At 48.2% G+C, this 70,471-nt stretch overlaps 1 protein-coding gene across 1 annotated transcript; it reads right to left on the bottom strand.

Moving 5' to 3' along the window:
• Positions 1-31,737: 31,737 nt before the first annotated feature.
• On the bottom strand, positions 31,738-66,451 carry LOC109884769 (sodium/hydrogen exchanger 5-like). The gene is made up of 13 exons (XM_031822107.1): positions 66,340-66,451; positions 61,191-61,368; positions 58,341-58,561; positions 56,469-56,671; positions 52,823-52,912; positions 46,960-47,030; positions 45,018-45,144; positions 39,657-39,748; positions 38,971-39,097; positions 37,847-38,002; positions 34,516-34,588; positions 33,612-33,743; positions 31,738-33,485 (listed from the first exon to the last, which is right to left on the bottom strand). Exons 1-13 carry the CDS (start codon positions 66,434-66,436, stop codon positions 32,893-32,895), a joined length of 2,160 nt encoding a protein of 719 aa, XP_031677967.1. The 5' UTR covers positions 66,437-66,451; the 3' UTR covers positions 31,738-32,892.
• Between the last annotated feature and the right edge of the window lie 4,020 nt (positions 66,452-70,471).

The following is a 70,471-nucleotide window of genomic DNA, read 5'->3' as shown; positions in this document are numbered from 1 at the left end:
AGACTACAACACACTAACTAAAGTCAGACTACAACAAGCTAATTAGCTAAAGACAGACAACAACATGCTAATTAGCTAGTCAGAATACAATAAGCTAATTAGCTAAATACAGACTACAACACACTAATTAGCTAAAGACAGACTACAACACACTAATTAACTAAAGTCAGGCTACAACAAGCTAATTAGCTAGTCGGTATACAACAAGCTAATTAGCTCATCAGACTACAACAAGCTATTTAGCTCGTCAGACTACAACAAGCTATTTAGCTCGTCAGACTACAACAAGCTATTTAGCTCGTCAGACTACAACAAGCTAATTAGCTCGTCAGACTACAACAAGCTAATTAGCTAGTCAGACTAAAACAAGCTAATTAGCTAGTCAGACTAAAACAAGCTAATTAGCTAGTCAGACTACAATAAGCTAATTAGCTAGTCAGACTACAATAAGCTAATTAGCTAGTCAGACTACAATAAGCTAATTAGCTAGTCAGACTAAATGATTCAAAACAAACAGATGCAAGCAGAACCCCCCCCTCAGCCAAAACCTTATAGTCAGATAGCGTAGCGTTGTGTCTGTCTGCTGTAACAGAGGGGTGGGAGGGTCAACAAACAGACTCCTCATTCTTCCATTTCAGACTAACACAAGAAGAAGAGTGGTTGAGTTCAAACAACCAGCGCCCAACAAAAACCTGAGCAAAGACAGTGTCTGTCCAATGGGGGGGGCAGGTTCACAGGATGACTTTCAGAGACGGTGTCTGTCCAATGGGGGGGCAGGTTCACAGAGACAGGTGAAGACATGGAGGTGGGCAGTAACAGACTTACCCCAATACGACCACGTTGGAGCTGAGCTAGTGTTGTAGTCCTCCTGCTGCTCTCCCTTCTCCCACCTCAGGCAGGGCTGGCTGGCAGGCTGGCTGGCTGGCAGGCTGGCTGGCAGGCTGGCTGGCTGTTGATTCCACTCCAGACTGGGCTAATCCTTCTTCAGCTGCTGCCTGTATAACTCTATGATAGAGCAACAAGATAGAGGTGTATGTCAGAAAACGTGCTTCTCTGTTGAGTTACCGAGATGTTTCTGACTCCACAGAGCGAGAGAGAGTGTGCGTAGTGTGATGTGTCTGAGAAAAACAATCTGGCACACTCTGTAACAACACACACACACACACACACACGCTTACATACCACTCCTCCCTCTCTCCCTCCCTCCACAATGTCTGTCTGGGGATTGATCAGAAATGTGCTCCTCCCTCCCCCTCTCTCTCTTTACAGTATATCCCTCTTCCTCTTTCAATTCAATTTCAATTTAAGGGCTTTATTGGGAAACATATGTTTACATTGTCAACACAAGTGAAATATGAAGAAAAAAAACTAACGTGAAATAAACAATAAATGTACAGTAGACATTACACACATTACATTACATTCCCTCCCTCCAGTCCACCCCCCAGCCCTCTACTCCCTCCAGTCCACCCCCCAGCCCTCTACTCCCTCCAGTCCACCCCCCAGCCCTCTACTCCCTCCAGTCCACCCCCCAGCCCCCTACTCCCTCCAGTCCACCCCCCAGCCCTCTACTCCCTCCAGTCCACCCCCCAGTCCTCTACTCCCTCCAGTCCACCCCCCAGCCCTCTACTCCCTCCAGTCCACCCCCCAGCCCTCTACTCCCTCCAGTCCACCCCCCAGCCCTCTACTCCCTCCAGTCCACCCCCCCAGCCCTCTACTCCCTCCAGTCCACCCCCCAGCCCCCTACTCCCTCCAGTCCACCCCCCAGCCCCCTACTCCCTCCAGTCCACCCCCCAGCCCTCTACTCCCTCCAGTCCACCCCTCTACTCCCTCCAGTCCACCCCCCAGCCCTCTACTCCCTCCAGTCCACCCCCCAGCCCCCTACTCCCTCCAGTCCACCCCCCAGCCCTCTACTCCCTTCAGTCCACCCCCCAGCCCTCTACTCCCTCCAGTCCACCCCCCAGCCCTCTACTCCCTCCAGTCCACCCCCCAGCCACTCCACCCCCCAGCCGCTCCACCCTCCAGTCCACCCCCCCAGCCCTCTACTCCCTCCAGTCCACCCCCCAGCCCTCTACTCCCTCCAGTCCACCCCCCAGCCCTCTACTCCCTCCAGTCCACCCCCCAGCCCCCTACTCCCTCCAGTCCACCCCCCAGCCCCCTACTCCCTCCAGTCCACCCCCCAGCCCTCTACTCCCTCCAGTCCACCCCCCAGCCACTCCACCCCCCAGCCGCTCCACCCTCCAGTCCACCCCCCAGCCCTCTACTCCCTCCAGTCCACCCCCCAGCCCTCTACTCCCTCCAGTCCACCCCCCAGCCCTCTACTCCCTCCAGTCCACCCCCCAGCCCTCTACTCCCTCCAGTCCACCCCCCAGCCCCCTACTCCCTCCAGTCCACCCCCCAGCCCCCTACTCCCTCCAGTCCACCCCCCAGCCCTCTACTCCCTCCAGTCCACCCCTCTACTCCCTCCAGTCCACCCCCCAGCCCTCTACTCCCTCCAGTCCACCCCCCAGCCCTCTACTCCCTCCAGTCCACCCCCCAGCCCCCTACTCCCTCCAGTCCACCCCCCAGCCCTCTACTCCCTCCAGTCCACCCCCCAGCCCTCTACTCCCTTCAGTCCACCCCCCAGCCCTCTACTCCCTTCAGTCCACCCCCCAGCCCTCTACTCCCTCCAGTCCACCCCCCAGCCCTCTACTCCCTCCAGTCCACCCCCCAGCCCTCTACTCCCTCCAGTCCACCCCCCAGCCACTCCACCCCCCAGCCGCTCCACCCTCCAGTCCACCCCCCAGCCCTCTACTCCCTCCAGTCCACCCCCCAGCCACTCCACCCCCCAGCCCCTCTCTCTATCTATCTGATCCCCTGTGAGTGTAGCAGACAGCTGGGGAGAACAGCCAGATACAGCTAGCCACACACACACACACAGCTAGCCACACACACAGCTAGCCACACACACACACACACACACACACACACACACACCTCCACAGTAGAAGAAAACCCAGGGGTCAGATCAGATAGCAGTCAAGGGAATAGTTAAGGCTTACACTATGGTCTGGCAGGTTAGTGGTCTTTGGAAGAGGCACTCAGAGAAGAACATTCCCCCTGCATCCCAAATGGCTCCCCATTCCCTATATAGTGCACTACTTTAGACTAGAGCGCCATCAGTCCTGTAGGGAATAGGGTGCCATTTGGGATACAGACTGGCTGATTGGCTTGATTTCCAAAGAGAAAGACATATGGGAAAGAAAGAATGAAATCCTAAAGTGGTTTTCTTCCCAGTGTCCGTATAGTAAAGGTCTTCAAGATCTGATCTGATAAATCACACCCTGGAGAGAGAGATACACTATGATAAATCACACCCTGGAGAGAGATATACACTATGATAAATCACACCCTGGAGAGAGATATACACTATGATAAATCACACCCTGGAGAGAGAGATACACTATGATAAATCACACCCTGGAGAGAGAGATACACTATGATAAATCACACCCAGGAGAGAGATATACACTATGATAAATCACACCCTGGAGAGAGATATACACTATGATAAATCACACCCTGGAGAGAGAGAGAGATATACACTCTATGATAAATCACACACTGGAGAGAGAGATATACACTCTATGATAAATGACTCTCTACTGTAAATCTCTCTGGATCAGAGAGTCTGTTAAATGACTCACTACTGTAAGTCTCTCTGGATCAGAGAGTCTGTTAAATGACTCTCTACTGTAAGTCTCTCTGGATCAGAGAGTCTGTTAAATGACTCTCTACTGTAAGTCTCTCTGGATCAGAGAGTCTGTTAAATGACTCTCTACTGTAAGTCTCTCTGGATAAGAGTCTGTTAAATGACTCTCTACTGTAAGTCTCTCTGGATCAGAGTGTCTGCTAAATGACTCTCTACTGTAAGTCTCTCTGGATCAGAGTGTCTGTTAAATGACTCTCTACTGTAAGTCTCTCTGGATCAGAGAGTCTGTTAAATGACTCTCTACTGTAAGTCTCTCTGGATCAGAGAGTCTGTTAAATGACTCTCTACTGTAAGTCTCTCTGGATCAGAGAGTCTGTTAAATGACTCTCTACTGTAAGTCTCTCTGGATCAGAGAGTCTGTTAAATGACTCTCTACTGTAAGTCTCTCTGGATCAGAGAGTCTGTTAAATGACTCTCTACTGTAAGTCTCTCTGGATAAGAGTCTGTTAAATGACTCTCTACTGTAAGTCTCTCTGGATCAGAGTGTCTGCTAAATGAATAAAAAAAATCTCACAAACACACAACACAGTAACAACACACCTAACAGCTCTGAGAATTTGATGACCAAACATGTTTTATTACTGTCAACTAGCCAGGGATTTTCCTGCCACTGAAATCCTTAGGCGGGGCCGCCAAAGTTTATTCGGGATGCGCAAGTCCAAACAGCGTAATGTAATACACACACACACACACACACACACACACACACACACACACACACACACACACACACACACATATATATATATTTATTTTTATACATTTTTGGGATTGTAAAAATGCTTTCTGTGTAAACTTCAGCGATTAAAACCAGATATAAATTCTATAGAAAAGATAATGGACCTAAATGTTTTTTAATAATATAATATTTGAGAAGAAAATCAATCACCAAAATAAAAGCTTGACAGTCAGGGCGAATAGAAAATTCCCTAAAAAACAATGAATTTAGCGGTATTGACTTTGTTGCTATGTTTGAGCAGAAGAACACAACATTAGCCATGTCAAAATGCATGGAATTACAGGACCTTGGCTTTAAAACTCTTAAGATTTCTCGACACACCGCCAAGATAGGAGTCTCTAAAATGTTCTAAATAATTCAGCAGAGCCAACAGACCAACCACTGCCACGCCCACTGCCACGCCCACTGCCACGTCCACTGCCACGTCCACTGCCACGTCCACTGCCACGTCCACTGCCACGTCCATTGCCACGTCCATTGCCACGTCCATTGCCACGCTCACTGCCACGCCCATTGCCACGCCCATTGTCCCACCCACTGCCACGCCCATTGTCCCGCCCACTGCCACGCTCACTGCCACGCTCACTGCCACACCCACCACCTAAGCCCCTTCCTGATCCAGAAGAGAGCTCTGCTCCTCCTACTCGTCCTGCAGTAGAACTGGTTGACCAACCTCTGAAAGGCATCTGAACACCTCGTAATACCCACATTCAAAACAACGGCCTGAGAGAGACTACTGCCGTGTTGTACAGGGGTGTGTTCTGAATCTGAGTTACCCGAGTTCAACAAGGCTTTCTGAATCTGACCTGTGCTTACCTGAGTTCAACAAGGCTTTCTGAATCTGACATGTGCTTACCTGAGTTCAACAAGGCTTTCTGAATCTGACATGTGCTTACCTGAGTTCAACAAGGCTTTCTGAATCTGACATGTGCTTACCTGAGTTCAACAAGGCTTTCTGAATCTGACATGTGCTTACCTGAGTTCAACAAGGCTTTCTGAATCTGACATGTGCTTACCTGAGTTCAACAAGGCTTTCTGAATCTGACCTGTGCTTACCTGAGTTCAACAAGGCTTTCTGAATCTGACCTGTGCTTACCTGAGTTCAACAAGGCTTTCTGAATCTGACCTGTCCTCACCTGAGTTCAACAAGGCTTTCTGAATCTGACCTGTGCTCACCTGAGTTCAACAAGGCTTTCTGAATCTGACCTGTGCTTACCGGAGTTCAACAAGGCTTTCTGAATCTGACCTGTGCTCACCTGAATTCAACAAGGCTTTCTGAATCTGACCTGTGCTTACCTGAGTTCAACAAGGCTTTCTGAATCTGACCTGTGCTTACCTGAGTTCAACAAGGCTTTCTGAATCTGACCTGTGCTTACCGGAGTTCAACAAGGCTTTCCCATTTGCGGCCAACATGTTACCTAGTAACCACTTCAGTTGAACGATTTCAAATGAAGATTCCAACACGGTGCACACTGCCATCTCAGAATGGTATCGTACGTTAGGCCAAACAAATGTAATTAACTGCATAACGGATTACTTTTTAATGTATTTTTTAGTGAGGGGAGCAAGCACCTCTTTTAATAATACTAAACAAACTTAGTACAGCACCTAGCGCCCTCTCGCCGAGAGAGTTTAGTACAACACCTAGCGCCCTCTCGCCGAGAGAGTTTAGTACAACACCTAGCGCCCTCTCGCCGAGAGAGTTTAGTACAACACCTAGCGCCCTCTCGCCGAGAGAGTTTAGTACAACACCTAGCGCCCTCTCGCCGAGAGAGTTTAGTACAACACCTAGCGCCCTCTCGCCGAGAGAGTTTAGTACAACACCTAGCGCCCTCTCGCCGAGAGAGTTTAGTACAACACCTAGCGCCCTCTCGCCGAGAGAGTTTAGTACAACACCTAGCGCCCTCTCGCCGAGAGAGTTTAGTACAACACCTAGCGCCCTCTCGCCGAGAGAGTTTAGTACAACACCTAGCGCCCTCTCGCCGAGAGAGTTTAGTACAACACCTAGCGCCCTCTCGCCGAGAGAGTTTAGTACAACACCTAGCGCCCTCTCGCCGAGAGAGTTTAGTACAACACCTAGCGCCCTCTCGCGAGAGAGTTTAGTACAACACCTAGCGCCCTCTCGCCGAGAGAGTTTAGTACAACACCTAGCGCCCTCTCGCCGAGAGAGTTTAGATACAACACCGGGTAAGCGCCCTTCTCGCCGAGAGAGTTTAGTACAACACCTAGCGCCCTCTCGCCGAGAGAGTTTAGTACAACACCTAGCGCCCTCTCGCCGAGAGAGTTTAGTACAACACCTAGCGCCCTCTCGCCGAGAGAGTTTAGTACAACACCTAGCGCCCCTCTCGCCGAGAGAGTTTAGTACAACACCTAGCGCCCCTCTCGCCGAGAGAGTTTAGTACAACACCTAGCGCCCTCTCGCCGAGAGAGTTTAGTACAACACCTAGCGCCCTCTCGCCGAGAGAGTTTAGTACAACACCTAGCGCCCTCTCGCCGAGAGAGTTTAGTACAACACCTAGCGCCCTCTCGCCGAGAGAGTTTAGTACAACACCTAGCGCCCTCTCGCCGAGAGAGTTTAGTACAACACCTTAGCGCGCCTCTCGCCGAGAGAGTTTAGTACAACACCTAGCGCCCCTCTCGCCGAGAGAGTTTAGTACAACACCTAGCGCCCCTCTCGCCGAGAGAGTTTAGTACAACACCTAGCGCCCTCTCGCCGAGAGAGTTTAGTACAACACCTAGCGCCCTCTCGCCGAGAGAGTTTAGTACAACACCTAGCGCCCTCTCGCCGAGAGAGTTTAGTACAACACCTAGCACCCTCTCGCCGAGAGAGTTTAGTACAACACCTAGCGCCCTCTCGCCGAGAGAGTTTAGTACAACACCTAGCGCCCTCTCGCCGAGAGAGTTTAGTACAACACCTAGCGCCCTCTCGCCGAGAGAGTTTAGTACAACACCTAGCGCCCTCTCGCCGAGAGAGTTTAGTACAACACCTAGCGCCCTCTCGCCGAGAGAGTTTAGACTTTTGGTATTTGGTCGACCCCTTAGCACGTCTGGGCCACCTCACTTATCCGCTACATTGGTGTCAGGTGTTGGACAGCACCATTGAAAAGCGCATCCCGGACAATTTTTTGTCAAAGTAACAATTTTCAGAGGCATAGATCTGTCCTTTTTCCCATTCTGACTGTACTGAACTGCTTCAGCTTGAATTCAGCTTGAATTCTACATTTAACACATCTCCCACTACCATACCTGCCTGGCCTGCCTGCCTGCCTGCCTTGCCTGCCTGGCCTGCCTGCCTGCCTTGCCTGCCTTGTCTGCCTGCCTTGCCTGCCTGCCTTGTCTGCCTGCCTTGCCTGCCTGGCCTGCCTGCCTGGTCTGCCTGCCTTGTCTGCCTGCCTTGCCTGCCTGCCTTGTCTGCCTGCCTGCCTTGTCTGCCTGCCTTGTCTGCCTGCCTTGCCTGCCTGCCTTGCCTGCCTGCCTTGCCTGCCTGCCTTGTCTGCCTGCCTTGCCTGCCTGCCTTGCCTGCCTTGCCTGCCTGCCTGCCTTGTCTGCCTGCCTTGTCTACCTGCCTTGTCTGCCTGCCTTGCCTGCCTGCCTTGCCTGCCTGCCTTGCCTGCCTTGTCTGCCTGCCTTGCCTGTCTGCCTGCCTTGTCTGCCTGCCTTGCCTGCCTGCCTTGTCTGCCTGCCTTGTCTGCCTGCCTTGCCTGCCTTGTCTGCCTGCCTTGTCTGCCTGCCTTGCCTGCCTGCCTTGTCTGCCTGCCTTGTCTGCCTGCCTTGCCTGCCTTGTCTGCCTGCCTGCCTTGTCTGCCTGCCTTGCCTGCCTGCCTTGCCTTGCCTGCCTTGCCTGCCTTGCCTGCCTTGTCTGCCTGCCCTGCCTGCCTGCCTTGTCTGCCTGCCTGCCTTGTCTGCCTGCCTGCCTTGTCTGCCTGCCTGCCTGCCCTGCCTGCCTGCCTGCCCTGCCTGCCTGCCTGCCTGCCTGGCCTGCCTGCCTGCCTGCCTGCCTGCCTGCCTGCCCTGCCTGCCTGCCCTGCCTGCCTGCCCTGTCTGCCTTGTCTGTCTGCCTTGTCTGCCTGCCTTGCCTGCCTGCCCGCCTGCCTGCCTTGCCCGCCTGCCTGCCCTGCCCGTCTGCCTGCCCCGTCTGCCTGCCCTCTGTCTGTCTGTCTGTCTGTCTGTCTGTCTGCCCCGTCTGCCTGCCCCGTCTGCCTGCCCTCTGTCTGTCTGTCTGTCTGTCTGTCTGTCTGTCTGTCTGTCTGTCTCGTCTGTCTGTCTGTCCCGTCTGTCTGTCCCGTCTGTCTGCCCCGTCTGTCTGCCCCGTCTGTCTGCCCCGTCTGTCTGTCTGTCTGTCTGTCTGTCTGTCTGCCTGCCTGCCTGCCCGCCTTGCCTGCCTGCCCTGCCCTGCCCTGCCTGCCTGCCTGCCTGCCCTGTCTGTCTGTCTGCCCTGCCCTGCCCTGCCCTGCCCTGCCCTGCCTGCCTGCCTGCCCTGTCTGTCTGTCTGCCCTGCCCTGCCCTGCCCTGCCTGCCTTGTCTGCCTGCCCTGCCTGCCCTGCCTGCCCTGCCTGCCCTGCCTGCCCTGCCTGCCCTGCCTTGTCTGCCTGCCCTGCCCTGCCTGCCCTGCCCTGCTTTACAGACAGTAGATGCTGTCTTCTTCAGAGTGGAAGAAATATGAAGGAGTTAGTTATCTAGACTGTCGGTGCCACACGAGGCCAGCTGAGCCACAACCCCATGTCCCTCTCCCATCATGCTCATCCATAGTCAACAGTTATATGACATTATGAAAGCACTCTGGTCAAAGAGCCAGGCTCCTCCTGCTGCACAAACCATTGAAGCTGGAGGTTTAAATCATGTCTGGGACAGCGAGTGGCCCGGGTCAAGTTTGGGAGAGGAACATGGGGTTGTGGCTCAGCTGGCACCGACAGTCTTCACCTAGATAACTAAACCCCCCCCCAGGGATGCTAAAATGATATATCAGCTTCTCAAAGGCTGGCTACGGGCTTTGTGTTGATGCTTTGGCAGTCTGAAGGCAGACTTCAGAGCACTAGTTACCCCCTCGTGACCACTCTGGTTCAGGAAGTGCAATAGAGTTCAGCTCTGCAGGAAATGGGTTGAAAGGTCCAGGAAATGCATCACCACTAGTCTACCCCATTAAATACTGTCTAAACAGCCCCTGTACCCCTAGTCTACCCCATTAAATACTGTCTAAACAGCCCCTGTACCACTAGTCTACCCCATTAAATACTGTCTAAACAACCCCTGTACCACTAGTCTACCCCATTAAATACTGTCTAAACAGCCCCTGTATCACTAGTCTACCCCCATTAAATCCTGTCTAAACAGCCCCTGTACCACTAGTCTACCCCCATTAAATACTGTCTAAACAGCCCCTGTACCACTAGTCTACCCCATTAAATACTGTCTAAACAGACAGAGCCCCTGTACCCCTAGTCTACCCCATTAAATACTGTCTAAACAGACAGAGCCCCTGTACCCCTAGTCTACCCCCATTAAATACTGTCTAAACAGCCGATGTACCACTAGTCTACCCCATTAAATACTGTCTAAACAGCCCCTGTACCACTAGTCTACCCCATTAAATACTGTCTAAACAGCCCCTGTACCCCTAGTCTACCCCCATTAAATACTGTCTAAACAGACCCTATACCACTAGTCTACCCCCATTAAATACTGTCTAAACAGCCCCTGTACCACTAGTCTACCCCATTAAATACTGTCTAAACAGCCCCTGTACCACTAGTCTACCCCATTAAATACTGTCTAAACAGCCCCTGTACCCCTAGTCTACCCCCATTAAATACTGTCTAAACAGACCCTATACCACTAGTCTACCCCCATTAAATACTGTCTAAACAGCCCCTGTACCCCTAGTCTACCCCATTAAATACTGTCTAAACAGCCCCTGTACCACTAGTCTACCCCATTAAATACTGTCTAACAGCCCCTGTACCCCTAGTCTACCCCCATTAAATACTGTCTAAACAGACAGAGCCCCTGTACCCCTAGTCTACCCCCATTAAATACTGTCTAAACAGCCCCTGTACCCCTAGTCTACCCCATTAAATACTGTCTAAACAGCCCCTGTACCACTAGTCTACCCCATTAAATACTGTCTAAACAGCCCCTGTACCACTAGTCTACCCCATTAAATACTGTCTAAACAGCCCCTGTACCACTAGTCTACCCCATTAAATACTGTCTAAACAGCCCCTGTACCACTAGTCTACCCCATTAAATACTGTCTAAACAGACAGAGCCCCTGTACCCCTAGTCTACCCCCATTAAATACTGTCTAAACAGCCCCTGTACCACTAGTCTACCCCATTAAATACTGTCTAAACAGCCCCTGTACCACTAGTCTACCCCATTAAATACTGTCTAAACAGCCCCTGTACCACTAGTCTACCCCATTAAAAACTGTCTAAACAGCCCCTGTACCACTAGTCTACCCCATTAAATACTGTCTAAACAGACAGAGCCCCTGTACCCCTAGTCTACCCCCATTAAATACTGTCTAAACAGCCCCTGTACCCCTAGTCTACCCCATTAAATACTGTCTAAACAGCCCCTGTACCACTAGTCTACCCCATTAAATACTGTCTAAACAGCCCCTGTACCCCTAGTCTACCCCCATTAAATACTGTCTAAACAGACAGAGCCCCTGTACCCCTAGTCTACCCCCATTAAATACTGTCTAAACAGCCCCTGTACCCCTAGTCTACCCCCATTAAATACTGTCTAAACAGACAGAGCCCCTGTACCCCTAGTCTACCCCCATTAAATACTGTCTAAACAGCCCCTGTACCACTAGTCTACCCCATTAAATACTGTCTAAACAGCCCCTGTACCACTAGTCTACCCCATTAAATACTGTCTAAACAGCCCCTGTACCACTAGTCTACCCCATTAAATACTGTCTAAACAGCCCCTGTACCCCTAGTCTACCCCCATTAAATACTGTCTAAACAGCCCCTGTACCACTAGTCTACCCCCATTAAATACTGTCTAAACAGCCCCTGTACCACTAGTCTACTCCATTAAATACTGTCTAAACAGCCCCTGTACCACTAGTCTACCCCCATTAAATACTGTCTAAACAGACAGAGCCCCTGTACCACTAGTCTACCCCCATTAAATACTGTCTAAACAGCCCCTGTACCCCTAGTCTACCCCATTAAATACTGTCTAAACAGCCCCTGTACCACTAGTCTACCCCATTAAATACTGTCTAAACAGCCCCTGTACCCCTAGTCTACCCCATTAAATACTGTCTAAACAGACAGAGCCCCTGTACCACTAGTCTACCCCATTAAATACTGTCTAAACAGCCCCTGTACCCCTAGTCTACCCCCATTAAATACTGTCTAAACAGCCCCTGTACCACTAGTCTACCCCCATTAAATACTGTCTAAACAGCCCCTGTACCACTAGTCTACCCCATTAAATACTGTCTAAACAGCCCCTGTACCACTAGTCTACCCCCATTAAATACTGTCTAAACAGACAGAGCCCCTGTACCACTAGTCTACCCCCATTAAATACTGTCTAAACAGCCCCTGTACCCCTAGTCTACCCCATTAAATACTGTCTAAACAGACAGAGCCCCTGTACCACTAGTCTACCCCATTAAATACTGTCTAAACAGCCCCTGTACCACTAGTCTACCCCATTAAATACTGTCTAAACAGCCCCTGTACCCCTAGTCTACCCCCATTAAATACTGTCTAAACAGCCCCTGTACCCCTAGTCTACCCCATTAAATACTGTCTAAACAGCCCCTGTACCACTAGTCTACCCCATTAAATATTGTCTAAACACATTCCAAGGCCGAAGGCCGAATCAACTATTAGAAATATGTCATTGCCCATATAAACCGAGTTAAAACGCCTTCGGTAATTAATAAAAACCTAATATTTCAGACTGTGCATTTCCCTTTAACAGGGAGATTGAATTATGTTGTTGTTAACTGCCGATCATTGTGTTCCTATTAACAGTAGCCATTCATTCATCTTCTCTTTTTTTAAAGACTAAGGAGCCAAAACTCATTAATCATCATGTGATTGGCCGGCGTTGGCCCAGACCGATGGAGCCAAAACTCATTAATCATCATGTGATTGGCCGGCGTTGGCCCAGACTGATGGAGCCACGCCCCCGAGCTGAAGGCCAACTATTGTTCCAGAACTGATTCATCTTGTTTCACTTCGCTCTGTATGAAGAGAGGCTAACCAACCTGGTGGAGGGAACATATTTGTTTTCGCTTCATTCATGCTCTACTTGGCGAACGTTACACATTTTTCCTAGCTGACAGTACAACAACAAAAAACACATGTTTGAAATGAAGCTGTGGATAAATGACAAGCATTCAAGTTGTCCTGGTAAACTCCTCGGATCCTAATTGTGTGTTAGTCAGACAGCCTGAAGCAGAAAATACATAGCTGATGACTGTTAAAGAGCCAGTTAGGAACAGTGTGGCAGTCTGACAACGAGTAGCCCTGTACAGACTGACTAGACACAGACCACAGACCGGGGCGGCAGGGTAGCCTAGTGGTTAGAGTGTGGCAGTCTGACAACGAGTAGCCCTGTACAGACTGACTAGACACAGACCACAGACCGGGGCGGCAGGGTAGCCTAGTGGTTAGAGTGTGGCAGTCTGACAACGAGTAGCCCTGTACAGACTGACTAGACACAGACCACAGACCGGGGCGGCAGGGTAGCCTAGTGGTTAGAGTGTGGCAGTCTGACAACGAGTAGCCCTGTACAGACTGACTAGACACAGACCACAGACCGGGGCGGCAGGGTAGCCTAGTGGTTAGAGTGTGGCAGTCTGACAACGAGTAGCCCTGTACAGACTGACTAGACACAGACCACAGACCGGGGCGGCAGGGTAGCCTAGTGGTTAGAGTGTGGCAGTCTGACAACGAGTAGCCCTGTACAGACTGACTAAACACAGACCACAGACCGGGGCGGCAGGGTAGCCTAGTGGTTAGAGTGTGGCAGTCTGACAACGAGTAGCCCTGTACAGACTGACTAGACACAGACCACAGACCGGGGCGGCAGGGTAGCCTAGTGGTTAGAGTGTGGCAGTCTGACAACGAGTAGCCCTGTACAGACTGACTAGACACAGACCACAGACCGGGGCGGCAGGGTAGCCTAGTGGTTAGAGTGTGGCAGTCTGACAACGAGTAGCCCTGTACAGACTGACTAGACACAGACCACAGACCGGGGCGGCAGGGTAGCCTAGTGGTTAGAGTGTGGCAGTCTGACAACGAGTAGCCCTGTACAGACTGACTAGACACAGACCACAGACCGGGGCGGCAGGGTAGCCTAGTGGTTAGAGTGTGGCAGTCTGACAACGAGTAGCCCTGTACAGACTGACTAGACACAGACCACAGACCGGGGCGGCAGGGTAGCCTAGTGGTTAGAGTGTGGCAGTCTGACAACGAGTAGCCCTGTACAGACTGACTAGACACAGACCACAGACCGGGGCGGCAGGGTAGCCTAGTGGTTAGAGTGTGGCAGTCTGACAACGAGTAGCCCTGTACAGACTGACTAGACACAGACCACAGACCGGGGCGGCAGGGTAGCCTAGTGGTTAGAGTGTGGCAGTCTGACAACGAGTAGCCCTGTACAGACTGACTAGACACAGACCACAGACCGGGGCGGCAGGGTAGCCTAGTGGTTAGAGTGTGGCAGTCTGACAACGAGTAGCCCTGTACAGACTGACTAGACACAGACCACAGACCGGGGCGGCAGGGTAGCCTAGTGGTTAGAGTGTGGCAGTCTGACAACGAGTAGCCCTGTACAGACTGACTAGACACAGACCACAGACCGGGGCGGCAGGGTAGCCTAGTGGTTAGAGTGTGGCAGTCTGACAACGAGTAGCCCTGTACAGACTGACTAGACACAGACCGGGGCGGCAGGGTAGCCTAGTGGTTAGAGTGTGGCAGTCTGACAACGAGTAGCCCTGTACAGACTGACTAGACACAGACCACAGACCGGGGCGGCAGGGTAGCCTAGTGGTTAGAGTGTGGCAGTCTGACAACGAGTAGCCCTGTACAGAATGACTAAACACAGACCATATGAACGACTAGGGTTTAAAGTGGTATCCAGATGTTTATATCGTCATACTGTCCTTCTCTCATACTGGGATATACAGTAGCACCGGCTTAGTACACAAGGGGGGTAGGGTTGCAAACTTTTCAGACATTTTCCAAGAAATTTGACAGATTTGTACCTTGTCAGCTCGGGGGTTTGAACTTGCAACCTTCCGGTCACTAGTCCAACTCGCTAACTCTCTAACCACTAGGCTACCTACATTATGAAGAAGAAGAAGAAGAAGAAGAAGAAGAAGAAGAAGAAGAAGAAGAAGAAGAAGAAGGCAGTCTGGAATCAGACAGATACAGTAGAGTTGTAACGATGGGACAAGTCTGTAACTACCAACTGAATATCACGAAATTAGGAAGAACAGAAAGACAAAAATAATACAACTTGGTCTTCGTCAACGAAAAGAACGATTGGCTGAATCAGCTTAATCTACCAACCAATCATCTCCCACAATACCTTCCCCCTGCATGTCTTGTGCACCTCAAGTTCCTACCCGGGTCCCGCCTCCATTGGGAGCCACGCCTCACAGTCGTGTGATTCGCTAAACATTTAATTATGAGAAATAATTTACTCAGTTAAGTCACTCCCATTCAGTTATATGGCCACGCCCACTAAGGCCTCACAGTCGTGTGATTCGCTAAACATTTAATTATGAGAAATAATTTACTCAGTAAAGTCACTCCCATTGAGTTATATGGCCACGCCCACTAAGGCCTCACAGTCGTGTGATTCGCTAAACATTTAATTATGAGAAATAATTTACTCAGTAAAGTCACTCCCATTCAGTTATGGCCACGCCCACTAAGGCCTCACAGTCGTGTGATTCGCTAAACATTTAATTATGAGAAATAATTTACTCAGTAAAGTCACTCCCATTCAGTTATGGCCACGCCCACTAAGGCCTCACAGTCGTGTGATTCGCTAAACATTTAATTATGAGAAATAATTTACTCAGTTAAGTCACTCCCATTCAGTTAAATGGCCACGCCCACTAAGGCCATCTTTTGAATGATTGATATCCCAGGCTTATAAAGGCTGTGTTAATAACCTGGGACGACGTCGGTCATACACACGACTGAGGACTAGCTACATTTATAGCAGAAAATACTGAGAATAAATCACTTAGAAACTAGATCAAGCTTAATCAACATTCCACTAAGCACATTATCCCACTAGAGTTTTGTAAAAACGGCAGAATCCAAATGTCATGTCGGCCCAAAACGGTTTACCTGATAACATGTGTCTGCCTGTACACTGCGGCTTTGAATTTCCTCCATAACGGCCTCAAGGGACCATAAAAACCACCACTGTATTTATTAGATCAAACTGAAGGAAATTATTGAATTTACCACTGACGTTAATCATCAGTCGAGAAGACGGGGTGGCATTTCTATGAACCTAGAAAACACAGCCGTGTCCTTTCCTTCTCTGCCGTTCGACTCAGTTCTGTCAGGTTAAATATACCTCCGTCCAGACACGCAGCCTCTCAGTGATTCTCCCTCTCTGGGTCGTGTCCCAAATCACACCCTATTCCCTTTATATAGTGCACCCTATTCCCTTTATATAGTGCGCCCTATTCCCTTTATATAGTGCGCCCTATTCCCTTTATATAGTGCGCCCTATTCCCTTTATATAGTGCGCCGTATTCCCTTTATATAGTGCGCCCTATTCCCTTTATATAGTGCACCCTATTCCCTTTATATAGTGCACCCTATTCCCTTTATATAGTGCACCCTATTCCCTTTATATAGTGCACCCTATTCCCTTTATATAGTGCACCCTATTCCCTTTATATAGTGTGCCCTATTCCCTTTATATAGTGTGCCCTATTCCCTTTATATAGTGCACCCTATTCCTTTTATATAGTGCACCCTATTCCCTTTATATAGTGTGCCCTATTCCCTTTATATAGTGCACCCTGTTCCCTTCATATAGCACACACTAAAGTATAGAAGGATGGTGTCCCTCACCAGAGTACGCTGCTAACCACCATATATAGTATAGAAGGACAGTGTCCCTCACCAGAGTGTGCTGCTAGTAGAGAAGAACGGTGTCCCTCACCAGAGTATGCTGCTAAACACCATATAATGTACAGTATAGAAGGACAGTGTCCCTCACCAGAGTATGCTGCTAGTAGAGAAGAACGGTGTCCCTCACCAGAGTACACTGCTAACCACCATATATAGTATAGAAGGACAGTGTCCCTCACCAGAGTGTGCTGCTACCCACCATATATAGTATAGAAGGACAGTGTCCCTCACCAGAGTACACTGCTAACCACCATATACAGTATAGAAGGACAGTGTCCCTCACCAGAGTACACTGCTAGTATAGAAGGACAGTGTCCCTCACCAGAGTACGCTGCTAACCACCATATACAGTATAGAAGGACAGTGTCCCTCACCAGAGTACACTGCTAGTATAGAAGGACAGTGTCCCTCACCAGAGTATGCTGCTAACCACCATATACTGTATAGAAGGAGTGTCCCTCACCAGAGTACGCTGCTAACCACCATATATAGCATAGAAGGACAGTGTCCCTCACCAGAGTACACTGCTAACCACCATATATATTATAGAAGGACAGTGTCCCTCACCAGAGTATGCTGCTAGTATAGAAGGACAGTGTCCCTCACCAGAGTACGCTGCTAACCACCATATATAGTATAGAAGGACAGTGTCCCTCACCAGAGTACGCTGCTAACCACCATATATAGTATAGAAGGACAGTGTCCCTCATCAGAGTGTGCTGCTACCCACCATATATAGTATAGAAGGACAGTGTCCCTCACCAGTGTGCTGCTACCCACCATATATAGTATAGAAGGACAGTGTCCCTCACCAGAGTACACTGCTAACCACCATATACAGTATAGAAGGACAGTGTCCCTCACCAGAGTACGCTGCTAGTATAGAAGGACAGTGTCCCTCACCAGAGTACGCTGCTAACCACCATATATAGTATAGAAGGACAGTGTCCCTCACCAGAGTGTGCTGCTACCCACCATATATAGTATAGAAGGACAGTGTCCCTCACCAGAGTGTGCTGCTACCCACCATATATAGTATAGAAGGAGAGTGTCCCTCACCAGAGTACACTGCTAACCACCATATACTGTATAGAAGGAGTGTCCCTCACCAGAGTACGCTGCTAACCACCATATATAGCATAGAAGGACAGTGTCCCTCACCAGAGTACACTGCTAACCACCATATATATTATAGAAGGACAGTGTCCCTCACCAGAGTATGCTGCTAGTATAGAAGGACAGTGTCCCTCACCAGAGTACGCTGCTAACCACCATATATAGTATAGAAGGACAGTGTCCCTCACCAGAGTACACTGCTAACCACCATATATAGTATAGAAGGACAGTGTCCCTCACCAGAGTACACTGCTAACCACCATATATAGTATAGAAGGACAGTGTCCCTCACCAGAGTGTGCTGCTACCCACCATATATAGTATAGAAGGACAGTGTCCCTCACCAGAGTGTGCTGCTACCCACCATATATAGTATAGAAGGACAGTGTCCCTCACCAGAGTGTGCTGCTACCCACCATATATAGTATAGAAGGACAGTGTCCCTCACCAGAGTGTGCTGCTACCCACCATATACAGTATAGAAGGACAGTGTCCCTCACCAGAGTGTGCTGCTACCCACCATATATAGTATAGAAGGACAGTGTCCCTCACCAGAGTACGCTGCTAACCACCATATATAGTATAGAAGGACAGTGTCCCTCACCAGAGTACGCTGCTAACCACCACGTTTAGTCTTCCACACACAGCTGGATCCTCTCCCTGCTCTATATCCTCCTAGGCCCCAGCTTCCTCTTGAAGGCCTGACTGAGGACATCTGAAAGGCAGAGACAGACTCAGATTGGGTTGCCAGGTTGGGTTGAAGTGGAGGTTTCAGGACCCAGACCCTTACAGTTACCTGTCAGAAAAAGTACAACGCCAGACAAGATGTTTCTGGTCTAGACCCTCCAACCCACATATGTTTCTGGTCCAGACCCTCCAACCCACAGATGTTTCTAGTTCAGACGCTCCAACCCACAGATGTTTCTGGTTCAGACGCTCCAACCCACAGATGTTTCTGGTCCAGACGCTCCAACCCACAGATGTTTCTAGTTCAGACGCTCCAACCCACAGATGTTTCTAGTCCAGACGCTCCAACCCACAGATGTTTCTAGTTCAGACGCTCCAACCCACAGATGTTTCTAGTTCAGACGCTGCTCTCCAACCCACAGATGTTTCTGGTCCAGACGCTCCAACCCACAGATGTTTCTAGTTCAGACGCTGCTCTCCAACCCACAGATGTTTCTGATCCAGACGCTCCAACCCACAGATGTTTCTGGTTCAGACGCTCCAACCCACAGATGTTTCTGATCCAGACGCTCCAACCCACAGATGTTTCTGGTCCAGACGCTCCAACCCACAGATGTGTCTGGTTCAGACGCTCCAACCCACAGATGTGTCTGGTTCAGACGCTCCAACCCACAGATGTGTCTGGTCCAGACGCTTCTCTCCAACCCACAGATGTTTCTAGTTCAGAGGCTCCAACCCACAGATGTTTCTGGTCCAGACGCTCCAACCCACAGATGTTTCTAGTCCAGACGCTCCAACCCACAGATGTTTCTAGTTCAGACGCTCCAACCCACAGATGTTTCTAGTTCAGACGCTCCAACCCACAGATGTTTCTAGTTCAGACACTCCAACCCACAGATGTTTCTAGTTCAGACGCTCCAACCCACAGATGTTTCTGGTCCAGACGCTCCAACCCACAGATGTTTCTAGTTCAGACGCTCCAACCCACAGATGTTTCTAGTTCAGACGCTCCAACCCACAGATGTTTCTGGTTCAGACGCTCCAACCCACAGATGTTTCTGGTTCAGACGTTCCAACCCACAGATGTTTCTAGTCTAGACGCTCCAACCCACAGATGTTTCTAGTTCAGACGCTCCAACCCACAGATGTTTCTGGTTCAGACGCTGCTCTCCAACCCACAGATGTTTCTGGTCCAGACGCTCCAACCCACAGATGTTTCTAGTTCAGACGCTCCAACCCACAGATGTTTCTAGTTCAGACGCTCCAACCCACAGATGTTTCTGGTTCAGACGCTCCAACCCACAGATGTTTCTGGTCCAGACGCTCCAACCCACAGATGTTTCTAGTTCAGATCGTTGAGACAGACAGGTCTGGTGACATTGAGGTTGGACTCAATCTACCACCTGGTCTAAAGTAGTGCACTACATAGGGATTAGTGTGCCATAGAGCCCTGGTCTAAAGTAGTGCACTATATAGGGATTAGTGTGCCATTTGGGAATCAGCACTATGGGTTATTTTTTGTAAACACTACTGCTCCAGTTTCAACTGTTCTGCCTTATTATTATTCGGACATGCTGGTCATTTATGAACATTTTAACATCTTGGCCATGTTCTGTTATAATCTCCACCCAGCACAGCCAGAAGAGGACTGGCCACCCCACATATGCTCTCTCTAATTCTCTCTTTCTTTCTCTCTACCGGAGGACCATGCCCCAGGACTACCTGACATGATGACTCCTTGCTGTCCCCAGTCCATCTGACCATGCTGCTGCTCCAGTTTCAACTGTTCTGCCTTATTATTATTCGACCATGCTGGTCATTTATGAACATTTGAACATCTTGGCCATGTTCTGTTAAAATCTCCACCCGGCACAGCCAGAAGAGGACTGGCCACCCCTCATAGCCTGGTTCTTCTCTAGGTTTCTTCCTAGGTTTTGGCCTTTCTAGGGAGTTTTTCCTAGCCACTGTGCTTCTACACCTGCATTGCTTGCTGTTTGGGGTTTTAGGCTGGGTTTCTGTACAGCACTTTGAGATATCAGCTGATGTACGAAGGGCTTTATAAATAAATTTGATTTGATACTGATGGACTTGAGAGTTACAAGCTGGCCTTCTCCATCAGCAACCAAAAACCCCTATTCTAATCCACTGCCTCTTCAATTCTGTCAAATAAACCATGGCAAGCTAAGTAGCACAAAGCGTACCTGTCTTCATAAACGTGAACAAAAGAACATTACGCCAGTCTATTTGTTTTCTTGAACAAAAGGAATTTGGAGGAGGTGGCTAGGGCCGGCTAGAGATGCCAGAGGAGGGAACCACAAAAAATGTAGCACAACTCAGGCATCAGTTGGCTAGTTTTTTTTTTTTATGTAAAAAACCTAGAAAATGATGCACCTTACCTGGATACAACATGCCCTGTTCTGGAGACCAAGGTGTGAAATTGAGCAATCTGTGTTTTTCCTAACTATGTTCTCCCATCCAGGTAAAGGGGTTTAGCGCAAACAGTCCTCCCACCTGTAACCAAGCAGACATGCAGTCACAGAGCCGACGGGGCCTTACACAACACACCTATCTATAGCTGCAGGGGGGAATATCTTGGAATGGCATTAACTAAAATCATAGGCGGTGTGTGTGTGTCATAGTCACATGCACACACCGCTCGTCTGTCATTCAACCAACGGAATGTGTAATATCATACACTCACCTATTCATATGAACGTGTTAGTAGTCATTTAGCAGACCTTCTTATCCAGAGAGACATACAGGAGCGATTTACTGTAGTGCAAAAAGGGATATTGAATTGTGTTTTGGTTGTCAAGGCAACCAAATAATCAACGTTCTGAAGGAGATCCAGAGAGACTTACAGGAGCAATTAGGGATAAGTGCCTTGCTCAAGGGCACAACAGATTTTCACCTAGTCGGCTCGGGGATTCAAACCAGCAACCTTTCAGTTACTAACCCAACACTCTTAACCGCTAGGCTATTGGATTCACGTCTCTATCTCAACCAACAATCTAAGTTTAAAAATAATTAAAAAAATAGGACTAAATCTAATCAAACTTTAAATGCATTTTAAATAAAGTTGGATTTGATTTTAAATAAAGTTGGATTTGATTTTAAATAAAGTTGGATTTGATTTTAAATAAAGTTGGATTTGATTTTAAATAAAGTTGGATTTGATTTTAAATAAAGTTGGATTTGATTTTAAATAAAGTTGGATTTGATTTTTAAATAAAGTTGGATTTGATTTTAAATAAAGTTGGATTTGATTTTAAATAAAGTTGGATTTGATTTTAAATAAAGTTGGATTTGATTTTAAATAAAGTTGGATTTGATTTTAAATAAAGTTGGATTTGATTTTTAAATAAAGTTGGATTTGATTTTAAATAAAGTTGGATTTGATTTTAAATAAAGTTGGATTTTATTTTAAATAAAGTTGGATTTGATTTAGTCCTATTCTTTCAATTTGATTCTTGGTTGAAATGGAGACATTAATCCAACATATCAATTATTATTAATTTATAGACAAACTGGAATTAAAGCCAGTGGTACAAAATATACTTCTCCTTCAAAATGTTGATATTTAGTCGCTTTGACAACCAAAACATAATTCAATATCCCTTTTTGCACGACAGTAAATAGTCTATTCACTTGTGGACTAGTTAAAGACCAGTTTAAAAACGGGGAAGGGTTGGGTTGTGTGTTCAAGATGCCCCACTTCACTTTAAAATGCATCCCTCATTGCTTAAAGCCACACCCCAGGTACACCTACCAAACGGAGCAAACATATCTCCTCCGCTCAAGAAAGAACATGAACGTTTTGGGAAAATGTGTCGTTCAGTACAAACCGTTCCCGCAACGTAGCAAACGTTCAAACAAAACTGAACACACCCCTCTCTTAGGTCACATTAATGTTCTATTATACAAATGGGAGGGTCTAATCATGAATGCTAATTAGTTAAAACCGCATACCAACAGGTGTCTATTTCACAAGATACCGCTGGCTAAATCTGACATTAAAATGCCTATTTACTCTGTTCCATCTGACTGCGCAATCCACAGCCCAGCAATTTATAAACCTGATCTCCACTATAAAAAGCATCTAGACATTATATCACATTTCTTTTAGACTAACATGTAGTTTTCAACAGCGGAGATGTGTATAAACCTTGCTGTCTGAACGACTGGGTCGCGTCCATAGATACAGAACAAAAAGACTGGACGTCGCATCTCTGGCAACAAGCCGACAGAACAAACGACCAACCGGTTTGGGTAGCAAACCTAGATTTGTGTCGGGACTATATCTTGTGGAAGGATGAAAGAGCATGAATAAATTAATTAATAAATCAACGTTTTTAATGAAAATCGAAGCCGGTGTTTGGGGGATGTATTGGCATGGTTTGCCAGTCCGATGCAAACAACACATGTGCCAATATATCCTCCAAAACACCAGCTTCTCTGGGCACACGATCGCTTAAATAATGCCCCAAAAGGCTCTTGTCAAATACCTTGCTAGTTCCTTTCCCCATCCTCTCTCTGCTAGGCCCCACTAACAGAGAAGTACATGTTTCAGCAATAAACTGTAACTTAGCTTTCACCTCAAAAAAATATTTTTATGACAATAGAATACAAAATGAGTTGGGGGGCTGACATTAGCTAGGTAGAAACATAAACATTGTATGGGGTCATGTTTAACTGACCATTAGCTAACTAACATTGACTCTAGCTTGAGTCTGTGTAACTTATTGGTTTGGAGTCAAACCATTACACAAGACCCCAGATGTTGTGTCCCGAAGCAAACTGGCCCCAATGCCTTCCTAGCATGAGGCTGGCTAGCATGCTAACAGCTAACTTTAACTAGCTAGATATTCTGAAAGCTAAATTAGGATCGTTGTCAGAGGCAAAGTTGGTTATAGTGTCAAATATTGGGAATAAAAACTCTCAAAATAACCTTTAACAAAACCCTAAAAGTTACACTGCACAATTACTAAGATTATTTGACCTTTTAACGGGCTACAAATCTAACTTTATTAACTTACCAGGGAATCTCTAACATCTGTCCACAGAGTTGCTATGTAGCTAGTGGCTGGTTTCCACTAGATAACACAGCCACAAAGTCGAAAAAAATTGTATGAAAACAAACTAAATTTATATATTTTTGGTCTTAATTTAGAGTTAGGCATAAAGTTAGCATTGTGGTTAAAGTTAGGTAAAAAAAAAAAGATTTTAAGAAGATCATTTGTAGAAATGGGCGGGGTTTGTGACTTTGTGACTGTGTTAACTAGTGACGACCCGTAGCTTGTGGAGTGATGCAAGCGTGTGATTGGTTACTGTTTAGACACGCGATTGAGTCTACACGGTTTTAATTGGACTAGACACGTGTGAATAACTCAGTGCAAGCTGGTCTCTAGATCAGGTTGGACATACTGTTGCTAGGTCAAATACATGTCCCCCTGACCGTTCTGTTGGACATACTGTTGGGCCCTGGTCTATGGGCCCTAGTCTAAAGTAGTGCACTATATAGGGAATAGGGTGCCATAGGGCTCTGGTCTAAAGTAGTGCACTATATAGGGAATAGGGTGCCATAGGGCTCTGGTCTAAAGTAGTGCACTATATAGGGAATAGGGTGCCATTTTGGACTAAAAGAAGCCTCTGGATGTGCCAGATACCCTTCTTCGAAAGGCAGGACGTGCCCCACTTCAGAGGTGATGGGGGGGGAAGCCGAACCCGCTGACATGATTCTTATTGTTAATGACATCTGTGTATGGACAGACCTGATATTTATTTATTTGATCCTTTATTTAACTAGGCAAGTCAGTTAAAGAACTAATTCTTATTGTCAATGACAGTGTAGGACCAGTGGGTTAACTGCCTTGGTCAGGGGGGAAGAACGACAGCATCCTCAAGTGTCCTTCAGAGTGACAGCATCCTCAAGTGTCCTTCAGAGTGACAGCATCCTCAAGTGTCCTTCAGAGTGAAAGGTAGAGATCTAGAAATAAAGCACGTGACCAACAGGTATTCATTCAGAAAAAACACTTGATCATTTATTCACTTTGTTTCTGGGCAAGAGCCAATAAGGTAACATTTTGGCACAGATATGTTTCATTAAACACAACAACCCGTCCAAATGGCAGATAAACACTAAATCATCGTTTCAAAGCAAAACAAATAGTCAGAAAAAAAGAAAAGGACTTCCGAACATTTCCTGTGTCGTGTTGTGATAGTTAGAGATCGGAACGGGTTGACTGACAGAGAGCATAACAACTTAAACAACAACGTGGACAAGCAGCTCAAGCAGCTCAAATAAAACAATGTTCAGCTGCACTCGGTGTTCCAGGCAAGCAGCTGGTACCACACTAGGGTTATGAGGCAAGCAGTTGGTAACACACTAGGGTTATGAGGCAAGCAGCTGGTACCACACTAGGGTTATGAGGCAAGCAGCTGGTACCACACTAGGGTTGTGAGGCAAGCAGTTGGTACCACACTAGGGTTATGAGGCAAGCAGTTGGTACCACACAAGGGTTATGAGGCAAGCAGTTGGTACCACACTAGTCATGAGGCAAGCAGCTGGTACCACACTAGGGTTATGAGGCAAGCAGTTGGTACCACACTAGTCAAGGGTTATGAGGCAAGCAGCTGGTACCACACTAGTCAAGGGTTATGAGGCAAGCAGCTGGTACCACACAAGGGTTATGAGGCAAGCAGTTGGTACCACACTAGGGTTATGAGGCAAGCAGTTGGTACCACACAAGGGTTATGAGGCAAGCAGTTGGTACCACACTAGTCATGAGGCAAGCAGCTGGTACCACACTAGTCAAGGGTTATGAGGCAAGCAGCTGGTACCACACTAGGGTTATGAGGCAAGCAGTTGGTACCACACAAGGGTTATGAGGCAAGCAGTTGGTAACACACTAGGGTTATGAGGCAAGCAGTTGGTACCACACTAGGGTTATGAGGCAAGCAGTTGGTAACACACTAGGGTTATGAGGCAAGCAGTTGGTACCACACTAGGGTTTTGAGGCAAGCAGTTGGTACCACACTAGTCAAGGGTTATGAGGCAAGCAGTTGGTACCACACAAGGGTTATGAGGCAAGCAGCTGGTACCACACAAGGGTTATGAGGCAAGCAGCTGGTGCCACACTAGTCATGGGTTATGAGGCAAGCAGTTGGTACCACACTAGGTTTATGAGGCAAGCAGTTGGTGCCACACTAGTCAAGGGTTATGAGGCAAGCAGCTGGTACCACACTAGTCAAGGGTTATGAGGCAAGCAGTTGGTACCACACTAGTCATGAGGCAAGCAGCTGGTGCCACACTAGTCAAGGGTTATGAGGCAAGCAGTTGGTACCACACTAGGGTTATGAGGCAAGCAGTTGGTACCACACTAGTCAAGGGTTATGAGGCAAGCAGCTGGTACCACACTAGTCATGAGGCAAGCAGCTGGTACCACACTAGTCAAGGGTTTAATCCCTAATTGCACCCTTTTCTCTTAAAGTCCTATACAGGCCTATGGTGGGCCCTGGTCCAGAGCAATGCCCTGGTCCAGAACAATGCACTATAAAGGGAATAAGGAGGGCCCTGGTCTAGAAAAATGCACTATAAAGGGAATAGGGAGGGCCCTGGTCCAGAACAGGGAATAGGGAGGGCCCTGGTCCAGAACAATGCACTATAAAGGGAATAGGGAGTGCCCTGGTCCAGAACAGGGAATAGGGAGGGCCCTGGTCCAGAACAATGCACTATAAAGGGAATAGGGAGGGCCCTGGTCTAGAAAAATGCACTATAAAGGGAATAGGGAGGGCCCTGGTCCAGAACAGGGAATAGGGAGGGCCCTGGTCCAGAACAATGCACTATAAAGGGAATAGGGAGGGCCCTGGTCCAGAACAGGGAATAGGGAGGGCCCTGGTCCAGAACAGGGAATAGGGAGGGCCCTGGTCCAGAACAATGCACTATAAAGGGAATAGGGAGTGCCCTGGTCCAGAACAATGCACTATAAAGGGAATAGGGAGGGCCCTGGTCCAGAACAGGGAATAGGGAGGGCCCTGGTCCAGAACAGGGAATAGGGTGGGCCCTGGTCCAGAACAGGGAATAGGGAGGGCCCTGGTCCAGAACAGGGAATAGGGAGGGCCCTGGTCCAGAACAATGCACTATAAAGGGAATAGGGAGGGCCCTGGCCCAGAACAGGGAATAGGGAGGGCCCTGGCCCAGAACAGGGAATAGGGAGGGCCCTGGCCCAGAACAGGGAATAGGGAGGGCCCTGGCCCAGAACAGGGAATAGGGAGGGCCCTGGCCCAGAACAATGCACTATAAAGGGAAGAGGGAGGGCCCTGGTCCAGAACAATGCACTATAAAGGGAATAGGGAGTGCCCTGGTCCAGAACAATGCACTATAAAGGGAATAGGGAGGGCCCTGGTCCAGAACAGGGAATAGGGAGGGCCCTGGTCCAGAACAGGGAATAGGGTGGGCCCTGGTCCAGAACAGGGAATAGGGAGGGCCCTGGTCCAGAACAGGGAATAGGGAGGGCCCTGGTCCAGAACAATGCACTATAAAGGGAATAGGGAGGGCCCTGGCCCAGAACAGGGAATAGGGAGGGCCCTGGCCCAGAACAGGGAATAGGGAGGGCCCTGGCCCAGAACAGGGAATAGGGAGGGCCCTGGCCCAGAACAATGCACTATAAAGGGAATAGGGAGGGCCCTGGTCCAGAACAATGCACTATAAAGGGAACAGGGTGCCATTTGGGACGAAAACCAATCGTTTCTTCTTACAATGCACAACATCCCTCATGTTAAACACATCACCTTTGCTGATTGGAGAGTTTGTGGCTGTTAACATGACAATAAACAACTGAATGATGGTGCTGGAGAGAGATATTTACAGGAGGTTATATCCCTATGGGCCTCTGGATTGTATTCTCTAAGGACAGTATGGAGGGCAGAACAGTAAGTATTTATTTGTTAGGGAAAACTGATTGTTTACGTCGCCACATTATAGACCCAGTATCAATGAGCTCGGGATTTAAATTAAGATTTCATGTGAATCTTTGGCAAAAGAAAACCAACAAAAACCCACCATGTACCAATCCATTATACATTAAACTAATTAATCAGTAAAACAACTCCTTTACATAAATACAGAATATAACAGAGTGTTAATCTCATCTGAATGCCTTATTAAGATCGGCGTGTGTTAAGATATTGGACAAGGTAAAACACAGGGGAGGGGGATAATGTTGTGTCTCTACCGGGATAACAAGTCGATGAGATAGGAGAGGAGGTGGTAGGGAACTCTCACAGAACATCATACTGGTTTCTATATCAGATTAGACACTACACTTTATGTGTGTGTGTGTGTGTGTGTGTGTGTCACCTTTGACAACTGTCCACCCGCTTTACACAACAAGCGAAAGCAGATGAAACCCTAAATCGTCATGTTCCCCCTCTGACAGTTACAGTGGAATACACAACAGACTGAGGCAATGGATGATGTCATCACAACAAAAAGGAAAATGGTGACTTGAACTCTTCTACAAACTTTGGTCATTTTTTAAATAAAACTATTCTTCTGTAGCTCGGCAAAGATTTATTTTCATTTTCTTTATTTTTTTACAAAGAAAATGTCTTCTGTAGTTTTTATATAAGAGAAACAATGATAAATACATGTTTAAAACCAGGTTCTAGGTGTTTAGTCTTAACATACGGCTGCATTGGGTTGACACAGGCCATAAAGGACAGGCAGAGAGAGGGATTGAAAGGTGAAGTGCTCTTTAAAGTCACTAAGGGGGCGATTCTTAGGGGTTATTTCCCAAATCACATTCCCTATTGCCAATATAGTGCACTACTTTTGACCAGAGCCCCATAGGCCCTATAGTAGTGCACTACTTTTGACCAGAGCCCCATAGGCCCTATAGTAGTGCACTACTTTTGACCAGAGCCCTATAGGCCCTATAGTAGTGCACTACTTTTGACCAGAGTCCCATAGGCCCTATAGTAGTGCACTACTTTTGACCAGAGCCCTATAGTAGTGCACTACTTTTGACCAGAGCCCCATAGGCCCTATAGTAGTGCACTACTTTTGACCAGAGCCCCATAGGCCCTATAGTAGTGCACTACTTTTGACCAGAGCCCTATAGTAGTGCACTACTTTTGACCAGAGCCCCATAGGCCCTATAGTAGTGCACTACTTTTGACCAGAGCCCCATAGGCCCTATAGTAGTGCACTACTTTTGACCAGAGCCCCATAGGCCCTATAGTAGTGCACTACTTTTGACCAGAGCCCCATAGGCCCTATAGTAGTGCACTACTTTTGACCAGAGCCCTATAGGCCCTATAGTAGTGCACTACTTTGACCAGAGCCCCATAGGCCCTATAGTAGTGCACTACTTTTGACCAGAGCCCCATAGGCCCTATAGTAGTGCACTACTTTTGACCAGAGCCCCATAGACCCTATAGTAGTGCACTATGTAGGGGTTAAGGGTGGCAATTAGGAGGCAGACTGTGATTGACCTGCTCTGACTGTACATGATGAGAGAAACAGAGAAAGTTCTCCCTGATGAATATCATCAGGAACTACGACTTGTCGCATGGACTAGTGGGTTAAATATACATCATATTCAATACTGTGTCTCCCCCTGGGCATCCTGAGGTCCAGGTTCATCACTACTGAGAGGATGAGAGGAATATTCAATGCTGTGTCTCCCCCTGGGCTTCCTGCGGTCCAGGTTCATCACTACTGAGAGGATGAGAGGAATATTCAATACTGTGTCTCCCCCTGGGCTTCCTGAGGTCCAGGTTCATCACTACTGAGAGGATGAGAGGAATATTCAATACTGTGTCTCCCCCTGGGCTTCCTGCGGTCCAGGTTCATCACTACTGAGAGGATGAGAGGAATATTCAATACTGTGTCTCCCCCTGGGCTTCCTGCGGTCCAGGTTCATCACTACTGAGAGGAATATCCAATACTGTGTCTCCCCCTGGGCTTCCTGAGGTCCAGGTTCATCACTACTGAGAGGATGAGAGGAATATCCAATACTGTGTCTCCCCCTGGGCTTCCTGAGGTCCAGGTTCATCACTACTGAGAGGAATATTCAATAGTGTGTCTCCCCCTGGGCTTCCTGAGGTCCAGGTTCATCACTACTGAGAGGATGAGAGGAATATTCAATACTGTGTCTCCCCCTGGGCTTCCTGAGGTCCAGGTTCATCACTACTGAGGGGATGAGAGGAGTAGGTCTGTAGACATCACAAACAGATCTGGGACCAGGCGATGCTGGCTCTGGGCTGGGGTCATCAAGCATCGATGCTGGCTCTGGGCTGGGGTCATCAAGCATCGATGCTGGCTCTGGGCTGGGGTTTGGGAAATGTATGAAATTAAAGACTTTCCTGATAATCTCATGGCCTGGTCTCATATCTGCTTGTGCTGTTTTGTCAACTCCTATGGTTGTTGTTATTGCTGTGACCATGACCTGACCATGACCATAGGAGTTGGGTCCCATGGCCTGACCGTGACCATAGGAGTTGTTTGTAATGTATCTCTGAACCAATCAGGGACCCGGATCTGGTCATCAATCAACACTCTCTCTGGGCTGGTGTTTAGGAAGTTTATAAAGTTGGTGCTTTCAGCCCTGTCTTCTCCCTCTTTGATCTCTCTCTCTCTCTCTACATCCCTCTCTCTCTACCTCCCTCTCTCTGTCTCTCTCTCTCTCTACATCCCTCTCTCTCTCTACCTCCCCCTCTCTCTCTGTCTGTCTCTCCCTCTCTCTCTCTACCTCCCTCTCTCTCTCTGTCTGTCTCTCCCTCTCTCTCTCTACCTCCCTCTCTCTCTCTGTCTGTCTCTCCCTCTCTCTCTCTACCTCCCTCTCTCTCTCTGTCTCTCTCTCTCTCCCTCTCTCTCTCTACCTCCCTCTCTCTCCCTGTCTCTCTCTCTCTCTCTCTCTCTCTCTCTCTCCCTCTCTACTCTCTCCCTCTACCTCCCTCTCTCTCTCTCTGTCTCTCTCTCTCTCTCCCTCTCTCTCTCTACCTCCCTGTCTCTCTCTCCCTGTCTCTCTCTCTCTCTCTCTCCCTCTCTCTCTCTACCTCCCTCTCTCTCTCTCTCTCTCCCTCTCTCTCCATCTCTCTCTCTCTCTCTCTCTACCTCCCTCTCTCTCTACCCCCCTTTCTCTCTCTACCTCCCTCTCTATCTACCTCCCTCTCTATCTACCTCCCTCTCTATCTACCTCCCTCTCTATCTACCTCCCTCTCTATCTACCTCCCTCTCTATCTACCTCCCTCTCTATCTACCTCTCTCTCTACCTCCATCTCTATATCTCTACCTCCCATCTCTCTCTCTACCTCTCCCTCTCTCCCCCCTCTCTCTCTCTACCTCCCTTTCTCTCTCTACCTCCCTCTCTCTCTACCTCCCTCTCTCTATCTCTACCTCTCCCTCTCTCTCTCTACCTCCCTCTCTCTCTCTACCTCCCTCTCTCTCTCTACCTCCCTCTCTCTCTCTACCTCCCTCTCTCTCTCTACCTCCCTCTCTCTATCTACCTCCCTCTCTCTATCTACCTCCCTCTCTCTATCTATCTACCTCCCTCTCTCTATCTACCTCCCTCTCTCTATCTACCTCCATTTCTCTCTCCCTCCCTCCCTCTCTCTCTCTCTCTACCTCCCTCCCTCCCTCCCTCTCTACCTCCCTCTACCTCCCTCTACCTCCCTCTACCTCCCTCTACCTCCCTCTACCTCCCTCTACCTCCCTCTCCTCTCCCCCCCTCTACCTCCCTCTCCTCTCCCCTCCCCCTCTCTCTCTCCCGAGTGGCAGCAGCGGTCTAGGGCACTGCAGTGCTAGAGGTGTTATTGCCACAACCAGCCGTGGCCAGGAGTCCCATAGGACGGCGCACAATTGGCCCAGCATCGTCCGGGTTACGGGAGGGTTTGGCCGGTGGGGCTTTACTTGGCTCATCGCACTCTAGCGACTCCTTGTGGTGGGATGGGTGCCTGCAGGCTGACCCCGGTCGTCAGTTAAACTGTGTTTCCTCTGACACATTGGTGCGGCTGGCTTCAGGTTAAGCTGGAATTATGTGTGTAACCTTGATTTAACTAGGCAAATCAGTTAAGTACAAATTCGTATATACAAAGACGCAAAGATGCCTCTAGCACTGAAATGCAGGGCCTTAGACCGCTGCGATACAGCCTGGAATCGAACCAGTGTCTGTAGTGACGCCTCTAGCACTGAGATGCAGTGTCATAGACCGCTGCGATACAGCCTGGAATGTAACCAGGGTCTGTAGTACCTTAGACCGCTGCGATACAGCCTGGAATGGAACCAGGGTCTGTAGTACCTTAGACCGCTGTGATACAGCCTGGAATGGAACCAGGGTCTGTAGTACCTTAGACCGCTGCGATACAGCCTGGAATGGAACCAGGGTCTGTAGTACCACTGCGCCGCTCGGGAGCCCTTGACCCGCGGTTTGGTGGGTCATGTTTCGGAGGACGCGAGACTCCGCCTTCGCCTCTCCCGAGAACGTGGGGAAGTTGCAGCGATGAGACAAGGGGGGTAAAAAAAATATATATATAAATTATATTATATAAGTGAAGCTGTTAGGCAGGACAAATGTTTTCTCTCTCTCTTTTCTTGTGGGTCGGGAGGAGAGGAGAGGAGAGGAGAGGAGAGGAGAGGAGAGGAGAGGAGAGGAGAGGAGAGGAGAGGAGAGGAGGAGAGTACTGGGGGTTGAATGGAGTGTTTGATGTTAGATGGACCCACCCCATAAGGCCTAATGTGGCCGTCCGGCTGTAGACAGATATATTTCCCAAATCGGCTTACATCTTGACATTGACTTATATTCAAGTGTATGAAACAGACAGGGCAGAACCTCGACCCCTGCAGGGAGCTGTGGGGGTAGAACCAATCAGGGACCAGGATCTGGTCATCAATCAACAACACTCTCTCTGGAAACTGGTATTGTTTTACCACATGGACGGACGGCCCCAACCCTGGACCACAATGCACTGTGTCTGTCTATCTGTGACTGTACCAGCTGCCACATCAAAACTCTCAGCCTTCGTCCCAAATGGCACCCTACTCCCTGTGGGGCCCTGGTCAAAAGTAGTGCACTATATAGGGAATAGGGTGCTCATTATGGGATGCTCATTATACTTCCTCAATATCATCATCGCTGTATTAGTCCAACATGTGTCTGAATCTATAGAGACGGTGGATCCAGAGTTATTGAAGGAGATGATGACTCGTCGTCTGGAAGGAGAAGTAGCAGAGCTGAGGGGGTTGGACGGCCTGAGCTGGTGTGTGTGTGTGTGTGGTTGGGTGTCTGTTCTGTTGTTGAGTGTGTGAGGCAGTGAGGGACGTGATTGCCCATAAAAGCTGATTTGAAATCAGTCTTGTGTTGTTCTCCCTAGTAGGTATTGGTTAGGGACTTGGTTGAGTAAGCTGATCCTAGATCTGCGTCGCCGGGGCAACACCAGAGATGTAGTTGGAGCTATTAAAGCTGAGTGGGCCCTCTGCTGCGCGCCAGCGGCTCACTGCCAGGAGGGGGCGCTGTGACCAGGCTCCTCAGGTACACACAGGGGTTCCTCCTCCGCCCTAGACCCTGGGCCAGGGGGGGAGGGGGCGGGGGGCCAGGGGGCCTCACAGAGGATGACATGAGGGGCTGCAGCTCCTGCTCCTGATCAGACAAGGCTCCCTCTTCCTCGTCCTTCTCCTCTCCTCCTGGAGGAAACTCAAACCGAGCGATGCCCTGAGCTACTATTGACCCAGCCCCTCTGGATCCAAAACCAGAGCCACTAACTCCACTACCAGAGTATGAGACAGGACGCTGCCCTCCCAGCCTGGAGAGGGCGCTGACGCGGGGGTGTAAGGGCTCTACGGGGCCCGGCGGAGAGGCCAGGCTCTCTAAGGAGGAGATGCTCTGGTTCCACGCCTGCTGCAGGTCTATGGGGATGATTTTAGTAGCCTCCATGGAAACACACACCGGCAGGGTTCCGATGCCACCCTTCCAGGGCAGGTTCCTCTCACTGCAGGTGGGGGAGGGCGGGGCAACGGAGGGGCTCTGACACACCTCCAGACCAGCCGGGACTGAGACAGGACACGGGTCAGACAGTGGAGAATACAGTCAGGATTCTGTATTAGTACAGTATTTAGACAGGGACACCAGGCCATTTTCTCAGGTTTCTAGTCTCTCCTGTGTCAATGTGTCCTTACCAGATTTGGGTCGTTCTTTGGGCGTGTCTGGAACCTTTCGAGCCACAAAGGTGATGCCAACGTCCTCCTCCTTCTCTGGCTCTAAGTGTTCCCCCTTCTCATCCTCCGACTCCACTGGCACCACCACAGGATCTGAGGGGGCATCACAGACACATGAACACTACAGTACCCACAATGCACCACCACAGGATCTGAGGGGGCATCACAGACACATGAACACTACAGTACCCACAATGCACCACCACAGGATCTGAGGGGGCATCACAGACACATGAACACTACAGTACCCACAATGCACCACCACAGGATCTGAGGGGGCATCACAGACACATGAACACTACAGTACCCACAGTGCACCACCACAGGATCTGAGAGGGCATCACAGACACATGAACAGTACAGTACCCACAATGCACCTTCACAGGCTCTGAGGGGACATCACAGACACATGAACACTACAGTACCCATAATGCACCTTCAGAGGCTGTGCGGGGGCATCATAGACACATGAACACTACAGTACCCACAATGCACCACCACATGATCTGAGGGGGCATCACAGACACATGAACACTACAGTACCCACAATGCACCACCGCAGGATTTGAGGGGGCATCGTAGACACATGAACACTACCAATCATGATCAATGATAGCAACTATCTTTTATTTTTACAACCAACTCCTATGCTCTGTCCCAGTGTCCACACTTACATACTCCCTAGTGTGAACCAATGTCATGCCTGAGCATCCTGGATAATGTACTAGTGTGGATATTGGAACGTAGCCCTAGATTCCAGAACCCACAGAAATAGTTTGAGCGAGTGAGAACTGGGAACACAGGTTATGAAGGAATGCTATTGAAATCACTGAGGCCTGACTCCATTTCCAAGTGAGTGACTCACCTTTGTCCTGCCAGCTGACGTTCCGTCGAGGTTTGTCGTTGAGGTCCTGTTCTTTAACGTCCGATCCTCTCCGCTGTAGGAGGGAGAGAAAACACACGTTAGAATGTCTATTACAGGCAGGACCCACAGGAAACCAGGCAGGACCCACAGGAAACCAGGCAGGACCCACAGGAAACCAGGCAGGACCCACAGGAAACCAGGCAGGACCCACAGGAAACCAGACAGGACCCACAGGAAACCAGACAGGACCCACAGGAAACCAGACAGGACCCACAGGAAACCAGGCAGGACCCACAGGAAACCAGGCAGGACCCACAGGAAACCAGGCAGGACCCATAGGAAACCAGGCAGGACCCACAGGAAACCAGGCAGGACCCACAGGAAACCAGGTAGGACCCACAAGAAACCAGGCAGGACCCACAAGAAACCAGGCAGGACCCACAGGAAACCAGGCAGGACCCACAGGAAACCAGGCAGGACCCACAAGAAACCAGGCAGGACCCACAAGAAACCACCGATTGGTTACCAGCAGGTAGCCTAGTGGTTAGAGCGTTGGACTAGTAACCAGCAGGTAGCCTAGTGGTTAGAGTGTTGTACTAGTAACCAGCAGGTAGTCTAGTGGTTAGAGCGTTGGACTAGTAACCAGCAGGTAGACTAGTGGTTAGAGTGTTGTACTAGTAACCAGCAGGTAGTCTAGTGGTTAGAGTGTTGGACTAGTAACCAGAAGGTAGACTAGTGGTTAGAGTGTTGGACTAGTAACCAGCAGGTAGACTAGTGGTTAGAGTGTTGTACTAGTAACCAGCAGGTAGTCTAGTGGTTAGAGTGTTGGACTAGTAACCAGCAGGTAGACTAGTGGTTAGAGTGTTGTACTAGTAACCAGCAGGTAGTCTAGTGGTTAGAGTGTTGGACTAGTAACCAGCAGGTAGTCTAGTGGTTAGAGTGTTGGACTAGTAACCAGCAGGTAGACTAGTGGTTAGAGTGTTGTACTAGTAACCAGCAGGTAGTCTAGTGGTTAGAGTGTTGGACTAGTAACCAGCAGGTAGACTAGTGGTTAGAGTGTTGGACTAGTAACCAGCAGGTAGCCTAGTGGTTAGAGCGTTGGGCCAGTAACCAGCAGGTAGTCTAGTGGTTAGAGCGTTGGACTAGTAACCAGCAGGTAGCCTAGTGGTTAGAGCGTTGGACTAGTAACCAGCAGGTAGTCTAGTGGTTAGAGTGTTGGACTAGTAACCAGCAGGTAGACTAGTGGTTAGAGCGTTGGACTAGTAACCAGCAGGTAGTTGACCCACTGTTCCCCTGAACAAGGCAGTTAACCCACTGTTCCCCTGAACAAGGCAGTTAACCCACTGTTCCCCTGAACAAGGCAGTTGACCCACTGTTCCCCTGAACAAGGCAGTTAACCCACTGTTCCCCTGAACAAGGCAGTTAACCCACTGTTCCCCTGAACAAGGCAGTTAACCCACTGTTCCCCTGAACAAGGCAGTTAACCCACTGTTCCCCTGAACAAGGCAGTTAACCCACTGTTCCCCTGAACAAGGCAGTTAACCCACTGTTCCCCTGAACAAGGCAGTTAACCCACTGTTCCCCTGAACAAGGCAGTTAACCCACTGTTCCCCTGAACAAGGCAGTTAACCCACTGTTCCCCTGAACAAGGCAGTTAACCCACTGTTCCCCTGAACAAGGCAGTTAACCCACTGTTCCCCTGAACAAGGCAGTTAACCCACTGTTCCCCTGAACAAGGCAGTTAACCCACTGTTCCCCTGAACAAGGCAGTTAACCCACTGTTCCCCTGAACAAGGCAGTTAACCCACTGTTCCCCTGAACAAGGCAGTTAACCCACTGTTCCCCTGAACAGGCAGTTAACCCACTGTTCCCCTGAACAAGGCAGTTAACCCACTGTTCCCCTGAACAAGGCAGTTAACCCACTGTTCCCCTGAACAAGGCAGTTAACCCACTGTTCCCCTGAACAAGGCAGTTAACCCACTGTTCCCCTGAACAGGCAGTTAACCCACTGTTCCCCTGAACAGGCAGTTAGTCCCACTGTTCCCCTGAACAAGGCAGTTAACCCACTGTTCCCCTGAACAGGCAGTTAACCCACTGTTCCCCTGAACAGGCAGTTAGTCCCACTGTTCCCCTGAACAAGGCAGTTAACCCACTGTTCCCCTGAACAAGGCAGTTAACCCACTGTTCCCCTGAACAGGCAGTTAACCCACTGTTCCCCTGAACAGGCAGTTAGTCCCACTGTTCCCCTGAACAAGGCAGTTAACCCACTGTTCCCCTGAACAAGGCAGTTAACCCACTGTTCCCCTGAACAAGGCAGTTAACCCACTGTTCCCCTGAACAGGCAGTTAACCCACTGTTCCCCTGAACAGGCAGTTAACCCACTGTTCCCCTGAACAAGGCAGTTAACCCACTGTTCCCTGAACAGGCAGTTAACCCACTGTTCCCCTGAACAGGCAGTTAACCCACTGTTCCCCTGAACAAGGCAGTTAACCCACTGTTCCCGGTAGGCAGTTAACCCACTGTTCCCCTGAACAGGTAGTTAACCCACTGTTCCCCGGTAGGCAGTTAACCCACTGTTCCCCTGAACAGGCAGTTAACCCACTGTTCCCCTGAACAGGCAGTTAACCCACTGTTCCCCTGAACAAGGCAGTTAACCCACTGTTCCCCTGAACAAGGCAGTTAACCCACTGTTCCCCTGAACAAGGCAGTTAACCCACTGTTCCCCTGAACAAGGCAGTTAACCCACTGTTCCCCTGAACAAGGCAGTTAACCCACTGTTCCCCTGAACAAGGCAGTTAACCCACTGTTCCCCTGAACAGGCAGTTAACCCACTGTTCCCCTGAACAAGGCAGTTAACCCACTGTTCCCCTGAACAAGGCAGTTAACCCACTGTTCCCCGGTAGGCAGTTAACCCACTGTTCCCCTGAACAGGCAGTTAACCCACTGTTCCCAGGCCGTCATTGAAAATGAGAATTTGTTCTTAACTGACTTGCTTAGTAAAATAAAGGTTAAATTAAAAAAAAATCAAATTTAAATATTGATTTTGTCCCAAGAGGTTAAACCTTTCTCCAATCCAATCATTTCTTTTAGATATGCTAATGTATCCCCCTATCCTGGCTCCCTGCTGAAGTTACACAGAGATAATAACATGCAATCATTTCTTTTAGAGATGCTAAAGTCTCCCCCTATCCTGGCTCCCTGCTGAAGTTACACAGAGATAATAACATGCAATCATTTCTTTTAGAGATGCTAAAGTCTCCCCCTATCCTGGCTCCCTGCTGAAGTTACACAGAGATAATAACATCCAATCATTTATTTTAGGGATCCCTGCCTTTTTCTGGCTGCGGTCCTTCTTGTGGCTGTGGCGTTTGTGTCGGGTGGTCTTGAACGTCTCCATGCGACTCTTCATATTTCTCTGGAAGATCTCTCTGTCCTGACGCTCGTGGTCCCCCACTGTCATGAAGTGTCTGCTGTAGTGGGACTGGTACTATGGAGGGGGGAGAGAGGAGGGGAGAGAGAGAGAGAGGGGGAGAGAGGGAGAGAGAGAGAGAGGAGGGGAGGAGAGAGAGAGAGAGAGAGAGAGAGGAGGGGAGAGAGAGAGAGAGAGAGGGGAGGGGAGAGGGAGAGAGAGGAGGGGAGAGAGAGAGAGAGAGAGAGAGAGAGAGAGAGAGAGAGAGAGAGAGAGAGAGAGAGAGAGAGAGAGAGAGAGAGAGAGGAGGGGAGAGAGAGAGAGAGAGAGGAGGGGAGGGGAGAGGGAGAGAGAGAGAGAGAGAGAGAGAGAGAGAGAGGAGAGAGGAGGGGAGAGGGAGAGAGAGGAGGGGAGAGCAAGTCATATTGTAGTTATACAATGCAGATCTCTCTGTCCTGATGCTAGTGGTCCCCCACTGCTACTATGGGGGGGGAGTTATATGATTGGTCCCAGAGACGAGAGGAGAGGGAGGAGAGGAGATAAGAGGACAGGGAGGAGAGGACAGGGAGGAGAGGACAGGGAGGAGAGGACAGGACAGGGAGGAGAGGACAGGACAGGGAGGAGAGAAGATAAGAGGACAGGGAGGAGGGGAGAAAAGAGGACAGGAGATAAGAGGACAGAGAGGAGAGGAGATAAGAGGACGGGAGATAAGAGGACAGGGAGGAGAGGACAGGGAGGAGAGGAGATAAGGGGACAGGGAGGACAGAGAGAGTTATAGGCCTGATGTGACATTTGTTTTGGAGAGTAAGTCCTACTGAAGCTGGCTGGAATGTACATTTTGTCAATGTCATTGTGCGTGTCCCATTCTATTCTATATAGCCTAGCGCAAGAGGTCCAGCCAGCCTGCCAGCCAGCCAGCCAGCCTGTCTGTCTGTCTGTCTGTGTGACAGTCCCATTCTATTCTATATAGCCTAGCGCGAGAGGCCCAGCCAGCCAGCCAGCCAGCCTGCCTGTCTGTCTGTGTGACAGTGCTGACAGGGCCGTACCCGTCTCCTGGGCTTGTACAGGTTCCCAGCCAGGAAGTGATGCGTTTCTGACTCCTCCTCCACCTTGGCTCCCGGCACGTTGTCAATCACCTGGAGGTCCAGACAGACCCCACTACCGTTCTCTCTCCTGTAGGGTGAGAGTAAAGACTGTTAGCAGTGGTTGGGCTGGGTGGTTGGGGTGGGTGGTTGGGCTGGGTGGTTGGGCTGGGTGGTTGGGGTGGGTGGTTGGGGTGGGTGGTTGGTTGGGCTGGGTGGTTGGGCTGGGTGGTTGGGCTGGGTGGTTGGGCTGGGTGGTTGGGCTGGGTGGTTGGGCTGGGTGGTTGGGGTGGGTGGTTGGGCTGGGTGGTTGGGCTGGGTGGTTGGGCTGGGTGGTTGGGCTGGGACCCCACAGGGGAGTTCATAAAGACTGTTAGCAGTGGTTGGGCTGGGTGGTTGGGCTGGGACCCCACAGGGGAGTTCATAAAGACTGGGTATTGTTTGGAAAAGCACGGTCACACCCAGTGACCCAGTGCCATTAATAGACAGCTGCAGATATGACATTGAACGGTCACACCCAGTGCTATTAATAGATAGACACACACACACACACACACACCAAACACACACCAAACACACACACACACACACACACACACACTAAACACACACACACACTAAACACACCCACACACAGAGACTTAACTCACAGGTAGTTGGTGACGTTGGTGACCTCTGGGAAAGATGCCCTGGAGGCCATGGAGGGCAGAGAGAGCCTGGCAGAGGTCAGCACGTTGCCACCCTGTTCAGGAGACACACACAGAGGTTAAAGATCAGGGGTCAACGCATCCTCAAAACACCTCACGTTGTCTGAAAAGGTTTTATAAAATGGTGAGTCTGGACTAAAGTGGACAGTCAAAATGTAGTGGGTCACAAAACAGTCTGGGTGAAGTTAGTTAAACACCTCCTAGGAAAGAGTCTGGGTGGAGTTAGTTAAACACCTCCTAGGAAACAGTCTGGGTGGAGTTAAACACCTCCTAGGAAAGAGTCTGGGTGGAGTTAGTTAAACACCTCCTAGGAAACAGTCTGGGTGGAGTTAGTTAAACACCTCCTAGGAAACAGTCTGGGTGGAGTTAGTTAAACACCTCCTAGGAAACAGTCTGGGTGGAGTTAGTTAAACACCTCCTAGGAAACAGTCTGGGTGGAGTTAGTTAAACACCTCCTAGGAAACAGTCTGGGTGGAGTTAGTTAAACACCTCCTAGGAAACAGTCTGGGTGGAGTTAGTTAAACACCTCCTAGGAAACAGTCTGGGTGGAGTTAGTTAAACACCTCCTAGGAAACAGTCTGGGTGGAGTTAGTTAAACACCTCCTAGGAAACAGTCTGGGTGGAGTTAAACACCTCCTAGGAAACAGTCTGGGTGGAGTTAGTTAAACACCTCCTAGGAAACAGTCTGGGTGGAGTTAGTTAAACACCTCCTAGGAAACAGTCTGGGTGGAGTTAGTTAAACACCTCCTAGGAAACAGTCTGGGTGGAGTTAAACACCTCCTAGGAAACAGTCTGGGTGGAGTTAGTTAAACACCTCCTAGGAAACAGTCTGGGTGGAGTTAAACACCTCCTAGGAAACAGTCTGGGTGGAGTTAAACACCTCCTAGGAAACAGTCTGGGTGGAGTTAGTTAAACACCTCCTAGGAAACAGTCTGGGTGGAGTTAGTTAAACACCTCCTAGGAAACAGTCTGGGTGGAGTTAACCACCTCCTAGGAAACAGTCTGGGTGGAGTTAGTTAAACACCTCCTAGGAAACAGTCTGGGTGGAGTTAGTTAAACACCTCCTAGGAAACAGTCTGGGTGGAGTTAGTTAAACACCTCCTAGGAAACAGTCTGGGTGGAGTTAGTTAAACACCTCCTAGGAAACAGTCTGGGTGGAGTTAAACACCTCCTAGGAAACAGTCTGGGTGGAGTTAAACACCTCCTAGGAAACAGTCTGGGTGGAGTTAGTTAAACACCTTCTAGGAAACAGTCTGGGTGGAGTTAGTTAAACACCTCCTAGGAAACAGTCTGGGTGGAGTTAAACACCTCCTAGGAAACAGTCTGGGTGGAGTTAGTTAAACACCTCCTAGGAAACAGTCTGGGTGGAGTTAGTTAAACACCTCCTAGGAAACAGTCTGGGTGAGTTAAACACCTCCTAGGAAACAGTCTGGGTGGAGTTAGTTAAACACCTCCTAGGAAACAGTCTGGGTGGAGTTAGTTAAACACCTCCTAGGAAACAGTCTGGGTGGAGTTAGTTAAACACCTCCTAGGAAACAGTCTGGGTGGAGTTAGTTAAACACCTCCTAGGAAACAGTCTGGGTGGAGTTAAACACCTCCTAGGAAACAGTCTGGGTGGAGTTAAACACCTCCTAGGAAACAGTCTGGGTGGAGTTAGTTAAACACCTTCTAGGAAACAGTCTGGGTGGAGTTAGTTAAACACCTCCTAGGAAACAGTCTGGGTGGAGTTAGTTAAACACCTTCTAGGAAACAGTCTGGGTGGAGTTAAACACCTCCTAGGAAACAGTCTGGGTGGAGTTAAACACCTCCTAGGAAACAGTCTGGGTGGAGTTAAACACCTCATACTGTAGACATCTCTCCTACAGACTATACTACCTACCTACTGGAGACATCTCTCCTATAGGATAAGACTACCTACCTACTGGAGACATCTCTCCTATAGGATAAGACTACCTACCTACTGGAGACATCTCTCCTACAGGATAAGACTACCTACCTACTGGAGACATCTCTACTATAGGATAAGACTACCTACCTACTGGAGACATCTCTCCTACAGGATAAGACTACCTAACTACTGGAGACATCTCTCCTACAGGATAAGACTACCTACCTACTGTAGACATCTCTCCTACAGGATAAGACTACCTACCCTACTGGAGACATCTCTCCTATAGGATAAGACTACCTACCTACTGGAGACATCTCTCCTATAGGATAAGACTACCTACCTACTGGAGACATCTCTCCTACAGGATAAGACTACCTACCTACTAGAGACATCTCTCCTATAGGATAAGACTACCTACCTACTGGATACATCTCTCCTATAGGATAAGACTACCTACCTACTGGATACATCTCTCCTATAGGATAATACTACCTACCTACTGGATACATCTCTCCTATAGGATAAGACTACCTACCTTCCATCTCTCCTACAGGATAAGACTACCCTACCCTACTGGAGACATCTCTCCTACAGGATAAGACTACCTACCGACCGACCATCTCTCCTATAGGATAAGACTACCTACCTACTGGAGACATCTCTCCTACAGGATAAGACTACCTACCTACTGGAGACATCTCTCCTACAGGATAAGACTACCTACCTACTGGAGACATCTCTCCTACAGGATAAGACTACCTACCTACTGGAGACATCTCTACTATAGGATAAGACTACCTACCTACTGGAGACATCTCTCCTATAGGATAAGACTACCTACCTACTGGAGACATCTCTCCTACAGGATAAGACTACCTACCTTCCATCTCTCCTACAGGATAAGACTACCTACCTACTGGAGACATCTCTCCTACAGGATAAGACTACCTACCTTCCATCTCTCCTACAGGATAAGACTACCTACCTTCCATCTCTCCTACAGGATAAGACTACCTACCTTCCATCTCTCCTACAGGATAAGACTACCTACCTTCCATCTCTCCTACAGGATAAGACTACCTACCTTCCATCTCTCCTACAGGATAATACTACCTACCTTCCATCTCTCCTACAGGATAAGACTACCTACCTTCCATCTCTCCTACAGGATAAGACTACCGACCTTCCATCTCTCCTACAGGATAAGACTACCTACCTTCCATCTCTCCTACAGGATAAGACTACCCACCCTACTGGAGACATCTCTCCTACAGGATAAGACTACCTACCTACTGGAGACATCTCTCCTACAGGATAAGACTACCTACCTTCCATCTCTCCTACAGGATAAGACTACCTACCTTCCATCTCTCCTACAGGATAAGACTACCTACCTACTGGAGACATCTCTCCTACAGGATAAGACTACCTACCTTCCATCTCTCCTACAGGATAAGACTACCTACCTTCCATCTCTCCTACAGGATAAGACTACCTACCTTCCATCTCTCCTACAGGATAAGACTACCTACCTTCCATCTCTCCTACAGGATAAGACTACCTACCTTCCATCTCTCCTACAGGATAATACTACCTACCTTCCATCTCTCCTACAGGATAAGACTACCTACCTTCCATCTCTCCTACAGGATAAGACTACCGACCTTCCATCTCTCCTACAGGATAAGACTACCCACCCTACTGGAGACATCTCTCCTACAGGATAAGACTACCTACCTACTGGAGACATCTCTTCTACAGGATAAGACTACCTACCTACTGGAGACATCTCTCCTACAGGATAAGACTACCTACCTTCCATCTCTCCTACAGGATAAGACTACCCACCCTACTGGAGACATCTCTCCTACAGGATAAGACTACCTACCTACTGGAGACATCTCTCCTACAGGATAAGACTACCTACCTACTGGAGACATCTCTCCTACAGGATAAGACTACCTACCTTCCATCTCTCCTACAGGATAAGACTACCGACCGACCACACGCCTATGAAGCATCCCAGCCATGTAAGCTGATAGGACCGGCCTACCCAATAGGCCTGTCTTACCATGGTGGTGATATTAACAAAGAATTCCCCCCGAAAATACTTTCCTAAACCTCTCATATCTATTTCCCACACAGTCACGCGGTCTGATGTCATGCACCTTCGCCACTAAGGCCGTGTCCCTAACGGTAACCTATGAAGCGTGACACTTTCTACACAGAGCCCGATGGGCCCAAGTCAACAGTAGTGCACTACAGTATTTAGGGAGGCATGTAGGATGCAGAACCAATCAGAACCCATCACTCACTGTGATGTCACTAGTAGAGATGGGATGTTTGATGTGGCGACTCTCAGGTCTCAGATTATGCGGTGGTGTCAGCCGAGGAGACAAAGAGATGAATTATTCTCTCTGTCTCTCTATTCTCTCTCTCTCTATTTTCTCTCTCTCTCTCTATTTTCTCTCTCTCTCTCTCTCTCTCTCTCTCTCTCTCTCTCTCTCTCTCTCTCTCTCTCTCTATTTTCTCTCTCTCTCTCTCTCTCTCTCTATCTCTCTCTCTATATTTTCTCTATCTCTCTCTCTATATTTTCTCTATCTCTCTCTATATTTTCTCTATCTCTCTCTATATTTTCTCTCTCTCTCTCTCTCTATTTTCTCTCTCTCTCTATATTTTCTCTCTCTCTCTCTATCTCTCTCTATATTTTCTCTCTCTCTCTCTATATTTTCTCTCTCTCTCTCTATATTTTCTCTATCTCTCTCTCTCTCTCTCTCTCTCCTCTCTCTCTATATTTTCTCTGTCTCTGTCTCTGTCTCTCTCTCTCTCTCTCTCTCTCTCTCTGTCTCTCTCTCTCTCTCTCTCTCTCTCTCTCTATTTTCTCTCTGTCTCTCTCTCTCTCTATTTTCTCTCTGTCTCTCTCTCTCTATTTTCTCTCTCTCTCTCTCTCTCTCTCTCTCTCTCTCTCTCTCTCTCTCTCTCTCTCTCTCTCTCTCTCTCTATTCTCTCTATTCTCTCTATTCTCTCTATTCTCTCTCTATATATATATCATTCTCTCTCTTTCTCTATTCTCTACTTTGGGGAAACTTTGCACATTCAGGTGTTCATTGTTGGTGCATCACTGCCATGCTGCCGTGAGTTGAGGAGCAGTGCCATCTAGTGGTCGTAGTTGACATTTACAACACAACTGTGCACCGGACAAAATCATGGCAACAGTTGTGTCTCTGAGCCACCCATGCCCTCCCTCCCCTCCCCTCCCTCCCTCCCTCCCTCCCTCCCTCCCTCCCTCCCTCCCTCCCTCCCTCCCTCCCTCCCTCCCTCCCTCATACCTGGTCTATAACACTGATGGCGTCTCTAATATTGATTTTCTGATAGACCTCCCACAGCTCCCTCCCTCCCTCCCTCCTTCATACCTGGTCTATAACACTGATGGCGTCTCTAATATTGATTTTCTGATAGACCTCCCACAGCTCGCTCTTCCGGTACACAGACTTCCGCAGCAGCAGCTTGCTCAGGTAGTTCTTGTCAAACTGCTCCCACCTGAATGTAGGGAAAGGTTATTAATGTATATCAGTATATGTTACACGTTTTAGAAGGGAAACTCCTAACCTTCCACTTAGTCATCATTAGTGAATATAACTGAAGGGAAAACTCCTAACCTTCCACTTAGTCATCATTAGTGAATATAACTGAAGGGAAAACTCCTAACCTTCCACTTAGTCATCATTAGTGAATATAACTGAAGGGAAAACTCCTAACCTTCCACTTAGTCATCATTAGTGAATATATAACTGAAGGGAAAACTCCTAAACTTCCACTTAGTCATCATTAGTGAATATATAACTGAAGGGAAAACTCCTAACCTTCCACTTAGTCATCATTAGTGAATATATAACTGAAGGGAAAACTCCTAACCTTCCACTTAGTCAGCATTAGTGAATATATAACTGAAGGGAAAACTCCTAACCTTCCACTTAGTCATCATTAGTGAATATATAACTGAAGGGAAAACTCCTAACCTTCCACTTAGTCATCATTAGTGAATATAACTGATGTGAAAGTTAGGATTGACCCTTTAGAGTCCATGATAATGTCCAATAATAATGATGATATCTACTGACTTGTCCCCGTGATAATGTCCAATAATAATGAATGATATTTCAGTTGAAACATTGGCCTGCAGAGCTAAGGGCTACTGACTTGTCCCCGTGATAATGTCCAATAATAATGAATAATATTTCAGTTGAAACATGGCCTGCAGAGCTAAGGGCTACTGACTTGTCCCCGTGATAATGTCCAATAATAATGAATAATATTTCAGTTGAAACATGGCCTGCAGAGCTAAGGGCTACTGACTTGTCCCCGTGATAATGTCCAATAATAATGAATGATATTTCAGTTGAAACATTGGCCTGCAGAGCTAAGGGTTACTGACTTGTCCCCGTGATAATGTCCAATAATAATGAATAATATTTCAGTTGAAACATGGCCTGCAGAGCTAAGGGCTACTGACTTGTCCCCGTGATAATGTCCAATAATAATGAATAATATTTCAGTTGAAACATTGGCCTGCAGAGCTAAGGGCTACTGACTTGTCCCCGTGATAATGTCCAATAATAATGAATGATATTTCAGTTGAAACATGGCCTGCAGAGCTAAGGGCTACTGACTTGTCCCCGTGATAATGTCCAATAATAATGAATGATATTTCAGTTGAAACATTGGCCTGCAGAGCTAAGTGCTACTGACTTGTCCCCGTGATAATGTCCAATAATAATGAATAATATTTCAGTTGAAACATTGGCCTGCAGAGCTAAGGGCTACTGACTTGTCCCCGTGATAATGTCCAATAATAATGAATAATATTTCAGTTGAAACATTGGCCTGCAGAGCTAAGGGTTACTGACTTGTCCCCGTGATAATGTCCAATAATAATGAATGATATTTCAGTTGAAACATTGGCCTGCAGAGCTAAGGGCTACTGACTTGTCCCCGTGATAATGTCCAATAATAATGAAAGATATTTCAGTTGAAACATTGGCCTGCAGAGCTAAGGGCTACTGACTTGTCCCCGTGATAATGTCCAATAATAATGAATGATATTTCAGTTGAAACATGGCCTGCAGAGCTAAGGGTTACTGACTTGTCCCCGTGATAATGTCCAATAATAATGAATGATATTTCAGTTGAAACATGGCCTGCAGAGCTAAGGGTTACTGACTTGTCCCCGTGATAATGTCCAATAATAATGAATAATATTTCAGTTGAAACATGGCCTGCAGAGCTAAGGGCTACTGACTTGTCCCCGTGATAATGTCCAATAATAATAATATAATAATAATGATATCTACTGACTTGTCTCTCCAGTGGTGGTAACCGTTGAGTCCAGCGATGTCTTCCACTGCAGTCAGACAATGGTCAAAGGCCTGGGGAGAGACCGTACACAGTCAGGTCAAAGGTCAAAGGCCTGGGGAGAGACCATACACAGTCAGGTCAGAGACCCGGGGAGAGACCGTATACAGTCAGGTCAAAGGTCAAAGGCCCGGGGAGAGACCGTACACAGTCAGGTCAAAGGTCAAAGGCCTGTGGAGAGACCGTACACAGTCAGGTCAGAGACCTGGGGAGAGACCGTACACAGTCAGGTCAAAGGTCAAAGGCCCGGGGAGAGACCGTACACAGTCAGGTCAGAGACCTGGGGAGAGACCGTACACAGTCAGGTCAAAGGTCAAAGGCCTGGGGAGAGACCATACACAGTCAGGTCAGAGACCCGGGGAGAGACCGTATACAGTCAGGTCAAAGGTCAAAGGCCCGGGGAGAGACCGTACACAGTCAGGTCAAAGGTCCGGGGAGAGGCTGTACACAGTCAGGTCAAAGGTCAAAGGCCCGGGGAGAGACCGTACACAGTCAGGTCAAAGGCCTGGGGAGAGACCGTACACAGTCAGGTCAAAGGTCAAAGGCCTGGGGAGAGACCGTACACAGTCTGGTCAGAGACCTGGGGAGAGACCGTACACAGTCAGGTCAGAGACCTGGGGAGAGACCGTACACAGTCTGGGTTAACAGAGTTTATACAGTCAGGTCAGAGGCCTGGGGGGAGACCGTACACAGTCAGGTCAAAGGCCTGGGGAGAGGACCGTACACAGTCAGGTCAGAGACCTGGGGAGAGACCGTATACAGTCAGGTCAAAGGTCAAAGGCCTGGGGAGAGACCATACACAGTCAGGTCAGAGGCCTGGGGGGAGACCGTACACAGTCTGGTCAGAGGCCTGTGGAGAGACCGTATACAGTCAGGTCAGAGACCTGGGGAGAGACCATACACAGTCAGGTCAGAGACCTGGGGAGAGACCGTACACAGTCTGGGTTAACAGAGTTTATACAGTCAGGTCAGAGGCCTGGGGGGAGACCGTACACAGTCAGGTCAAAGGCCTGGGGAGAGACCGTACACAGTCAGGTCAGAGACCTGGGGAGAGACCGTATACAGTCAGGTCAAAGGTCAAAGGCCTGGGGAGAGACCATACACAGTCAGGTCAGAGACCTGGGGAGAGACCGTACACAGTCTGGTCAGAGGCCTGTGGAGAGACCGTACACAGTCAGGTCAGAGACCTGGGGGGAGACCGTACACAGTCAGGTCAAAGGCCTGGGGAGAGACCGTACACAGTCTGGTCAGAGACCTGGGGAGAGACCGTACACAGTCAGGTCAGAGACCTGGGGAGAGACCGTACACAGTCAGGTCAGAGACCTGGGGAGAGACCGTACACAGTCTGGGTTAACAGAGTTTATACAGTCAGGTCAGAGGCCTGGGGGGAGACCGTACACAGTCAGGTCAAAGGCCTGGGGAGAGACCGTACACAGTCAGGTCAGAGACCTGGGGAGAGACCGTATACAGTCAGGTCAAAGGTCCAAGGCCTGGGGAGAGACCATACACAGTCAGGTCAGAGGCCTGGGGGGAGACCGTACACAGTCTGGTCAGAGGCCTGTGGAGAGACCGTATACAGTCAGGTCAGAGACCTGGGGAGAGACCATACACAGTCAGGTCAGAGACCTGGGGAGAGACCGTACACAGTCTGGGTTAACAGAGTTTATACAGTCAGGTCAGAGGCCTGGGGGGAGACCGTACACAGTCAGGTCAAAGGCCTGGGGAGAGACCGTACACAGTCAGGTCAGAGACCTGGGGAGAGACCGTATACAGTCAGGTCAAAGGTCAAAGGCCTGGGGAGAGACCATACACAGTCAGGTCAGAGACCTGGGGAGAGACCGTACACAGTCTGGTCAGAGGCCTGTGGAGAGACCGTACACAGTCAGGTCAGAGACCTGGGGGGAGACCGTACACAGTCAGGTCAAAGGCCTGGGGAGAGACCGTACACAGTCTGGTCAGAGACCTGGGGAGAGACCGTACACAGTCAGGTCAGAGACCTGGGGAGAGACCGTACACAGTCAGGTCAGAGACCTGGGGAGAGACCGTACACAGTCTGGGTTAACAGAGTTTATACAGTCAGGTCAGAGGCCTGGGGGGAGACCGTACACAGTCAGGTCAAAGGCCTGGGGAGAGACCGTACACAGTCAGGTCAGAGACCTGGGGAGAGACCGTATACAGTCAGGTCAAAGGTCAAAGGCCTGGGGAGAGACCATACACAGTAAGGTCAGAGGCCTGGGGGGAGACCGTACACAGTCTGGTCAGAGGCCTGTGGAGAGACCGTATACAGTCAGGTCAGAGACCTGGGGAGAGACCATACACAGTCAGGTCAGAGACCTGGGGAGAGACCATACACAGTCTGGTCAGAGACCTGGGGAGAGACCGTACACAGTTTGGTCAGAGACCTGGGGACAGACCGTACACAGTCAGGTCAGAGACCTGGGGAGAGACCGTACACAGTCTGGTCAGAGACCTGGGGAGAGACCGTATACAGTCAGGTCAGAGACCTGGCGAGAGACCGTATACAGTCAGGTCAGAGGCCTGGGGGGAGACCGTACACAGTCAGGTCAGAGACCTGGGGAGAGACCGTATACAGTCTGGTCAGAGACGTGGGGAGAGACCGTATACAGTCTGGGTTAACAGAGTTTATACAGTCAGGTCAGGGACCTGGGGAGAGACCGTATACAGTCTGAGTTAACAGAGTTTATTCAGTCAGGTAATGATATGATACCCGATGAAGGTCCAGGGTAATGGTATGATACCTGATGAAGGTCCAAGGTAATGATATGATACCTGATGAAGGTCCAGGCTAATGATATGATACCTGATGAAAGTCCAGGGAAATGATATGACACCTGATGAAGGTCCAGGGTAATGGTTTGAAACCTGATGAAGGTCCAGGGTAATGATATGACACCACACCTGATGAAGGTCCAGGGTAATGATATGATACCTGATGAAGGTCCAGGGTAATGATATGATACCTGATGGTCCAGGGTAATGATATGATGGGCGGTAGGGTAGCCTAGTGGTTAGAGTGTTGGGCTAGTAACCGGAAGTTCAAACCCCCGAGCTGACAAGGTACAAATCTGTCGTTCTGCCCCTGAACAGGCAGTTAACCCACTGTTCCTAGGCAGTCATTGAAAATAAGAATTTGTTCTTAACTGACTTGCCTGGTTAAATAAATATAAAAAATGATACCTGATGACGGTCCAGGGTAATGAGATGATACCTGATGAAGGTCCAGGGTAATGAGATGATACCTGATGAAGGTCCAGGGTAATGAGATGATACCTGATGACGGTCCAGGGTAATGATATGATACCTGATGAAGGTCCAGGGTAATGAGATGATACCTGATGAAGGTCCAGGGTAATGAGATGATACCTGATGAAGGTCCAGGGTAATGAGATGATACCTGATGACGGTCCAGGGTAATGATATGATACCTGATGACGGTCCAGGGTAATGATATGATACCTGATGAAGGTCCAGGGTAATGATATGATACCTAATGAAGGTCCAGGGTAATGATACGATACCTGATGAAGGTCCAGGGTAATGAGATGATACCTGATGAAGGTCCAGGGTAATGAGATGATACCTGATGAAGGTCCAGGGTAATGGGACGATACCTGATGAAGGTCCAGGGTAATGAGATGATACCTGATGAAGGTCCAGGGTAATGATACGATACCTGATGAAGGTCCAGGGTAATGATACGATACCTGATGAAGGTCCAGGGTAATGAGATGATACCTGATGAAGGTCCAGGGTAATGAGATGATACCTGATGAAGGTCCAGGGTAATGAGATGATACCTGATGAAGGTCCAGGGTAATGAGATGATACCTGATGAAGGTCCAGGGTAATGAGATGATACCTGATGAAGGTCCAGGGTAATGATACGATACCTGATGAAGGTCCAGGGTAATGATACGATACCTGATGAAGGTCCAGGGTAATGAGATGATACCTGATGAAGGTCCAGGGTAATGGGACGATACCTGATGAAGGTCCAGGGTAATGAGATGATACCTGATGAAGGTCCAGGGTAATGAGATGATACCTGATGAAGGTCCAGGGTAATGGGACGATACCTGATGAAGGTCCAGGGTAATGAGATGATACCTGATGAAGGTCCAGGGTAATGATACGATACCTGATGAAGGTCCAGGGTAATGAGATGATACCTGATGAAGGTCCAGGGTAACGGTATGATACCTGATGAAGGTCCAGGGTAACGGTATGATACCTGATGAAGGTCCAGGGTAACGGTATGATACCTGATGAAGGTCCAGGGTAATGATATGATAACTGATGAAGGTCCAGGGTAATGATATGATACCACCCCTGATGAAGGTCCAGGGTAATGATATGATATGACACCTGATGAAGGTCCAGGGTAATGATATGATATGACACCTGATGACGGCCCAGGGTAATGATATGATATCTGATGAAGGTCCAGGGTAATGATACGATACCTGATGCAGGTCTAGGGTAATGATATGACACCTGATGAAGGCCCAAGGTAATGATATGATACCTGATGAAGGTCCAGGGTAATGATATGATACCTGATGAAGGTCCAGGGTAATGAGATGATACCTGATGACGGTCCAGGGTAATGATATGATACCTGATGAAGGTCCAGGGTAATGATATGATACCTGATGACGGTCCAGGGTAATGATATGATACCTGATGAAGGTCCAGGGTAATGATATGATACCTGATGAAGGTCCAGGGTAATGAGATGATACCTGATGAAGGTCCAGGGTAATGAGATGATACCTGATGAAGGTCCAGGGTAATGATATGATACCTGATGAAGGTCCAGGGTAATGAGATGATACCTGATGAAGGATCCAGGGTAATGATATGATACCTGATGAAGGTCCAGGGTAATGAGATGATACCTGATGAAGGTCCAGGGTAATGATATGATACCTGATGAAGGTCCAGGGTAATGAGATGATACCTGATGAAGGTCCAGGGTAATGAGATGATACCTGATGAAGGTCCAGGGTAATGAGATGATACCTGATGAAGGTCCAGGGTAATGAGATGATACCTGATGAAGGTCCAGGGTAATGATATGATACCTGATGACGGTCCAGGGTAATGATATGATACCTGATGAAGGTCCAGGGTAATGATATGATACCTAATGAAGGTCCAGGGTAATGAGATGATACCTGATGACGGTCCAGGGTAATGATATGATACCTGATGAAGGTCCAGGGTAATGATATGATACCTAATGAAGGTCCAGGGTAATGATATGATACCTAATGAAGGTCCAGGGTAATGATATGATACCTAATGAAGGTCCAGGGTAATGAGACGATACCTGATGAAGGATCCAGGGTAATGCCAAGGTATTATTTATTCTCTCTGCATCGTAGAGTTATCAGGGCAATAGAGGTAATAGCCAACCAATAGCCAACCTGATAGCCAGCCTGATAGCCAGCCTAAATGGATGGAGAGAATCGGCCCATATCTGTCACAGTGTTATAGAAGAGTGTGTGTGTGTGTGTGTGTGTTTGTTAGTTGAGGTGCTGCAGCTCTATTTGTGAGTCCCTCCTGTCAGTCTGTCTCCGTTCAGTTTCGAGGCCGTAGCGGCTGTTCCTGTGACGTGACAGTGACTGAGTGGTCATGTGACACACCGCTCTTTAAGGATGAGCTTGACGTAGTTGAGTCGTCAGTGACGAAGACAGAAACATAGATCGAACTGAAATGAACTAAATTTCAGTTGATTTCAATCGAACTACATTCATATGATGAAATTAAATGAATCGCTCACACGCTCGTGTATCTCCTCGTTGATGGTGGGCTTGCGGTTGGTGGCACGAGGTACTTTGAGCCAGTTCACTAGAGGCTTGATGGTCAGACCCTGGAGGAAAGAGAGAGAGAGAGACAGAGAGAGAGAGAGATAGACAGAGAGTGAGAGAGACACACACACAGAGAGACACAGAGAGAGAGAGGGGAGGGGAGGGGAGGATAAAAGGGGGGGGTGAATGAGGGAGAGAGAGAGAGGGGGGGACGAAATAGGGGGGGTGAATGAGAGAGAGAGAGAGAGAGAGAGAGAGAGAGAGAGAGAGAGAGGGTGGGGTGAAAGAGGGGGGGGGTGAATTAGGGAGAGAGAGAGGGGGGGTGAAAGAGGGGGGGTGAATGAGGGAGAGAGAGAGGGGGGGTGAAAGAGGGGGGGTGAATGAGGGAGAGAGAGGGGGGGGTGAAAGAGGGGGGGTGAATGAGGGAGAGAGAGGGTGGGTGAAAGAGGGGGGGGTGAATGAGGGAGAGAGAGAGGGGGGGTGAAAGAGGGGGGGTGAATGAGGGAGAGAGAGAGAGGGGGGGTGAAAGAGGAGGGGTGAAGGAGGGAGAGAGAGAGAGGGTGGGGTGAAAGAGGGGGGGGGGTGAATGAGGGAGTGAGAGAGGGGGGGGTGAAAGAGGGGGGTGAATGAGAGAGAGAGAGAGAGAGAGAGAGAGAGAGAGAGAGAGGGTGGGGTGAAAGAGGGGGGTGAATGAGGGAGAGAGAGAGGGGGGGTGAATGAGAGAGAGAGAGAGAGAGAGAGAGAGAGAGAGAGAGAGAGAGAGAGAGGGGGGGGGGGTGAATGAGGGAGAGAGAGAGGGGGGGGGGTGAAAGAGGAGGGGGGTGAATGAGGGAGAGAGAGAGAGACGGTGGGGTGAAAGAGGGGGGGTGAATGAGAGAGAGAGAGAGAGAGAGAGAGGGTGGGGTGAAAGAGGGGGGGTGAATGAGGGAGAGAGAGAGGGGGGAAGAGGGAAGAAGCAAAGAAGGAGTTACAGGAGATTAGTAATGTAAATCCCTCCCATTCACACTCAGCTCACACAGGGATAAACACTGAGTGTGTACAGGAACACACCAGGCCCCTCCCCATAAACACTGAGTGTGTACAGGAAACACACCAGGCCCCTCCCATAAACACTGAGTGTGTACAGGAACACACCAGGCCCCTCCCCGTAAACACTGAGTGTGTACAGGAACACACCAGGCCCCTCCCCGTAAACACTCATGTGTACAGGAACACACCAGGCCCCTCCCCGTAAACACTGAGTGTGTACAGGAACACACCAGGCCCCTCCCCATAAACACTGAGTGTGTACAGGAACACACCAGGCCCCTCCCCATAAACACTGAGTGTGTACAGGAACACACCAGGCCCCTCCCCATAAACACTGAGTGTGTACAGGAACACACCAGGCCCCTCCCCATAAACACTGAGTGTGTACAGGAACACACCAGGCCCCTCCCCATAAACACTGAGTGTGTACAGGAACACTCCAGGCCCCTCCCCATAAACACTGAGTGTGTACAGGAACACTCCAGGCCCCTCCCCATGTTCTGACATCACTGGATCAATACACAGATAAATCACATCTTGATTCTGCATGTCAATATGATTATCAATGTAGGACAACAAGCACTAGATAGACAGTGTGTTGGATCAGGCAGAGCAAGGTCAGCCTGGGGGCTCAGATCAGTGTGTTGGATCAGGCAGAGCAAGGTCAGCCTGGGGGCTCAGATCAGTGTGTTGGATCAGGCAGAGCAAGGTCAGCCTGGGGGCTCAGATCAGTGTGTTGGATCAGGCAGAGCAAGGTCAGCCTGGGGGCTCAGATCTCTCCAAGACTGTTGAGTCAACAGAAAAGCAAGCACTGACTGGGTTTGATGTATTAGCGCTGGGCTGGAACAAAAAGCCTGCACACATTACACAAAGGGGTGAGAGTAGAAGTCATGTCTTCCCGGTATGGGGACCTCTCTATATATGATCATAGGTATAATCATAGAATTACATACAGTATAGAATCCCTTTTAATTGAATAAGGATTTATATGGGCATGATAGTGAAGATCAGTCGTTTCACTTTTAAAATGTATTAGCCTACATTTTTACTGTGGCATAAACACAACCGGTTATGATGTTTTCATCTGATTGGCTGACAGGCTAATGTAAGCTACCTGGGCGCGCTATTCAGGGGCGGCTGAACGACAGGGAGGGTGAGGGAATAGCTGCTACGTCTCATGTTTCTGCTTATCATTTCTGTCATTTTGGTAGAAGACTGTTTGTTAGTCAACGTGTCTATAATTAGATACGTGCAGCTTCTCTTCTGCCGTTAAGCTGACGTTCCTCCGGAACGCTCCATAAAACCCCGATCGGCAGAATGATGTCCTAAATCAATAGAACGATCAACGCATCATGGACAATCTAGCTGACATCGGGTAAAGTTCTCTCTAGAGTGAGTACACCCCCTGGACAGGACACTAGTCTATCTCCTGTTTCTGTAGAGTGAGTACACCCCCTGGACAGGACACTAGTCTATCTCCTGTTTCTACAGCGTGAGGCAGTTCACCTAGACAGGACACTAGTCTATCTCCTGTTTCTGTAGAGTGAGTACACCCCCTGGACAGGACACTAGTCTATCTCCTGTTTCTACAGCGTGAGGCAGTTCACCTAGACAGGACACTAGTCTATCTCCTGTTTCTACAGCGTGAGGCAGCGTCTGTCAGCTCACATGGTCAGGAAAAACTCCTGGCCTTAATTAATTCCATTTAGAACGATAAACATTCTATTTTCTGGACTAAAATATCTCTAGTATTAAAATATCTCTGGTATTAAAATATCTCTAGTATTAAAATATCTCTAGTATTAAAATATCTCTAGTATAAAATATCTCTAGTATTAAAATATCTCTAGTATAAAATATCTCTAGTATAAAATATCTCTGGTATTAAAATATGTATAAAATATGTATTAAAATATCTCTAGTATTAAAATATCTCTAGTATAAAATATCTCTGGTATTAAAATATGTATAAAATATGTATTAAAATATCTCTAGTATTAAATATCTCTAGTATTAAAATATGTATAAAATATGTATTAAAATATCTCTAGTATTAAAATATCTCTAGTATAAAATATGTATTAAAATATCTCTGGTATTAAAATATCTCTAGTATTAAAATATCTCTGGTATTAAATATCTCTAGTATTAAAATATCTCTAGTATTAAAATATCTCTGGTATTAAATATCTCTAGTATAAAATATATCTGGTATTAAATATCTCTAGTATTAAAATATCTCTGGTATTAAATATCTCTAGTATTAAAATATCTCTGGTATTAAATATCTCTAGTATAAAATATCTCTGGTATTAAATATCTCTAGTATTAAATATGTATTAAATATCTCTAGTATTAAAATATCTCTAGTATTAAATATCTCTAGTATTAAAATATCTCTGGTATTAAATATCTCTAGTATTAAAATATCTCTGGTATTAAATATCTCTAGTATAAAATATCTCTGGTATTAAATATATCTAGTATTAAATATGTATTAAATATCTCTAGTATTAAAATATCTCTGGTATAAAATATCTCTAGTATTAAAATATCTCTGGTATAAAATATCTCTAGTAAATACTTTACCTGGAACATCACAGTGAAGAAAACCACTATGATGGTTGTGGCCACGAAGTAGTCTTTAGCCGGGACCCGTTCTGCGTCCAGCAGCACCACCAAGGCAAACGCCACCGCCCCTCGCAGGCCACCATACGACATCACCACCTGGTCGATCTTGTCCAATGGGACGAGGCGGAACCAGTTCAACACCCAGGTCTGCATGACCACACCTGAAAGAGATCAGAGACAGAGAATCCAACAGCTACAGTATAATACTTACCCCCCCACAGTATAAATGAAGTCGTGCCAATACATTCTCAGACTCATCATTGAGTACAGAGTACCATCTTGATTATTGATAAAGGACGACAGATATTCAGACACTTTTTGGAGTTAATTGAAGGAGTGATTATTTTATCATCTGTTTGGCATTAAAGGTTTTGATCACTGATAAAACACGCTGGATCCTCAAGACTCTGTTCAGTATCTGTGTGTAAAGCAAGCACCCTGACGAAAGGCTCTCTCAGACAAGCACCCTGACGAAAGGCTCTCTCAGACAAGCACCCTGACGAAAGGCTCTCTCAGACAAGCACCCTGACGAAAGGCTCTCTCAGACAAGCACCCTGACGAAAGGCTCTCTCAGACAAGCACCCTGACGAAAGGCTCTCTCAGACAAGCACCCTGACGAAAGGCTCTTCAGACAAGCTCCCTGACGAAAGGCTCTCTCAGACAAGCTCCCTGACGAAAGGCTCTCTCAGACAAGCTCCCTGACGAAAGGCTCTCTCAGACAAGCTCCCTGACGAAAGGCTCTCTCAGACAAGCTCCCTGACGAAAGGCTCTCTCAGACAAGCTCCCTGACGAAAGGCTCTCTCAGACAAGCTCCCTGACGAAAGGCTCTCCCAGACAAGCTCCCTGACGAAAGGCTCTCTCAGACAAGCTCCCTGACGAAAGGCTCTCCCAGACAAGCACCCTGACGAAAGGCTCTCTCAGACAAGCACCCTGACGAAAGGCTCTCTCAGACAAGCACCCTGACGAAAGGCTCTCTCAGACAAGCTCCCTGACGAAAGGCTCTCTCAGACAAGCTCCCTGACGAAAGGCTCTCTCAGACAAGCACCCTGACGAAAGGCTCTCCCAGACAAGCACCCTGACGAAAGGCTCTCTCAGACAAGCTCCCTGACGAAAGGCTCTCTCAGACAAGCACCCTGATGAAAGGCTCTTCAGACAAGCTCCCTGACGAAAGGCTCTCTCAGACAAGCACCCTGATGAAAGGCTCTCCCAGACAAGCACCCTGACGAAAGGCTCTCTCAGACAAGCTCCCTGACGAAAGGCTCTCTCAGACAAGCACCCTGACGAAAGGCTCTTCAGACAAGCTCCCTGACGAAAGGCTCTCTCAGACAAGCACCCTGACGAAAGGCTCTCCCAGACAAGCACCCTGACGAAAGGCTCTCTCAGACAAGCACCCTGACGAACGGCTCTTCAGACAAGCACCCTGACGAACGGCTCTTCAGACAAGCACCCTGACGAACGGCTCTTCAGACAAGCACCCTGACGAACGGCTCTTCAGACAGGCACCCTGACGAACGGCTCTTCAGACAAGCACCCTGACGAAAGGCTCTCTCAGACAAGCACCCTGACGAACGGCTCTTCAGACAAGCACCCTGACGAACGGCTCTTCAGACAAGCACCCTGATGAAAGGCTCTCCCAGACAAGAATGTTGGTCAAATAAATCCACATTAAGGACAGAGAAGACTCCTCTCTTTGTGCTGCGTAGGTCCACTCTTACCCAGGGGGCTGCAATCCCTGATACATAGTAGTATAGTATTGAAATTCACCTTCAGCTACGTGTAGAGTAACAACGCTGGGTACTGAACCAATGTTTAGTAAGGCGGCACACCTACCCAGGGCCCTGAAGACGAAGATGAAGATGAGCGTACAGGAGATGAGTCCTGTGTCCCAGGCCCACTTAGACTTGTCCACGGCTGAGATGCCCAGGAAGATGAAGATGATGGTTTCGGCGATGCTGGCTAGGGTTTTCATCGTGTACTTCACCGTGGTACGAGATTTCTGGGATATGTTGGCCTCCACGTACTTGTTACAGCCGATACCACAGAAAGTCATTCTGAAGGTGGAGAGAGAGAGAGACAGAGGACAGGAGAGGACCAGGGTCCAGATTCACAAAACACTTCTTAAATGCAAAAAAATTAACAAGTTCATAAGATAGTTCGTAAGTGCAATTCCTCAACAATATCTTAAGATTTTATGATTTTCTTACAAACTCCTCAAACATCTTCTTTACATATCTTCTTTAAGATGTTTGTTGCTAGGCAACCAATTTAGCTATCGAGCTAGCTAGCAATGGGAAAAAAATAATCAATACTTAATAGAATGATCAATACTTAAAATAATCAATATTATTTTTTTACCTTTATTTAACCAGGGCAAGTCAGTTAAGAACAAATTCTTATTTTCAATGACGGCCTAGGAACAGTGGGTTAACTAGTAACCTTTCGGTTACTAGTCCAATGCTTTAACCACTAGGGTACCCTGCCGCCCCTTCTAAAGAGTGGCTTAGAGAATCTGAGCCCAGGGCCTTAACCAGGGTTTGAGTTTGAGTGAAGTCCGGAAGAGGACATTTTTGAAAATTGAAGCTCATTAACACATTAACATTTCTATACAATTTAAAACCTTTTTCAAATGCTATTTGGAGAACATCAAAACCAAAATGACCCCAGCCATTATCACCTTGGCTGCTGTAGGTTCATTCACCTCAGTCCATCTACAAGCACACAGCCTGTTAGCTATACAATCTACCTCAGTCCATCTACAAACACAGCCTGTTAGCTATACAATCTACCTACCTCAGTCCATCTATAAACACACAGCCTGTTAGCTATACAATCTACCTACCTCAGTCCATCTACAAACACACAGCCTGTTAGCTATACAATCTAGCTATACAATCTACCTACCTCAGTCCATCTACAAACACACAGCCTGTTAGCTATACAATCTACCTACCTCAGTCCATCTACAAACACACAGCCTGTTAGCTATACAATCTACCTACCTCAGTCCATCTACAAACACACAGCCTGTTAGCTATACAATCGACCTACCTCAGTCCATCTACAAACACACAGCCTGTTAGCTATACAATCGACCTACCTCAGTCCATCTACAAACACACAGCCTGTTAGCTATACAATCTACCTACCTCAGTCCATCTACAAACACACAGCCTGTTAGCTATACAATCTACCTACCTCAGTCCATCTACAAACACACAGCCTGTTAGCTATTCAATCTACCTACCTCAGTCCATCTACAAACACACAGCCTGTTGGATATACAATCTACCTACCTCAGTCCATCTACAAACACACAGCCTGTTGGATATACAATCTACCTCAGTCCATCTACAAACACACAGCCTGTTAGCTGTACAATCTACCTACCTCAGTCCATCTACAAACACACAGCCTATTAGCTATACAATCTACCTACCTCAGTCTATCTACAAACACACAGCCTGTTAGCTGTACAATCTACCTACCTCAGTCTATCTACAAACACACAGCCTGTTAGCTGTACAATCTACCTACCTCAGTCCATCTACAAACACACAGCCTGTTGGATATACAACTGTAATGTTATGAAGGGGGGAGATATGAGACATGATTCACACTGACATTTGAACATCTTGGCCATGTTCTGTTATAATCTCCACCCGGCACAGCCAGAAGAGGACTGGCCACCCCTCGTAGGTTTTGGCCTTTCTAGGGAGTTTTTCCTAGCCACTGTGCTTCTACACCTGCATTGCTTGCTGTTTGGGGTTTTAGGCTGGGTTTCTGTACAGCACTTTGAGATATCAGCTGATGTACGAAGGGCTTTATAAATAAATGTGATTTGATTTGACACGTAGAATCAGTGATGAAACAAAAACCTATTACATGTTTACAACTGTATTGTTTGGATGTTGGTTGTATTTTAATGTTGGTCTGTAGGGAGGATAGGTCCTGTTGAGATGTTCATATTGTAACATACAGTGGTTGTATTTTAATGTAGGTCTATACACACACACACACACACCCACCCACCCTGTCAACTGTGGTACCATATAATATATAGACAGGTGTGTGCCTTTCCAAATCATATCCAATCAGTTGAATTTACCACAGGTGGACTCCAATCAAGTTGTAGAAACATCTCAAATATAATCAATGGAAACAGGAAGCACCTGAGCTCAATTTCGAGTCTCATAACAAAGGGACTGAATGCTTGTGTAAATAAGGTATTTAGAATTTTTGATTTTTAAATAAATGTGCATTCTTCTTGCTATGTCATAATGGGTTATTGTGATGTCATTATGGGGTATTGTGATGTCATAATGGGTTATTGTGTGTAGATTACTGAGGAACATGTTTTATGTAACGTAATAAAATGTGGAACATGTCAAGGGGTCTGAATACTTTCAGGAGTCACTGACACAGACACACACACACACACACAGACAGACAGACAGACAGACAGACAGACACACACACACACACACACACACGCACACACACACACACACACACATGCACACACACACACACACACACACACACCCTAATGACAGCGGAATACTTTTTTTTTTTTTTTTATGAAGTGAAAAATGAAGTGAGTTTAAATGCAACATCTTTTTGAGTACAGACCATCACATTTTCTGTGGTGATTTCTAGAACACATACTAAAGATTTACTCACGACAAGATGGCGGACAGAGAGAAGAGCTCAGCGGTGAGGTAGGCCAGGTAGACCATGAGGAAGACCAATAGAGGCTCAATGATGCGGACCTTCTTGGTGAAACGTGTGATGAAGGCTAGGAGAGCAGCAAAGATCAGACCCACCATGGTCCCCCCAATACTGACGATGAGGAATGAGGCTGAGGAGGGAGAGGAGGATGGAGATGGGGAGGAGGAGGAGGGGGAGGAGGGGGAGGAGGGGGAGGAGAGGGGTGGAGGAAGATGGGGAGACAGGGAGGAAGAGGAGAGGGGTGGAGGAAGATGGGGAGAAAGGGAGGAAGATGGGGAGACAGGGAGGAAGAGGAGAGGGGTGGAGGAAGATGGGGAGACAGGGAGGAAGAGGAGGGAGAGAAGGGAGAGAAGAACGGAGATGGGGAGGAGGAGGAGGAGGGGGAGGAGGGGGAGGAGGGGGAGAAGGACGGAGATGGGGAGGAGGAGGAGGAGGAGGAGGAGGGGGAGGAGGGGGAGGAGGACAGAAATGGGGAGGAGGAGGAGGAGGAGGAGGAGGGGGAGGAGGGGGAGGAGGGAGAGGAGGGAGAGAAGGACGGAGATGGGGAGGAGGAGGAGGGGGGGAGGAGGGGGAGGAGGGAGAGGAGGGGGAGAAGGACGGAGATGGGGAGGAGGAGGAGGAGGAGGAGGAGGAGGAGGAGGAGGAGGGGGAGGAGGGAGAGGCGGGAGAGGAGGGAGAGGAGGGAGAGGAGGGAGAGAAGGACGGAGATGGGGAGGAGGAGGAGGAGGGGGAGGAGGGGGATGAGGGAGAGAAGGACGGAGATGGGGAGGAGGAGGAGGAGGAGGAGGAAGGGTGGAGGGAGACAGGGAGGAGGAGGAGAGGGGTGGAGGAAGATGGGGAGACAGGGAGGAAGACGAGGGGAGATGGAGGAGGAAGGGTGGAGGGAGACAGGGAGGAAGAGGAGAAGGGATGAGGAAGATGGGGAGATGGAGGAGGAAGGGTGGAGGGAGACAGGGAGGAAGAGGAGAGGGGTGGAGGAAGATGGGGAGACAGGGAGGAAGAGGAGAAGGGATGAGGAAGATGGGGAGATGGAGGAGGAAGGATGGAGGGAGACAGGGAGGAAGAGGAGAGGGGTGGAGGAAGATGGGGAGACAGGGAGGAAGATGGGGAGACAGGGAGGAAGATGGGGAGACAGGGAGGAAGAGGAGAAGGGAGGAGGGAGATGGGGAGGTGGAGGAGGTAGGGTGGAGGGAGAGAAGGGAGAGAAGGACGGAGATGGGGAGGAGGAGGAGGAGGAAGGGTGGAGGGAGACAGGGAGGAAGAGGAGAGGGGTGGAGGAAGATGGGGAGATGGAGGAGGAAGGGTGGAGGGAGAGAAGGGAGAGAAGGACGGAGATGGGGAGGAGGAAGGGTGGAGGGAGACAGGGAGGAAGAGGAGAGGGGTGGAGGAAGATGGGGAGACAGGGAGGAAGAGGAGAAGGGATGAGGAAGATGGGGAGATGGAGGAGGAAGGGTGGAGGGAGACAGGGAGGAAGAGGAGAGGGGTGGAGGAAGATGGGGAGACAGGGAGGAAGAGGAGAAGGGAGGAGGAGGAAGTGTAGAGGGAGACAGGGAGGAAGAGGAAGAGGGGGAGGAGGAGGAAGGGTGGGGGGAGACAAGGAGGAGGAGGAAGGGTGGAGGGAGAGAGAGGAAGGGTGGAGAGAGAGGGGTGGAGGAAGAGAGGAGGCACAGGGGACGTGGGAGAGTCTTTAGGTTCAGAGACAGGAAATCAGGAGACGTCTCATAGTGGCTATGCAGAGCATAGTGTATGTGTAAATAGACTACAGCTAACACATACTACAGCTAACACAGACTACAGCTAACACAGACTACAGCAAACACAGACTACAGCTAAACACAGACTACAGCAAACACAGACTACAGCTAAACACAGACTACAGCTAACACAGACTACAGCTAACACAGACTACAGCTAACACAGACTACAGCTAACACAGACTACAGCTAAACACAGACTACAGCTAAACACAGACTCCAGCTAACACAGACTCCAGGTAACACAGACTACAGCTAACACATACTACAGCTAAACACAGACTACAGCTAACACAGACTACAGCTAACACAGACTACAGCTAACACAGACTACAGCAAACACAGACTACAGCTAAACACAGACTACAGCTAAACACAGACTACAGCTAAACACAGACTACAGCTAACACAGACTACAGCTAACACAGACTACAGCTAACACAGACTACAGCTAACACAGACTCCAGCTAACACAGACTCCAGCTAACACAGACTACAGCTAAACACAGACTAGAGCTAACACAGACTACAGCTAAACACAGACTAGAGCTAACACAGACTACAGCTAAACACAGACTAGAGCTAAACACAGACTAGAGCTAAACACAGACTACAGCTAACACAGACTACAGCTAACACAGACTACAGCTAACACAGACTACAGCTAAACACAGACTACAGCTAAACACAGACTACAGCTAAACACAGACTACAACTAACACAGACTACAGCTAAACACAGACTACAGCTAACACAGACTACAGCTAACACAGACTACAGCTAACACAGACTACAGCTAACACAGACTACAGCTAACACAGACTACAGCTAAACACAGACTACAGCTAACACAGACTACAGCTAACACAGACTACAGCTAAACACAGACTACAGCAAACACAGACTACAGCTAAACACAGACTACAGCTAACACAGACTACAGCTAACACAGACTACAGCTAACACAGACTACAGCAAACACAGACTACAGCTAAACACAGACTACAGCAAACAGACTACAGCTAAACACAGACTACAGCTAACACAGACTACAGCTAACACAGACTACAGCTAACACAGACTACAGCTAACACAGACTACAGCTAAACACAGACTACAGCTAAACACAGACTACAGCTAAACACAGACTACAGCTAACACAGACTACAGCTAAACACAGACTACAGCTAAACACAGACTACAGCTAACACAGACTCCAGCGAACACAGACTACAGCTAACACAGACTACAGCTAAACACAGACTAGAGCTAACACAGACTACAGCTAAACACAGGCTAGAGCTAACAGACTACAGCTAAACACAGACTACAGCTAAACACAGACTAGAGCTAAACACAGACTACAGCTAACACAGACTACAGCTAACACAGACTACAGCTAACACAGACTACAGCTAACACAGACTACAGCTAACACAGACTACAGCTAACACAGACTACAGCTAACACAGACTACAGCTAACACAGACTACGGCTAACACAGACTACGGCTAACACAGACTACAGCTAAACACAGACTACAGCTAACACAGACTACAGCTAACACAGACTACAGCTAACACAGACTACAGCTAAACACAGACTACAGCTAACACAGACTACAGCTAACACAGACTACAGCTAACACAGACTACACACAGACTACAGCTAACACAGACTACAGCTAAACACAGACTACAGCTAACACAGACTACAGCTAACACAGACTACAGCTAACACAGACTACAGCTAACACAGACTACAGCTAACACAGACTACAGCTAACACAGACTACAGCTAACACAGACTACAGCTAAACACAGACTACAGCTAACACAGACTACAGCTAACACAGACTACAGCTAACACAGACTACAGCTAACACAGACTACAGCTAAACACAGACTACAGCTAACACAGACTACAGCTAACACAGACTACAGCTAACACAGACTACACACACAGACTACAGCAAACACAGACTACAGCTAAACACAGACTACAGCTAACACAGACTACAGCTAACACAGACTACAGCTAACACAGACTACAGCAAACACAGACTACAGCTAAACACAGACTACAGCAAACAGACTACAGCTAAACACAGACTACAGCTAACACAGACTACAGCTAACACAGACTACAGCTAACACAGACTACAGCTAACACAGACTACAGCTAACACAGACTACAGCTAAACACAGACTACAGCTAAACACAGACTACAGCTAACACAGACTACAGCTAAACACAGACTACAGCTAAACACAGACTACAGCTAACACAGACTCCAGCGAACACAGACTACAGCTAACACAGACTACAGCTAAACACAGACTAGAGCTAACACAGACTACAGCTAAACACAGGCTAGAGCTAACAGACTACAGCTAAACACAGACTACAGCTAACACAGACTACAGCTAACACAGACTACAGCTAACACAGACTACAGCTAACACAGACTACAGCGAACACAGACTACAGCTAACACAGACTACAGCTAACACAGACTACAGCTAACACAGACTACAGCTAACACAGACTACGGCTAACACAGACTACGGCTAACACAGACTACAGCTAACACAGACTACAGCTAACACAGACTACAGCTAACACAGACTACAGCTAAACACAGACTACAGCTAACACAGACTACAGCTAACACAGACTACAGCTAACACAGACTACAGCTAACACAGACTACAGCTAACACAGACTACACACACAGACTACAGCTAACACAGACTACAGCTAAACACAGACTACAGCTAACACAGACTACAGCTAACACAGACTACAGCTAACACAGACTACAGCTAACACAGACTACAGCGAACACAGACTACAGCTAACACAGACTACAGCTAACACAGACTACAGCTAACACAGACTACAGCTAACACAGACTACAGCTAAACACAGACTACAGCTAACACAGACTACAGCTAACACAGACTACAGCTAACACAGACTACAGCTAACACAGACTACAGCTAAACACAGACTACAGCTAACACAGACTACAGCTAACACAGACTACAGCTAACACAGACTACACACACAGACTACAGCTAACACAGACTACAGCTAAACACAGACTACACACACAGACTACAGCTAACACAGACTCCAGGTAACACAGACTACAGCTAACACAGACTACAGCTAACACAGACTACAGCTAAACACAGACTACAGCTAAACACAGACTACAGCTAAACACAGACTACAGCTAAACACAGACTACAGCTAAACACAGACTACAGCTAAACACAGACTACACACACACAGACTACAGCTAACACAGACTACAGCTAAACACCAGAAGTCATCCTCACCCACTCCTTTGAAATAGTCAGCTGTCTGAACATTCTCAGGGCCCACCTCCACGAAGGACATGTACACCTTATACAACACCTGCAGAGGAGGAGACATGACATCATCAGGAGATTGTCTTTGTAACTCTCTCCATAACACAATGCATTCTCTATACAGGTGGGTGCTACTTATTGGTGGTGCACAACACACTGCAGCACTGCAGGCCTGGAGCTGGTTATAACCCTGATCCACTATTAAAGGCCTGGGGGTGGTTATAACCCTGATCTACTATTAAAGACCTGGGGTTGGTTATAACCCTGATCTACTATTAAAGGCCTGGGGCTGGTTATAACCCTGATCTACTATTAAAGGCCTGGGGTTGGTTATAACCCGGATCTACTATTAAAGGCCTGGGGCTGGTTATAACCCTGATCCACTATTAAAGGCCTGGGGCTGGTTATAACCCTGATCCACTATTAAAGGCCTGGGGCTGGTTATAACCCTGATCTACTATTAAAGGCTGGTTATAACCCTGATCCACTATTAAAGACCTGGGGTTGGTTATAACCCTGATCTACTATTAAAGGCTGGTTATAACCCTGATCTACTATTAAAGGCCTGGGGTTGGTTATAACCCTGATCCACTATTAAAGGCCTGGGGCTGGTTATAACCCTGATCTACTATTAAAGGCCTGGGGCTGGTTATAACCCTGATCCACTATTAAAGGCCTGGGGCTGGTTATAACCCTGATCTACTATTAAAGGCCTGGGGCTGGTTATAACCCTGATCTACTATTACAGGCTGGTTATAACCCTGATCCACTATTAAAGGCCTGGGTTTGATTATAACCCTGATCTACTATTAAAGGCTGGTTATAACCCTGATCTACTATTAAAGAATGGTTATAACCCTGATCTACTATTAAAGGCCTGAGGCTGGTTATAACCCTGATCTACTATTAAAGGCCTGGGGCTGGTTATAACCCTGATCTACTATTAAAGGCCTGGGGCTGGTTATAACCCTGATCTACTATTAAAGGCCTGGGGCTGGTTATAACCCTGATCCACTATTAAAGGCCTGGGGCTGGTTATAACCCTGATCTACTATTAAAGGCTGGTTATAACCCTGATCTACTATTAAAGGCTGGTTATAACCCTGATCTACTATTAAAGGCTGGTTATAACCCTGATCTACTATTAAAGGCCTGGGGTTTGGTTATAACCCTGATCCACTATTAAAGGTTGGTTATAACCCTGATCTACTATTAAAGGCTGGTTATAACCCTGATCTACTATTAAAGGCTGGTTATAACCCTGATCTACTATTAAAGGCTGGTTATAACCCTGATCCACTATTAAAGGCTGGTTATAACCCTGATCCACTATTAAAGACCTGGGGTTGGTTATAACCCTGATCTACTATTAAAGGCTGGTTATAACCCTGATCTACTATTAAAGGCCTGGGGCTGGTTATAACCCTGATCCACTATTAAAGACCTGGGGTTGGTTATAACCCTGATCTACTATTAAAGGCTGGTTATAACCCTGATCCACTATTAAAGGTTGGTTATAACCCTGATCCACTATTAAAGGCCTGAGGCTGGTTATAACCCTGATCCACTATTAAAGGCCTGGGGGTGGTTATAACCCTGATCTACTATTACAGGCTGGTTATAACCCTGATCTACTATTAAAGGCTGGTTATAACCCTGATCTACTATTAAAGGCCTGGGGCTGGTTATAACCCTGATCCACTATTAAAGGCTGGTTATAACCCTGATCTACTATTAAAGGCCTGGGGTTGGTTATAACCCTGATCTACTATTAAAGGCCTGGGGCTGGTTATAACCCTGATCCACTATTAAAGGCCTGGGGCTGGTTATAACCCTGATCTTCTATTAAAGGCCTGGGGCTGGTTATAACCCTGATCTACTATTAAAGGCTGGTTATAACCCTGATCCACTATTAAAGGCCTGAGGCTGGTTATAACCCTGATCTACTATTAAAGGCCTGGGGTTGGTTATAACCCTGATCCACTATTAAAGACCTGGGGGTGGTTATAACCCTGATCTACTATTAAAGGCTGGTTATAACCCTGATCCACTATTAAAGGCCTGGTTATAACCCTGATCTACTATTAAAGGCCTGGGGCTGGTTATAACCCTGATCCACTATTAAAGGCCTGGGGTTGGTTATAACCCTGATCCACTATTAAAGACCTGGGGGGTGGTTATAACCCTGATCTACTATTAAAGACCTGGGGCTGGTTATAACCCTGATCCACTATTAAAGACCTGGGGTTGGTTATAACCCTGATCCACTATTAAAGGCCTGGGGCTGGTTATAACCCTGATCCACTATTAAAGACCTGGGTTTGGTTATAACTCTGATCCACTATTAATGCACAGTCGCTGTGGAGAAACAGACCAGGAACAGACAGAAGGTAGCTGCAGAACAGAACGATGAGGGAACCTGTAAGTCTATCTGAAAACGTTAAATCCATCCTACTAGTCTTGACTGACTCCTGTCCTCAGACTAGACCAGAGAAAGACTCCCAACCTGCCGCTGCAATCCTCACAATGGGCTGCACAGCATCTCAGAGTACATGTGCTGATCTAGGATCAGTTTAGCCTAGGATCTAGGATCAGCACTTCTACTCTGAAACGGTTGATCCATACAGACGACAGCGCTCGGCTCTTCTGCAGTTTAATCTTCCCGTAAACTCTTCTCACAAAAGCATAGTAGCAACACTGTACAAGCAGAGGGCCTGAAATCCTAGGTTAGATCCCAAATAGCACCCTATTTTCAAAGTCAGTGCACTACTTCGGGTCAGAAGTCGTGCACTATATAGGGAATAGGGTTCCATAGGGCCCTGGTCTAAAGTAGTGCACTATATAGGGAATAGGGTTCCATAGGGCTCTGGTCTAAAGTAGTGCACTATATAGGGAATAGGGTTCCATAGGGCTCTGGTCTAAAGTAGTGCACTATAAAGGGGATAGGGTTCCATTTGGGACGTAGGCCCTCCTCTCCGGGTGACGGTGTTCACAACTCACTGGGACCAAAGAGTTAAAGACCATAGAAACTTAAAGAGAGACCGAACGACAACAAATCGGTTGTGTTGGGCTGATACATCAGAGAACTAAGAGATATGAGAGAGGTTGTTTAAAGCACTAGAATGTTACTGTGTTCATCAACAATCAACAACAACAACGTGAATAGACTTTCTAATGTGTCTAACGGCCTACTACGACAGAAACCCAAGAGCAAAGCTGCTTAGGTGTTCTCATCAAAATAAGCCTGAGCTTGAGACCTGGGGGGGGAGTACGGTTTAGGCCAGAACCCTAGGGGGGGGGGTACGGTTTACCATACCTGTGGGGGGGCGTACGGTTTACCAGACCTGGGGGGAGTACGGTTTACCAACCTGGGGGGGGAGTACGGTTACCAGACCTGGGGGGGATTACGGTTACCAGACCTGGGGGGGGAGTACGGCATTTTACCAGACCTGGGGGGAACGGGAGTACGGTTTGCCGAGACCTGGGGTAGGGGGGGAACGGAGTACGGTTTACCAGACCTGGGGGGGGAGTACGATTTACCAGACCTGGGGCGGGGGGGGGGGAGTACGGTTTACCAGGACCTGGGGGGGGGGGGGGAGGTTTACCACCTGGGGGGGGAGTACGGTTACCAGACCTGGGGGAGGGGGGGGGGGAGTACGGTTACCAGACCTGGGGAGGGGGGAAGGAGGTAGTACGGTTCCAGACCTGGGGGGGGAGTAGGTTTACCAGACCTGGGGGGGGAGTACGGTTTACCAGACCTGGGGGGGGGGGGAAACGGAGTACGGTTTACCAGACCTGGGGGGGGAGTACGGTTTACCAGACCGGGGGGGGGGGGGAACGGAGTACGGTTTACCAGACCTGGGGGAGGGGGGGAACGGAGTACGGTTTACCAGACCTGGGGGGGGGGGGGAACGGAGTACGGTTTACCAGACCTGGGGGGAACGGGAGTACGGTTTACAGACCTGGGGGGGGGGGGGGAACGGAGTACGGTTTACCAGACCTGGGAGGGGGGGGGGGGGAAACGGAGTACGGTTTACCAGCCTGGGGGAGGAGGAGTACGGTTTACCAGACCTGGGGGGGGGGGGGGAACGGAGTACGG

This window comes from Oncorhynchus kisutch, unplaced genomic scaffold (genome assembly GCF_002021735.2).
Source record: "Oncorhynchus kisutch isolate 150728-3 unplaced genomic scaffold, Okis_V2 scaffold4069, whole genome shotgun sequence".
Taxonomy (NCBI): domain Eukaryota; kingdom Metazoa; phylum Chordata; class Actinopteri; order Salmoniformes; family Salmonidae; genus Oncorhynchus; species Oncorhynchus kisutch.
This window is presented reverse-complemented; position numbering and strand designations above follow the sequence as displayed.

Coding starts and splice junctions, on each gene's coding strand:
- LOC109884769 (XM_031822107.1), bottom strand. CDS start 66,436: ATGTCTCCTCCTCTGCAGGTGTTGTATAAGGTGTACATGTCCTTCGTG. Junction 47,031..52,822: donor ACGAGGAGATACACGAGCGT/GTGAGCGATTCA, acceptor GTCTCTCCCCAG/GCCTTTGACCATTGTCTGAC. Junction 39,098..39,656: donor ACCAACGTCACCAACTACCT/GTGAGTTAAGTC, acceptor CTCACCCTACAG/GAGAGAGAACGGTAGTGGGG.